The 72,089-nt window shown below is 37.3% G+C and overlaps 3 protein-coding genes across 3 annotated transcripts; all 3 read left to right on the plus strand.

The window, feature by feature from the left end:
* Positions 1–22,846: 22,846 nt before the first annotated feature.
* LOC111054370 (dimethyladenosine transferase 1, mitochondrial) lies at positions 22,847–43,579 on the plus strand. Its single transcript, XM_022341390.2, has 4 exons — positions 22,847–23,081; positions 28,702–29,377; positions 32,305–32,501; positions 43,417–43,579. Exons 2-4 carry the CDS (start codon positions 29,102–29,104, stop codon positions 43,577–43,579), a joined length of 636 nt encoding a protein of 211 aa, XP_022197082.2. The 5' UTR covers positions 22,847–23,081; positions 28,702–29,101.
* On the plus strand, positions 32,508–43,410 carry LOC120351355. The gene is made up of 2 exons (XM_039428303.1): positions 32,508–33,300; positions 42,349–43,410. Exons 1-2 carry the CDS (start codon positions 32,800–32,802, stop codon positions 42,361–42,363), a joined length of 516 nt encoding a protein of 171 aa, XP_039284237.1. The 5' UTR covers positions 32,508–32,799; the 3' UTR covers positions 42,364–43,410.
* Positions 43,580–55,681: 12,102 nt separating the features above from the next.
* LOC120351354 lies at positions 55,682–56,339 on the plus strand. The gene is made up of 2 exons (XM_039428302.1): positions 55,682–56,086; positions 56,134–56,339. The coding sequence occupies exons 1-2, from the start codon at positions 55,700–55,702 to the stop codon at positions 56,299–56,301; spliced, it is 555 nt and encodes a 184-aa protein (XP_039284236.1). The 5' UTR covers positions 55,682–55,699; the 3' UTR covers positions 56,302–56,339.
* Positions 56,340–72,089: the final 15,750 nt, after the last annotated feature.

The following is a 72,089-nucleotide window of genomic DNA, read 5'->3' on the forward strand; positions in this document are numbered from 1 at the left end:
ATCTTCAAGATCGGTTACAGTGGCAGGTGAAACGTTATTCTGGCCTGCCAAAATATAACTCCATTTCTTGTTGAGCCCAAATTCTGAAACCGGCCTCAATGTTGTTACACCAATGACAGATTTTCATGATTTTAAGGTCTAATAAAATAATAAAACTGCAAAAAATATTGAATATCACTTTATTTATGAATCTATAAAAGATATTAAATACTTCACACAGACACATAAATACATAATGCAAAATTCAAATAAAGTTCAGCATGACAATACAATTCAATAATTTGATAGTAGATGGTAAGGGAAAAACCACTGGCGCGAAATGACTCTTGATCACCAGTGAGGGTAGGAAAAAAATGAAATTTAAAGTTCTGTGAAATATCTTATACTAAACTATGGAACTCTCTTCCTTAATCATATTTTATACAGTGTATACAGGATATAGAAAGCATTTCATGGGAAATCGGATAAGGGAATAAGAAGTAATTTTGTCAATAACTTTACTATAAATAGTTACTATAATGACTCAACTTTTCTATTTTTTAACGTTTTATTTGAAAAAGTGAGTAATTTTCGGTTGAATTTTGCATTTGAATGAAACATAATGTTCAATAAACGACTCACATCTATTCAAACAGTCGAACATGTTGTCTGGTACATTATTTTCGAGTTTTAGTCCTTGCCTGATAATTTTGCAAGCTTCAAGAACTTCTTGATCTGACTTGATCGGATTTTTCTCCACAGGTTCGTCAAAGCCATCATCATCATAGTCAGTTCAAAGGATTGAAATTTGTGACAAAAGCAAGAATGGGGAAGTCCAGTCGTTTACCTACCTGGTCTACAAATGACAAGGTCTTGAAATTCTATTTCAAGTAACTTTCATTCAATTTCCGACATGTGTTTCAACCTCTATTGACTGTCTACCACCTCAATTGTCTCTATTGACTGTCTACTATCTTCTTCCTGCCTCAATTGCTATTATTTTTAGTCTATTGACCTTTCTGCTGAAACTAAACAATTTCTTGAAAATGACCGTCTGCTTCCTTTACACACTACATTATTGTATGTTGAAGTCTTCTTCAACAGTATTCTTGATTATTATTATTGAGGAGAAGTGGGACGAGGAGGTGAAGGAGGAGTAGGTGGAGGAGTAGATGGAGGAGGAGGAGAGGATGAGGAAGAGTAGGTGGAGGAGGAGGAGGAAGAGGAGGAGGTGGAGTTGTTGAGGAGGAGGAGGAAAAAGAGTAGGGTGAGGAGGAGAAGGAGGAGTATGTGGGCGAGGAGGAGGAGTAGGTGGAGGAGGAGAAGAAGTAGGAGAAGCTGGAGGAGGAAGAGGAGGAGGTGGAGTGGTTGATGAGGAGGAGGAATAGTTGGAGGAGGAGGAAGAGTAGTGTGAGGAGGAGTAGGTGGGCGAGGAGGAGGAGTGGGTGGAAGAGGAGGAGGAGGCGAAGGAGAAGGTAGAAGAGGAAGAGGAGGAGTTGAGGAGGAGGGGGAATAGTTGGAGGAGGAGGAAGAAGAGTAGGGTGAGGAGGAGGAAGAGAAGGGTGGGGAGGAGGAGGAGGAGGAAGAGTAGGTGGGGGAGAAGGAGGAGTAGATGAGGAGGTGAAGGAGGAGTAGTTGGGGGAGGAGGAGGAGTAGTAGGAGGAGGGGTGGTGGGTTGAGGAGGTGAAGGAGGAGGTCAAGGAGGAGGAGGAGAAGGAGTAGGAGGAGGAGGAGGCTTGAGTTACTATTCATCTCAAGTTTATAAACACTTCAAAGACTTCATATAGAATATTATATATGGTTTAGTTTATAATAAAGGTTTGTGTTAAAGTTGGTGTCGTGTGAACAGAGGTTTGAGCAAACTTGGCTCAAAGCCTTATTGTAATAAACCACTATCACAATAAACCTCGGTTTAGGACTATGATTTGAAATCCAAATGTGATATGAATTTGGATTAAACCTACCACATTGTGATGTATTATTATTTTGAAATTGATCAGCTGACTAGTTCAATGATCAGTAGACCTCGCGCAGTTCAAAACCACAGCCTCTTGTAATACTGTCCATCAGAGTGAATTGTGTCCTGTCCTTACGTGTCCGTGTCTGTGTAGTTATATAATAATTATAGTTTTACAATTAAAAAGGAAAACAAAAGAAAATAATAACGAACTTAATTAAATATTCACAACAATTCAGTATAATACTAATAAGATTAGAAGAGAACAATATTTTAGTTAGTTTCAGGTAAGTTAGTGAAGGGGTATGAAAAATATGTTTATACAAAGAAATAAGAAACAGTTGAAAGAAGAAAGAGTTGGTAGAGCTCAAAAATAATAATTTAATCATCAATTGAGCAGCATAATTTTTCTCAAGATTTTTTTCACCAAGAAGTCTTGTTCTATTGCATGGAACATGGCAATTTTTCAAATTGCTGAAATCTGGCATGAATATTATTATTTAGAATTCCATATAATAACATAAATGCTCTTAAGCTGCGTTTACACCAAAGTTATTAACAATATCTTATAGATTCTATCAGATTGAACATAACTTATCATAGTTACACATGATGATCATATGAGTTTCTCAAGTTCCATTCAATCTAATAGAATCTATTAGGATTGAGTTATTAGCATTTTGTTAGCAACTTTGGTGTAAACGTGGCTTAAAGGATTTTCTGGTTTTTAAGTCTTGAACTTCAAATGTTGACCTCAAAGTTTTAGTGGAAAAGGATATTGGACAAAATGTTTCATACTTTTTTAAATAAAGATAACACAATAACCTTCCTGAATTTATTAAAAATCAATAAGAAGTCCTGAAGTCGGATAAAGAATATTATTTGCTAGTAGCAGTCACCGTGTCCAACTTGATATCTCTGCAAAATTTCATGTCCATTGGTCGAACGGTCTAGGAGGAGTATCCCAACAAATAATAACAATTTCATCTATAAGAGCTTCGCTCACCTTCGGCTCGCTCAGCAATTGGCTCAGGTCTGGTGTCAGAGTTTCCAGGTCGCAACTGATCAATTTCAGGGCCTCTGACATGACCTAACGACTGCTTTTTAGGCAGCCGGGACCGACGACTTAACGTGTCCATCTGAAACAGCTGATGCCAAGCTTTTTATATCTGTATCTTTCCGTTTCTGTGAAAATACAGATATAGTCAGCTGATTAAAAGTGAATTGTTCATGTTCGCGGCGCTTACATCTGTACGCACCTTCACAGATATGGTACTTGTGGCAGGTGATGAGCTTACCAATGTCAATTTATATTATGAGCTTGATCAAAATTGTTGGAGCGGTTTTTGAGAAAACCGCGGTTTTTTATATAATTTTGATAGAACTTTGAATCGCAACTATTATGAATGCTGAATAAATGCTATATTTTATGTTGAATTCATCTGAATGCAGGTACTGCTGGTGGCGGACATACAAAGATTTTTACAAGTGCATCTTCTTTCTCCATTCCTCAAAATTGTCACCAACAAAATTGTCACCGGCTTTCTTTCTACAAAATTCTTGTGAACCCTTCTATTGAAAATCTTTGAAATAATATGTAGACTGTTTCAAATAGAAAAATATTAGCTATGGTACATTAATATATGGTTGGTTGGATTCAGAGACAGAATTCTTTCAGACGTATGCCCCTTATTAGCGTCTGTGCTCATATTGTTGCATTAGTGCGCCAAAAGTCATCTTTATCGTTGTGGACACTGACAAATTTATTAACCTGCTTGGCCTTCCCCAACACTGTCCACAAGACAACATTGATTAGCATGACCATGCTCATAGCACAGAGTGCCCTTTCTACTTTTTTGTTTGAAGAGTAGGGTATTCATTTCGGCGCCATTTGCTCTATGTCTGCTTCTCTTTATTTGAGACCATGACGTGTGACTTGTATCTCCATTATGGCATTTGTTTTTGACATAAAAATTTTGCATTTGAGTAAAACATCACTTTCAATAAATGACTCACATCTCTATTCAAACAGTCGAAAATGTTGTCTGGTAGTCTACACTATTTTTAGTTGTAATCCTCGCCTGATAATTTTGAAAACTTGTAGAACTTCTTGATCTGATGGATTCTTCTCTTCAGATTCGTCACAGTCATCATCATCATCATCATCATCATCATCATCATCATCAGCTCTAAGAATTGATATGTGTGACAAAAGCAGAAGGATCGGAAAGTCCTGTCTACCTGCCTGTTCTACGAATGACAGGTTTTTGAAATTCTATTTCCAGTAACTTGCATTCAATTTCCAACATGTGTTTCAAACTCTATTCACTGTTTACCATCCTATCTTCTCTCTACCTGAACTTGTCATTATTTTTAGTTTATTGACCTTTCTGCTGAAACTAAACAATTCTGACTGTTGGCTTCTTATACACACTACATCTTGTATGTTGAAGTGAAGAGAGATAACTTTGTAGTTGAGAGGTCCAAAATTCATTATAGAAGAAAATAAGCAGCCAAAATTCTGAAATGTCATGAGACAAGGTAAAAATATTTGTTGCTTAGAAGAATTTATTAAGTGGTGGCTTGTTATAGAGAGGCTCGACTGTATAGCAATTTGAATATAGTGTGCTTGTATATTCTGTATAGCAATAGGCCTATATAGATGTAGTAAATAATATATAATAAAAATATATAGGAACATAATTGACCGAGCAAAGTGAGGTCTAAGATTTAAGTCTACGGTTTTGCATTTCTCTTTATGTTTATAATTATGTTCCTTTGCATTTACGGCGAAACACGGTAATAGATTTTCATGAAATTTGACAGGTATGTTCCTTTTTAAATTGTGGGTCGACGTATATACAAGGCTTTTGGAAATTTTGCATTTCAAGGATAATATAAAAGGAAAAGGTGCTTCCTTCATACGCCAATATTAGAGTAAAAATCAGACTAGAATATTATTCATCATAGATCAGCTGTTGAGAGGATTATAAATTGCATGCAATGACACAATAAATTTGATATATCAATGTAACTTGAAGAGAAACAGCTGTTGTTCAATTAATATCATTGATTAAATCATCGTTGAATAAATGAATAAACGTAGGATCTCATAGGCCAGCTCAGCTAACAGAAAATTATGAGCTGCATAATCACATCTCCGTGGTTGGGAACCCACCTGAAATTTCGATCCTAGCATAAGTAAAACTGCAGGTCTATTAATTGACCGAGCGAAGTGAGGTCTAAGATTCAAGTCGACAGTTTGGCATTTCTCTTTATGTTTAAATGTTCATATGTTGCACATTTACGGTGAAACGCGGTAATAGATTTTCATGCAATTTGACAGATGTTGACGTAGTCTATATACAAGGTTTTTGGAAATTTCAAGGATAATATAAAAGGAAAAAGGTGCCTCCTTCGTACGCCAATATATTAGAGTAAAAATCAGACTATAGAATTATTCATCATAAATCAGCTGTCAAGTGGATTATAATAAATTGCATGCCATGACACATATCTCAATGTAACTTGGGAAAGAAATCAGCAGCTGTGTAGACTATTGATTGCGTGACTCATTGAATGCAATTTTTATGCACTATTAAATGAACTATTGATTGCGTGCAATAATGCATGCAATTAATAACTAAAATACCATAGTATTGGCTCTCAAATTTTCTCTGCTTTGAACTCGGGCTGTCCTGTTGCCAGTATGTCTTGAAGGAGATTAGCTTTTGATGTTAGCATTTTTGATACACCAACCCAAACAGCCATAAGCCGTTTTCACACCGATATCTTCCCGACACAACACAGCAGGATAGAATTTACTCTGATGGACAGTATATGAGGAGGCTGCGGTTTATAAAACTGTGCAAGGTTACTGTTCACAGAACTAATAGTATTATACTTCGGTCTAACCAAGTCTACACATATAATAACATAACATAATAAGTTCTTGTTGATCGTTGCTCATGCTTGAGAATATAAGCAATTTTTGTAAATTTGATTGATCGATCCAGCGCATGTGCATTACTTCAAAGTATTAGCAATTTTAAGCTTAGGTTTCTCTGAACCACGCAGCGTTATTGCGGGTTCCGTCAACCGTGATACGCGAAAATCATGCGTGCGTGATAAAAAAGCGGGTGTTTTCTCTGACAGCAACCTCACAGCGCGCGATTATATTTTCAGTCATAGACAACATAGTTGTCCAACACGTTCCTGTAGCTAATGATCTATTAATGAATTTTGTAAATGAAAACCCATTGAACTTTTTATTGACTGGGGATAAGAAGGGTTTTCTAGAATTGTGATTACCAGGCATCTGTTGGATAAAGATACCAAGTTTAGGGAATATTTCAGGCTTTCAATACATTTGTTTTATGAGGTACTGTTCTGTGAATAGTAGACCTCGCGCAGTTATAAACCACAGCCTCCTCTAATACTGTCCATCAGAGTAAATTCTGTCCTGTGCTGTTGTGTCAGCATGCTGTTGGCGTATCCAGGAGGGGATATGAGGATGTATCCCCTCCCCCCGCCAGCAAAATGAGACCTACATTTATTTCGTGGCCAATTCAGCAACTACTTAGTTAGCTTTCTTTATATTGTATGAGTCGAACAAATATCTAGGAGATGAGAGAATAGCACAATGATAATTATGAAATTATAAGCTAGACAGTGAATGGTCAAGTGTATATGGACTGAGATAGCATGAAAATAAAAAGATAGCACTTTAAAGTGAGTCAATTTTGTTTTTTTTTCACCATCTATTATTTTGAAGAAATTCAATGTAGCTTATATTTTTTCAGAGTTGATCATAGTTTATTGAGTTTCAAGCATGTGGTTGAGAAGACAAGTATGGCCACCCATAGTAGTTCATATCCTTAAACAATGCACCAGCAGCTTCTTCTACCCTTAAAATTTCCCGGTTATGATAAATGGGGGTAGCCTAATTTCCACCGTTAACAGGGGAGATACATCCCTGAATATTTGGGAAAATGGTTTTATTAATCTCCTCTAGAAAAAATTCAAGTTCAAGAACTGAAGTAAAAATTATGAAAAATTGAACAAAACAGTTAATGAAAAGTATCTAATTATGATTTTGGTATTATTTATGTTTACTTTTTATTTTATTATTTTATACTTTTGTTTATAAAATTATGTATTTTCTTTTATTGGTTTTGAATATGTATTTGCTGTATGGCAAATAAATGATTTGATTTGAATCAAGTTGAAACCTATACTATGGTGTTGAAGTTTTGTATGAAAATTAGAGCCGAAATTATTGTTTGCTATCTAATAATTAGTAGGCATATTCAGGTAACTAAAGCATTATTATTTTTTGGAACAATTGAATTACTAGTAAAATTCTTGAGTGTGCAATGCAGAGGGAATTACAGAGAATTGCGCGCGTGAAGTCAGAGAAAATACTTCTCTAGCAATAGCTGCAGCAAACTTTTGCATGATTAAGTCATTGCACATCCCGCAGTGAAGGCTGATTTACACGGTGCCAGTCGGCTTGCCAGTTGAGTTTGCCAGTCACTGGATGCCAGCTACTGGCACTGTGTAAACGGCTCACGCCAGTAACTGGAGAAGCCAGCAAGCCAAGGACGTGCCAGCAGCTGGCGTTCCAGCAGAACAAACATTTTTGTTTTACTGGCGCGCCAGCTTCCCCCTCTACCGCATAACCTCAGTGGCGCCAGCCGACTGGCACTGTGTAAACGGCAACAGTCGCCCGCCAGTGCCAGTCACCGCACACCGGCAGGAACGTTAACCACGTGTTTAGTATTGCTTTAAATTAAGTTTAAAAATGACAAATTGTTGGAACGAAACAACGACTGTGCAGTTTGTTCAGTTGTACCGTGATCATGAGAACTTGTGGAATATGATTAATAAAGAATACCGCAATCGCGAAGCAAGAAGTGTGTCAATGCAAGCAATCATAGATGATATGAATATATTAAACTTTACTGTGAAGGATGTGCCGAAAAAAATTAAATCGTTGAGGTCTACGTACTATTTGGAGTTAGCAAAAGTTGAGAAAAGCAAACATGTAAACGGCAGCATGCTAGTAAGGCGGCATGCCAGCCGCCGCCTGCCAGTGACCTTCCAGTCAATATCCAAACTGGCATGCCAGTCACTGGCACCGTGTAAATCAGCCTTAACGCTGCGTGGTTCAGAGAAACCTAGGCTTTAAAATGTAGTGGCTAGTCGTGCGTGTAAATTCTATTGGTCGATCCAGCGCACGCGCATTACTTCAAAGTATTAGCAATTTTGAAATGTAATGGATTGTCATGCGTGTAAATTCTATTGGTCGATCCAGTGCATGCACATTACTTCAAAGTATTCAAAGTGGAATATTGTGGAACGCTAGGAACTTCAAGGCCATCTCTGTTTACAGTCGATTGGCTCTCCCATTGAACAGTTGATGTTCCCCCTGTCAGGGTGCTTATGACGTCATAAGGACGGTCAGTTTGCAAGACAGTCACTTTGCAAGACGGTCAGTTTGTAGGACGGTCAGTTTTCGGGACGGTCACTTTGCAGGTCGGTCAGTTTGCTGGTCAGTCAGTTTGTAACCCCCCGATTGACAGTGGCTCTTTCAGACTTTTTTTTTCAGAAGTGTTTCAGCACTCTATCTATACTATTTTGCAGTGGCTACAGTTATGCCAGCAGCATCTCTTTGTCTCAGAAACAGAGTAACGGCCAGCAACAGTCACAGTTATAACGGGGCCGCAGAATTGGAAATATCTGGAACTCAAAATATCAATGTTAAATGTCCTATGCTTGAAAACTGTCGCTGGGTGGAACTCTGAATATTTGTCAGACAGTGGAATTGGAAATATCCGGAACTCGAAATTTGTTGCTAGGCGGAATTGGGAGTATCTGGAACTCAAATTACTTGTTTGTCAGATGGTGGAATTGGAAATATCTGGAACTCAAAATATTGGTGCCAAAGTGGGAATACTGGTAATGTGTTTGTCATTGAGAAATGGTTCAAGTCTGACTTATTTTCTAGAATGATATGGACTAATTAGCCCACTTAGGGTAATTCATAGCTCATTATATATTAATTTTGGATGGAAATATTGAACTTAAACTTTAAACAGTAAGAACAACTTGGCTGATCTTTTTGAACTTGTTTTTCATTATCAAAATTTGGGAATGGAATACTCTTGGACCTGGTTTGTCGTTCTTTTTCAATTATATTCATATGATTTGTGATTGTACCAAAAAATAAATAGGAGTAATTTAATATTTTCCAGATAATATAATATTTTATAATAAAATAATAATATGTACATATCTATTATTTTTTAGAAAATTTAATATGTTTTCAATATAATAGCATTAAGTTTATAGGTTATGTTATGCATAATAATAATGGGGCCGCGGAATTGGAAATATCTGGAACTCAAAATATCAATGTTAAATGTCCTATGCTTGAAAACTGTTGCTGGGTGGAACTCCGAATATTTGTCAGACAGCGGAGTTGGAAATATCCGGAACTTGAAATTCCAATTCCAATAGTTCCAATTCCAATTTCCAATTCCACATACTTCCAATTCCACCAGCTGACAAGATATTTTGGGTTCCGCCGGTCTGCACGATATTCGGAGTTCTGCCTGTCAACATATTCGGAGTTCCATATATTTCCAATTCCGGCCAGCTGTAAGATATTTTGAGTTCCAGATATTCCCAATTCATGCGACCCGAATTTATCATGAGTACCACGACTGGAGTCCTGGGTACACAGTAATAAAATTTTGAAGGAAAATCAGGCAGGTTTCCGAAAAGGGTACTCGACAGCAGATAATTCATTTAATCTTATTTCATTGGCGGAATTGAAAACAGCAAAAAAGGTGGTAAATTATATGCCTTCTTTGTGGACTACCGGGCTGCATTCGATACAGTGAATAGAGAAGCTTTGTTTTATAAATTATCATCTATGGGACTGTCCACTAGGTTTCTTTCAGTAATAAAGAGCTTGTACAGTGGCACAAACTCGAGTGTGTGGTATAAGGGTAGTTTTGTGTTCTACAATTTGAGACAAGGTAGAACGCTCTATCTCAAAGATTTTCAGGACACCTTCAAGGATCGAAATTTCATTCATAACTTTTGATACAATGTTCGGATCTTCCCGTACGCTCTTTCTTTTCGGCTTGTCAAGGTAGTTGGAAATCATATATCATGAGTCAAGTTCCTAAGAGAAATGGGAAATTTTTTGTTGAGTGTACACTGTACTTCAACCCATATTCCATACACAAAATAACGACTACCGTATTTATTTATTCAATGCTGCATATCTTATGAAATAATTCAGATATAAAATCAAAATCTAGTCAAGGATGTGAGGAATTTCCTCCTCTTCTCACTCCAATCAACAATACTTTCGATTTCAATACCATTAGAAAGTTACAACCGATTGAAAAAGTGACGATTGAAGTTTTACCATTTTTTCGCAATTTCACTGTTAATCAAGAGTCTCTTAAACGAGGATTATACATCATAGAAACTCATGATCGGTTCTAAATTTTATCCTATAGGAGCTCAGTTACCATAAATATTTATCTTCAACTACTGCTTTCCATCTTAGAACTACCGAGATCGTGAATATGAGGAGAATATCTTCAATCTCTTGATATTTTCAAGTGATTGAATCGTACCGTGCGTCCAAGTGAACTATAAATAAAATTAAACTTGAATTTTAAAAAACTTTTGAAGTGAAAATGCACTTACTTTTTGTATAGTGACGATCGTTTCGACCTGTTGTTGGTCATCATCAGACTGTGGGAATTCACTCAGATGACAAGGCTATGTGTGGTAAGGGATGAAGGTGGTGGAATAGGTTGTGGTGGGGGTTGGGTTGGTGCGGCGGTATTTTTGAACTTTGGACTATTTTGTCAAAGAGTGTGTGGGAAGAGAAATTTATTTGATCATTTAGGAGACTGTTGGGAAACTGTTTTGTGTGGTTGTAGATTTCGTATTGTTCTAATACATTGAGTTTTCTGCTTTTTTGAGAGATATGGAGGATTTCAAGATTGGTGGCGATGTCTGTGTATGTGTGGTTTGTGGATATAATATGGTCAGCAAAGTTTGAGTGGCTATGTGGTTTATTAATGGCTCTGATGTGCTCTTTGTATCTTGTCTGAAAGTCACGTCCAGTCTGTCCGATATACAGTTTACTACAATCATTACATTTTAATTTGTAGATGCCTGGTTGCTCAAATCTCTGTTTGTTTGTTTGATAATTTTGAAAATGTTTCTTCAGTGAATTTGTTGTTTTAAAGGCAATTCTGTATTTGAGTTTTTTAAAAGATGATGCTAATTTCTGTGATTTTTTGTTGTAGTATGTGAGTGTGATGAATTTTTGGTCATTTTCCATATTATTTTTGGTTGATGATTTTGTTCTTATTTTGTGGAGTAGGTGCTCAAACTTTGCTGACCATATTATATCCACAAACCACACATACACAGACATCGCCACCAATCTTGAAATCCTCCATATCTCTCAAAAAAGCAGAAAACTCAATGTATTAGAACAATACGAAATCTACAACCACACAAAACAGTTTCCCAACAGTCTCCTAAATGATCAAATAAATTTCTCTTCCCACACACTCTTTGACAAAATAGTCCAAAGTTCAAAAATACCGCCGCACCAACCCAACCCCCACCACAACCTATTCCACCACCTTCATCCCTTACCACACATAGCCTTGTCATCTGAGTGAATTCCCACAGTCTGATGATGACCAACAACAGGTCGAAACGATCGTCACTATACAAAAAGTAAGTGCATTTTCACTTCAAAAGTTTTTTAAAATTCAAGTTTAATTTTAATAGTGAAAAAGTATGGATATACAACAGAGTATAAATAAAAATGATAAAATCAACAGCATTTTTTGCGTTTCAAGTTTATCAACATGGACGGAATTGATTAGCAGATTCAGCCACAAAGTTTCTTCTAAAAGGTCATGAAGATTATTTCAAAATCGATTTACGATTTTAGTTTTGCTCTTTATTGCTTTACTTATAATTTTGTATTATATCAAGCAAAGGAAACACATTTACGACAAAAATACACATACATAATAACAGGGGTAGGTAAATCTTTTTAAAGAGTATCAATCAATTTCCTCCTTATAATATACAATGAAACTGGATGTTATTTTACTGAATGCTAAGAAGATTATAACTCTTATAAGTTCATAATGAGAGAAATTCATTGAATTTTCAAATTACTCACTCTTCCCCAATCTCCCGCTAGACGGCTAGCCTAACAGCATTTAGTTCATATGCAAAATTAGAACTTTCCACTATGTGTACAGTCACAGAGAAGAGGAAATCCCTTCTCTGTGGTACAGTCCATGAAAAAGGTTGACAACCATTGGCTATTCAATGAAAACAAAAAGCAACTGAAATAATATTATTAAGGTTCACAATCTTTGGCTATTCAATGAAAAAAAGTAACTGAAACAATATTATTGTTAATGAGCAGTTTTGACATCATTTATTAAAATAATTTTAGAACAATACTAGAGAAATATAATGCTGCATTACACAGCACCTCAAGAACATGTCATGATTAAAATTATTCCATGCTCTTTCTCAATTTTTAAGTTCAAAATCGCAATATTGTTGATTAAATTAGATTGATTTAAATTTTTTCAATTATTGAATTGAAGTACATAAAGTAATAAAGTTTGGATTAGCCTATATTACATTTTTATAATGGACAACAGTTTATCTGGCCACTCATTCACTTATTGTTTTCTAGTTCTTGTTGATTAGAAATAAAAATTAATCCTCTTTGTCACTGGAGACGCAGCGTTCATGCGACCTGGAGAGTTGAGAGTAGCAAGTAGCAAGTGATTAGAATAAGAAAAATGAATGTCTAGTCTATGTATTATTAGCAAAACAATGACACGCATGCCTCAAGCCACAAATGCTGTCAGCAGTTGTTTTGCTGGGGGGAGAGAGTGGTGTGAACTGGTTTGTTGGTGAGGGAACTGTAGGATGCCAATGACTCCCCACTACGTCCCCCTACTACAGTAGTAATCCAGCTCAGACAGAAATCGTCATTTGCGTATACAAGCGCTTTCTACCGGTATAAGTGATACTACACATTAGGCGAAACAATAGTCGGTAAGAATGGTTATCTTCAGGGATACTTTTGAGTCAGTGACTCGAGTGACCCAGAGCCGAACAAAATGGCGGCTGACCCGGGGCAGACTAGTGATCCCATGGAACGACAACCAGACATCGACCGGTCGATGCTGTTTGGCGCGTACTTTTGAATATTCGGATGGCGCGAATACTTGAATAAAACACACACACACACACACACACACACACACACACACACACTGGTGTGACACTAAAAGTAAGTTGTTTTGCAAAACAAACATGGCTCATGTTGTAATAAATGAGTTTATTCTAGGAGAATTGGATAAGGAACAGAATAACAATAATAATAATTATTATTATCATGCACCAAACATTGTAGGGCCAGTTGCTGCGGTTGTTGTGGAGGAATTGGGAAATCCTTTAAAGGTTTTCAATGAATTATTCCAACAGGAATGTAATAATACGAGACCTCACAACTTGGGTTATTTTGAAATTATAATATCCCTTTATAATATGAGTGAGTTTAAAAGCCATTTTAGAATGTCTTAGCAAACCATGCAGATAAAAGATTCCATACTATTATCATCAGAATCTTTCCACTGAAATTTTGTAGTTATTCTATTCAGGTCACCTACTGAGAACATACCAAGTGGGTCGCGGTGTAGATTTTGGATTCTTGTTTAATAATCATTATATATTATAGGACTATATTTTTTTGCGTCATCAAAGAGACCACTGCACTAGTCTTCATTGAATGAAAATAATACCATTTTCCCTAAAAATATATTTTTGCTGCTTTTAAATTGTATAAAAATGAAAGAAAAACTGATTTACTTTCGACATTTTAAAAGAACCAAAATGAGTTTAGAAATGGAGCCAACATTACATTTTCTAAACCAAATTTTTATAAAAACATTTTGAGAGACTAGTTTCTGTTGTTGCACCATTTCTCTCAAGTTGTTACTCATCTCAAGTAACTGGTTTGTTATTTTATTCGAAATTGACTATATCATTTTTTATAATGAAATCAGTGCTGTAGACTATTTCAAATTATTATCATTTATTTCCAATGACCAGGCATTCCTGGATAGATCGATCACGTCTCCAGTTATATAGGATGGTCATAGTTGACTAGACCCAACTATAGGCCCGCCACAACATAGACCCACGCTAATCCATGAAAAGCAACCCACGCCGTGGGATGTTTTGTAAACCATTGCTAAGCTTCTCCAGACATCTGTGTAATACATGCAATGAATAATCCACTTGTCAGCTGATTGATTATGAATAATTCTATAGCAATGGTTTACAAAACATCCCACGGCGTAGGTTGCTTTTCGTGGATTGGCGTGGGTCTACTTTGAGGCGGGCCATATGAGCGTATAATAGAGGTACTGTAAGATATAGGCCATACGAAAAACCAAACATGGTGTATTTCAAATCGAAAATTGGTGGATAGTTTGTTTTTTTTATTAAATTCCAATTTTACAAAGATTAACATCAACATTTTTAAGTGATCTAAGAAGTTATAGGAAGGAGAATTAATCAGCCTGCAAATATAAAAATACCTCTTGAGGAGAAAATACTTTTTACAGTTTGGATGTTGAGCAAATCAGAGACATTCTTAGCTGCTGATGATAGATATAATTTTTCTAAAGTACTGCTCATAGAACATTCTATGAGATAGTGGATGTCATTGCAGCTTCAGTAGATGAACATGGTCGACACTCTTGCAGCAACAAAAGTCATCTGATGTAATTAATAATAGCCTTTACTAACTTCATAACTTGTGCTTGCTACATAAGAACTTCCTTTAATACAAGATTATCACCGGGTTGCAGAACGGTCTGTTAACTTTTAATCCCAAATAAATTTCACTTTTGTTGCATCATTAGTCCACTCATGACCCTCTGTGGTGACTTCTGTAACATAAAGAAAACAATGATATTAAAACATCATTAAGTAGTGAACATGATTGACTTCCATAAGGTAGGTCTACTAAGCATTATGTTATAAATTACAAGTAGTGCAGTCTATATACAGTGGTGCTTGCAAAATACATTGTAGTTCTTAATTTTCAATATGTTATAAATTATTCTCAAACAGGCTGTATCAGTGCCACTTTTTTGAAGTTGTCTTTTGAAGGAAACTTCAAGCTTGGCTACAAAATCTTACAGAAGCTTGATTAAATTACACCGGAAGAGTAGCTCAAATTATGTTATAATCACATATAACATAGAAGAAACGAGTCTATAGTGAGGTCACGTTATATTGGCAGTAGAGTAATATAGAAGAACAACGTTGCCGATTCTCTGCCTTTTATAGCTGATACCAGTATATCTTATGTAATTGTTCATTCTTCTTTAGAACAATCAATTTATTGTACTCATCAAGTGAATTTACTTTTCAATAAATAATACACTTGCATAATTAGATTAAAAATTTTGTTAATAATTAACAATTATTGATCATATTTCAACATTGTAAAAAATCTGGCAAAAGGATAGCAACACAATGTTAATCAAATACTGACTATCATAGGAAAAATTAAAGGTTACAAATTTTCCTAAACATTTTATTCGTCTCACAGTTTTAGAGATTTCTCTATACTGTAAGTCTTCTATGTTTTTCTCTGTATCTTCTTTAGTATTGACGAAAAGACAGACTTCTTTCAATTGTGGAGTAGCTTGGTTTAAGTTTTCAAAATGCAATGGGTTTAAAGCTGCATATTATACACCAAAGTATTCACAGATTCTTCTATAAAAAAGTTGTTGATTATCTTTAAAAATTTGCTGTTCTCAAACAATGTAGAGCAACAAGAGCTGTCAAAATTTTCGCTAAGAAAGCATAGTCTGCATGGACTTGTAATGAAGGAAAATTTTGTTGGCAACCTTCTCAGTGTTTACAATGTATGGAAAACAAAAATCATGTTAGATAGAGGGATTTTTACAAGTTGAGGAAGCAATTTTTCTGTAATTTTAACATATTGCCATAATTTGTTAAAAACTTTGAATGACAACTCTATTGTAAAAGCTCCAAGTTTTTAGCTTGGCGTAAATTATCACAGTATCTACAAAAAATAGCAGCAGAATATGGTAAAATTATTTATACCAATGTGACTACTATCACTAATCGTTATTACGGTATGTGATAGAAATTATATTATAAGAGGATTGCATGAAAGCGCCTTACCTGCTGCTAAACCAGCCATCTCGATGTGGCCATAGTTTTGTTTCAGATAGGACTGGAAGAAGTCCAAGCTGCCTGTAAAACAAAAATCATAAAGTTTCAATACTTGAGCTATTAAATTTAAATTAGGCCTATTCCATAGAATAACAAACTTTTTAATGAAATGAAAATGAGTGAAGTGTATTAGGTTTAAGTTTATGTTTAGCCGATTAAGTATTCTGAAATTTGATAATGAAATTCTATTTATTTTTTAATAAATTATGTCATAAACAAAATACGAATAGCTATTGAGGTTAAACAGCTATAAAAATCTAAGAAGAAACAGAAGTAGCCAAAATCAAAAGTAAATATTTCAATGCTATTTAAATGGATCAATAACTTTCATGACCACACAGAATAATATTAACAAAATATCATATTATTTATTTTATTATTCACAATTTCCTTGATGAACACTAAAAAGTCTACTGTAACAGTTTTGGATACCGTAGATCACGTCATGAGCACAAATATATTTTAATATAATAGTTATACCAAACTAATAATATTGTCAAAAATGCAATTAATAAACTTACCAGCCAATAATGTGTAATTTCCTCCTTTCCAATTATTTTATAAAATATGCCTCCAAAAATAAACTCATGTTTGTATTCGTAATAATCCTCCATATTTGCATTTAGTTGTGTTGTTTACTTGACTGCAGACCAGAGCAGACGACGCGAAACTTTCAACCAATAGGAGCGCTCCGATTCCGGGTGACTCGAGCTAGAACTTCGTAGCCCGTACTATTTGGTCGGGTCACGATTCCTGACCCGGGCTAGAAAAATCAAAGATGGCGACCGGGTGATGAACTGTCAAAAGCTCCCATGAAACGCGGGTCAGCTAGCTCGAGTCACTCGAGTCATTGGAGCAGTGTATCCCTGAAGACGCTCTATGTTCCCTCTGATCCCTTCTCTGTGGCTTACTGTAACTCCCAGTTGGCGTTCCGGTGAAGTTATGACTTCGTTTGCGCAAGCGCCAACAAACTGTTTGTCACAGCACTCATTACCAGACCTTACCACAGAGGAAAGAAACACTACTTTATGCTTATTCCGTGACCTTACCTTGTCTGAATACAGCATTGTAATGCCTATATATATATATATATATATATATATATATATATATATATATATATATATCAGGAGCGGTCTTACGATGGTTGTAAGGGGGGGGTAGTCCAACATTAGGGGGGGTCCAGGGGGTAACTTCCACCTGGGAAGGGGGGGTACGGGAGGGCATTATTTTTTATTAAAACTCATATTTCAAGCAATTCATTGTGTCACCTGATCATATGGGACATATATATGAATCATATATTTATCTCATATTGATTAGGATTTTAGAGTTTTAATTTAGAAAAGTTTAATGAACAGTGTTTTTGTCTTTGAACAATTTTTGTCATCGACAGAAAGATTGTTCATTTCATTTGTTATCAAAATTAATGTAGCTTCTCTTTTGTTTTTAACAAACGTGCCGCTTGTGCGACTGATAAAAATATGTATTTGGAATGGCTTCCATGTTTGGCATTGACTGAGTTATATATTAATACCCGAAATTTTACTTTTGGTTGTGTGTGATCTCGTTCGATAGGACTGTGAGTAAAGTCCGGCTGTTCTGGTGAGGGGGATAGATTTTGTTCTTGTTTTATAATACAGTTTTCCTGTCACAGTTCGGGCAGTTTAAAGAGAATTTTATTATTGAATAGGAAGGGATCTGAACCCACTTCATTGGATCAGTTTTTTTGATTTTTAATTAATAATTAACGTCGTGTTTCAACCAGTGGATGCCAAAGTGGGAAGCCATTTTCATAAAGGTAGGTGACTACTGAGTCATTGTTCATAAATTTTTCATTAACCACAACAAATGAATCCTCACTAGCAGCAAAGCAAGTAGCCCTTGAAATATTCATCTGATTATTATTATTTCTAATTATATTTCTAATTTTGTACAAATAATTTATTGTTTTGTTTTAAATATCAAAAACCTGTACGATCTTTTCTTGTTTTTCATTTTCCCACCCTTACATATTCAGTGAAGGCACATCTTGCTAACATATTTGGTGGAGGCTTCTACTGCCATCCATATCGTGCTTACATATTTGGTGGAGGCATCACGCTTACAATTGTTATTTAAGGCCTTTCCACACCAGCCAAAATTGGAATAGAATTCCTACCAAATAGTTTTTTTTTAATTATAAATAAGAATTTATATTTTTTTGAAGTTCAGATCAGAGGCGAATATAGCTTTTTTTGTGGGGGGGGGGGTTTGTGCAAGGAAGGTTAATGTAAGGTTAAGTGATCTTAAGGCTGTGCAAAGCCATTTTGGGAACATTTTACTGGTAGCACTTCTAATTTTTTTTCATTATTTGTATGGTAACATTGTGGATGTTTGTGAAAAATTGCTCAGTGAGTGATTCTCAGTAAAACGTCGCTGACGTCCGGGACGTCCTGGATGCGCGGTGTCAATTAACTCATTTGATAGCATGGTCAGCAAGTTATTTTTTTTAAAACGTCCCAGATGTCGACAACGTCTGCAAACTCGGTGTGAAAAGGCCTTGAGTAGTTTTGGAAGGGTGGAGTAGTTTTGCCGTTTTGTAGGGTGTCTAATATTCTATTAAACAGTTCGGCAATTGATTCAATTAATACAATTTCTATTATTTGCAGTATTCCTATTGTTTAACAATACAAGTTTTTCAAAAGATTTAGGTATAAATTACACTAGAAAATGTGTTCAAAAGGCCCCATAAAAAAAAATCCCTGCTCAAGGGGGGGCGGCCGCCACCCCCCGCCCCCCCCCTAAAACTGCCACTGATATATATGTGCTCTATATATATATAGCACATAACAGAAGACACTTTAAAGTTTGTAATATAAATTAAAACAGGAGACACGATATAAATAGATTGAAAACACTTAAAAATTTACATTAGAAATGGGGGGAAACTTTCAGAGACTGAGTCACCTTTCTCAACAGAGCAGACTGCAGTTTTGAATCCGATGGTTGTGTGACCACAGAGAATGCCCGGAGACTCAATTGTAGCAGCAGAGACCACAGATTACTGCACCTCGTAATCTGTGGTCTCTGCTGCTACAATTGAGTCTCCGTGTGTACTCTGTGGTCACACAACCATTGGATTCAAAACTGCAGTCTGCTCGGTAGAGAAAGGTGACTCAGTCTCCGAAAATTTCCCCCCATTTCTAATGTAAGTTTTTAGATGTTTTCAATCTATTTATATCGTGTCTCCTGTTTTAATTAGTTTTAATTATATATATATATATATATATATATATTATATATATATATATATATATATATATATATATATATATATCCATTACAATGCTGTATTTAGACAAGGTAAGCTTAGTGCATATATATGCAGATGTATGGTGTAGCATATCTGAATAGAGCATAATTATATTGGAGCAGCTGAAAATTGAACACCTACTGAAACTGAAAGTATCACTTCTGAAGTTGTTTCCTAATCTATCTTTTGGAGTTTTGGGTACAAAACCCCCCTACACCCCACCAAAAAGAGAAAAAAAATCGGGAGTTCAGGTAATAAATAAATAGCTTAGGCATATAATGATTTGTTTAAAGGCTCTTTGCATAGCTTTTTCCTTGAAAATTTTTTTTTTTTTGGGTCGGTGTCACTTGGACTTACTTTTCATTACACCACCATGAGTACATTATTTGTACTTCAATTCATAATATACAAGCTCATCCTTTAAAATTTTCTTTCTTTTACACTACTATATTTTTTCTAATCCTGGAAGGATGTAAACTTCATGATTGAAACAATAGGTTACTTAGAAATCATAGCCATGTGACCAAGTCCAAAAGCCACCAACACCATAATGCACTTGTAAATAGCGGTAGCCGCGCATGCGTAAATGTTTACTGGAACGCAATTCGAGCTACGGTTACCGTAACTTTAGCCACAGCGATACTATTTTGAACCAGTGAACTCTATACTAACTGGAACGGGCTGTCCAATGCTAAGCTACAGCGAAAAGTGTGTAAGGCGGAGTGAGTGAGACAGGCCTACCGTGTGGGATTCCCTTCTCTCTCGTACTCATACATTTGAGCAGGTTGTTGAAGCTCTTGAGTACGATTTTTCATTTTTAAAGTTGAAAAACGGATTTGAATGAGTATTAGGGCTATCAGTATTAGATCACAACTTTTTCTCTTAAATATTGTGATGTATTTGTCATAGAATGCATAGAATTGAATAAAAATACAACCGAGAAATGGTGATGTATTGTGTTGCATTAGGATGCAAGAATGGGCATGTAAAAGGAAATGAAATACAATTCCACATGTAAGTCAAACATTTTTAGTCTATTAATTATTTTGAAGAAACCTTTTTGTTTTAAATTCATTTCCAATGCTTTATTCTATATTGATCAGTTTATTCGACCAAAAATAAAACAATTAATTTGGATATACATTCCTAGTATACGGTGATAGTTTCTATGCTAATTGAAAATTTAGGCCTACTCTATAGCATCTAAAATAAAGAAACACAGTTGAAGAACAAATTAATCCTTATTCAAAAAAGAATAAATACAAATGATTAATAATTCTGTGTTATCATCATGAGATGACATAATTTATTTTAGGTACCTACTTTTATTTTGAAAAATATGATATTGCTATCAGCTGAATTGTGATAATTTTTGAAACCTTTCCGTTTCAAATAAATAATCGTTCAATTTACAATATTATAATAATTATTTAGCATATTTTACTGTTTGCTTATCATATGGTCATAACTATAATACAATTAATATAAATGTTTCTTCATAGATTTCTTTGCATCATTTCTGAAACTCCCACACTTACATGATTTGAAATGTTATCAGAATACCTAGTATATTGCTATCATTACATATTCAATAATCCTGTGTTATTGAATCATCATGAGTCCACATAATTCATTTTATTTACCTACTTTTATTGTAAAAAATATGAGATTGTTATCAACTGAATTTCAATTGATTTTTGAAACCTTTTTATTTCAAATTGTTCATTTTATTCTGGTAATTATGTAGCATATTTTACTGTTTGCTTATCATAGTCATATAATATAATAAAATGTTTCTTCGTTATTTGCTCCATTTCTGAAACTCCCACTCTTACATGATTTGAAATTACACCAATGCACACCTACATAATTCTACATTCATAGCTTGCTGTAAGTAGGCCTATATTAAATTTAGATATTTTCTTAAACAATAAATCATGAATCTTTCCTTTAACAATAAATCATATAATCCAAAAAAACAATAGTATATCCTATCAAAATAAACATAAGACTGTGTTTAATAGCTTCAATTAAACACAGCCCCCCTTTGGACTGTGTATGAACAAAACTCGGGATTGGAATAATAAGGACTATGAGCCAGTTTATTAATTCCCAATCATTTCATGACTGTTTATATTTGTCCTTGTTAAATAAATAAATGATACGCTTCTCTGAAATCTGGCCCAAAGTTATTCCCTTGCTTGTGAAAAGTTGACAATACTAAAACTACTGCAGTCACAAATGAAAAGAATCTTTTCTTTATTCATATTCAACCTATTTCATTATTTTTGCTCTCAAAAAGTTAACAATGAACTGCTTAATAAAGGAAAAATAACGCTTCCATGGAATAAGAAATACAATATAGAAATAAAATAGAAATTGCAACTGTGCAATGCATTTTCCCATCAGAGCTAATGTGTTACATCAAACTGACGAATCCCACAGCAATGCGGGTTGCCTATCTTTACCAGCTGCCTCACTTTCTTTGTGTTGCTAGTCCATTCCAGTTAGTATAGAGTTCAGTGGTTAAAATACCCCAATGGCGGCCTTCAATTTCAAGTAAGAGCTATCATTGGGAAGGCATAGGCATTGTGGGTCTATATCTCTTTAAGGTCTTTGATTTTGAATTAAAGAGTTTTTGATTTTATAGCAGACTTAGACCAGTTATAAAATAGACACAACCTATTGTATATTTATACTGAAAGTCGATGAAGCCAACATTTACTGCCATATCTCCAAATCGTGACGTCAGCATCAGATAGAAAACTTTTCTGTAGAGTTTGTTTACATTGTTTTCCATAGCGAATTGTCTCTATTTCAGCGGGAGCGCAGCTGTAGTTTACCATTTTAATGAATAATAATTTACATCCTCCTGTAATAGACACAATCTGAAAGTTTTTCTATTCGAAGATGACGTCACGATTAGGAGACATGACAGTAGATGTTGGCTTCAGAGGCTAGACTTCCCAGTGTGTCTATTAATTCTATAACTGATCTAAGATAGCAGAAAAAAGACAAAGACACTAGACAGGTAGACACTAGACAGTAGAGACACAGTATACATACAGTACGGAAACTTGGCTAGTACCCTGATGCTAAAATCCGCCATCTTGTTAGGAAGCGCCGCATTGTAATAGTATTGATGGTAGGTTCGGATCACTTCAATGATCCGGATCAATTGATCTTGTTCACTGCTACGAGCCAATCAGAAGACCAGGATTGGAACTTCCCAAGGTCACGTGAGTTGTTTAGTATTGGCGTCATGTAAAAAGCATTGGTTAGATAGGCGATTGACTACAAGTTTCCATTCTGTATATTCTGTATAGACAGGCCACAGGCGACAAAACCAAATTCAGCATTCAATGATTCAATGCAGCCGATTCTTGCATTGTTTATTAGAAAAGTATTAATTTACTTAATATTGTTAATTGTGGTGAATATCAATGAAATACAATCACAATCTACTTCTCTTAATCCGGTATTAAAGTAAGTAAACAGTGAACCTTTTTAAATTAATAAACGATAAGACTTAACATAACCTTATCAGATTTGCATTTCAGGACCTTGTATTAGTACGGTAATCATTATAGTAAAGTAAAGATTATTTACTACACAGTATTACGCTAATATTCATAGTTTTAATATTTTGGGTGTAAGTGCAGGTCCAGTGCCAACATACCTATTATCAAATTTTTGGTTGGGATCGATTTAGTATGTTATTTTGAGCACAAAATCACAAAAATTTTACATGCATTTAACCTATGAGTAGCAGCCATTTTGATTATTTAAATCATCAAATTATGATATTCCTAATCTGAGTTTTCCTAACCCAAAGCTTTTCCTAACCTAAGCTTTCCTAACATAAAGCTTTTCCTAACCTAAAGCTTTTCCTAACCTACAGCTTTTCCTAACCTTAGCTACTTATGGTTGCTACTTCTAGGTTAAATGCATGTAGAGTTCTGCTACTTTGAACTTAGTTTATTTTAAAAACAATAGTGAGCGCCGTTTAATTTTTGTGATTTTGTGCTCAAAATAACATACTAAATCGATCCCAACCAAAAATTTGATGACAGGTATGTTGGCACTGGACGTGCACTTGAGCCGAAAATACGAGTTTTTTGGGCAATTCTGTATCTAGCACAAGGAAATTTTGCATGAAGAAATTGGTTCTGGACTTCTCTTATGTACCCAAATAATATATTAAAAAATCAGAACTACAATATAAATTGCAAGCACACCCCGATTTTTATGTCTATATTGACTGGACTACTGAATGACATAAAGACTAAAGATGTAACAAGGTAAAACATTTTTGTTGCTAGTAACAATAATTGCGTTAACACAAAATAATAATTTTATATTTAGTAATACATAATAATAGTGTTATAAGTTTTAAATAATAGCCTAATCTAGACCTAAGAGCACAAATTGGGTGTTGGTAAAAACATTTTTTTTTCATCTCAAGTGTATATTTTAAACTGAAAAAACACCTAATTCCCAGCTTCAACCATCATCACCAACTACATTGTCCGCACATTGATATCGTCATCCGTTTTCAAGGCGTATTCAAATTTCACATTTGCATTGATTCTGAAATAGATTAATCTCCGTTTATTAAACGTTTATGTTGTTCGACAGAAAATGATGTTTTGTAATATGTAACCTCTTCTTTTGTATGCCCCACACTGACGTTGACATGTTATATGTTGCCCAACCTGACCTACACTTATGTATATGCAACGTCGTACTCTGTACACATTGACAATGATAATAATTTTAAGATACTCCACGTTATAGCAATGTTGATAAAACGAATGTGGGTTCTGACGATGTATAGGGAACACGACCTTGATGGGCTCAGTATAGAGATTGAAGCAATATTTGCTATGAGATGTTTCAATAACCTTTGCAGAATATCTCTGCAGATTCTTACCAAAGGTGTTGCTGCTACAATCCTTGTCAAGATAAAAATATATTTATAAGGATTTCCAGTATTGTAAAATACAAAACAATTCCACCTTCAAACCAGTCCACTACCATTCAACAATTGGGTCAAAAGTGTCGAATCATACCAGACAGGGTCAAAAATAGAATAAACTAGGAAAACCTTATAATTTCTATGGTCCTATATGTTGGCCGCTGCTGTACAATGTACTAATTACCTCAAAATAATAATATTGATGGCTGAACGCCTGAGAACTTGAATGACCTTCAGAAGTGATTTTTTCCAATGTAGATTTAATCAGAACAATGTATTGCTGATTTAAATTAAATATTTTATTGGAGGTATCTCCTTTAAAATTATTCAGATTCAGATCAATATTTAAATATAAATGGATAGCATGAGGTTGGTCGGGTATTATGAACAGGTCACAGCAAGAAAGAACAAACTCCAGGTTACGAGATATATCAGTATTTATTACGATGATAAAAAAAATTGATCAATATAAAATAATAGCAATATTGACTTTGATGATATGTGAGCTTCATACAATATAATATTACAACTCTTGAGTAGAAATTTTAATTTTGGTGATTTAAATGGGCAAGACAATACTCAAATGGCCTATGAATGCGAACATTGATAATTTTATTCCAATAATTAGAAATCTCTCCCCAGGGGTGGGCGGACCGGGCGGCCGCCCAGGGCGGCAGGTTTTGAGGGCTGCAAATTTTTAGGAACGGAAAATTTTAAAATACAGATAAATGATAAATTCATAATAATGTGAATAGTAAAATTCAAATAGTTATAACTAAAAATAAATAGTAATAAATAGTAATTCAAATAGTAATAAAAAAGAAGCTTTTCCGAACTCGAGCTAATGAAGACTTTTCTAAGATCAACAATGTCCCAGGAACATGGGTTCCTGAGCGGTCTGAGTGGTTTAACGAACATAAAATAGCTCAGCTCCTAGATCTTGAAGAATTGGTGAAGGAATTTTCCCATGCAAAGGTCAGACTTTATTAAGAGACTTTATACTTAACTAGCCATCAGGCTCGCTTCGCTCGCCATATCCGTCTAGGCAGGGGGCTTCGCCCCCTGGACCCCTGACTGGATCGTCCAAGAATGAGATCAGCAGGCACGCTTCGCTCGCCTGCATTTTTCATTTGAGCATTTTTATCATATGTTAGGACAATCCAGTCGGGGGTCCTGACTAAATGTCTGGCTAAACGGATATGGCGAGCGAAGCGAGCCTGACGGCTAGTAATATAATATTCCCAGGATTGAAGTAGCAGTGCTCAATCAATTTTTCCGCGATAAATGCATTTAAATCTTCAACTTGATGCCAACCTAACAAAGTTAACTCAACTTAATGCCAACCTGACAAAATTATTAATTTAGTTGCCAGTTAACAACTGTTTCGAAGAGGTACTCTATCTAGATTATAGTTCTATAGTAACATATGATATGGAAATTCCAATTATAATTAAGAGATTGGGAGAAGAAAAATATACATGCTAAAAGACGAACTTTAAACCCTTAAAAACAACCCGTAGAGTTAAAATATTGCCAAACGATTTCTTAGTGCGCCTCTAAAGGGCCAACTGAACATACCTATCAAATTTAAACGTTTTTGGTCCGGTAGATTTTTAGTTCTGCGAGTGAGTGAGTGAGTCAGTCAGTCAGTCAGTGAGTGAGTGAGTGCCATTTCGCTTATATATATATAGATTAAACAGGTGTGTTTTTTATTTATTTATTTATTTATTAGATAGAGCAAACAATACAATAGTCGGAAAAGAAAAAACAGGCTATTGCCCAAAACTTCTTCAATTTCCTGATTTTGTCACAAATCGTCCAAATGTTATGTAGGTTATGTTCACTTCAATTTCAACACCAAATCTTCAATCTAAAACTATGATTCAGAATAAAACAAAGAATTTCAAATTTAGATAGATTGATAATGAAACTTCCGTTAAAACAAAAAGCCAAACTTCAAATATTTACAAAACATAGAATAAAATCACTTAAATTTTGAGCTCGAAAATATCACTATCACCATAGCTACAACAGCTGTTAAACAAACTTGTGTTGTAGAAATTGTAGTTTTAATTAATTATTTAGCAAGTTAAGTAAGCCAAGTTATACTCTCTTGCAGTCTACGTCTGTGCAAAGGCTAAAAATAAACTACTGGTGATATTTTTATTTTTTTAAGTTTTTCGATTTTTATATCATCAAGCTATCAAAATGAAAACGTTTTTTCAGGAAAACATTTTTTTTCGATCATTAATTTTTGAGAAATGAGCGCCCAAAGTTTTAATTTTGGGACAGAACATTTCAAATTCGATAAGAGGTACATCCTTGAAATTCAAAGGATGAATTCTTCAGGGTATTGTTGATTGAATAAAACAAACATTTTCTTGAAATATAAAATGTTGAAAAACTTTATGTTTCAAACAAAATCAAAAACGTTATTTTTGGTCATTTATAGTAAATTGAACAACTTTCTTAAAAATTGATATTTTCAGAAACTTTTTGTTTTATTCAATCAACAATACCATGAAGAATTCATCCTTTGAATTTCAAGGATTTATCTCGTACCGAATTTGAAATGTTCTGTCCCAAAAATTTAAACTCTAGGCGCTCATGTCTCAAAAAGTATTGATTGGGAAAAAATGTTATCCTGAGAAAATTTTAGTGCTCTACATTGTCCGCACATTGATATTTCGCACAATGACATAAGTTCATGAGATTATGTTCTATGAGAATCAACCGTTAGATGCACTTTATTTCAGTATTTCCTAGTGGAGAGGCGCGCTTAAGGACACCTCAAGGATCAAATTTTCAAACACTGATAACTTTCGACACAATGCTCAGATTTCATCGTACTACACTTCATTCTTCTCGGCTTGTCAAGGCGGTCCAAAATCATGTATCGTAAGTCAAATTCGGTAGAAAAATAGAAAATTTATTGTTGAGTGTACTTAAGCCCATATTCCAATTCACAGAAAATGGCCAATTTCTATATTCAAAGCTATGTATCTCGGTAATCCCTTATTATAAAAATCATTACTTGATCTTGAAATGTACAATAGAATTTTCTCTTTTATCTGCTGTAAACGATTAATGAGAAAAAATATGTTCGTAGAGTGAGATTTGATTGTTGAAAAAAATCCGGAAATTATAGATATTTTTCTCATATTAACGGTTTTGGCAGTTCTATGATAGGGGAGAGTGATTTAAGATGGATTTTAGGCAACTGAAAACGTAGAGGATGAATTTATCTACAATTTGGGATCAATCGTGAGTTTCTATGATGTATCACACTCGTTTCAACAACTCTTGATCAACAGTAAAATCACAAAAAAATGTGAAAACTGAAATCGCCATTTTTTAAATCTTCTGTAACTTTCGAATTGTATTGGAATCGAAAGTATTATTTATTGAAGTGGGTAGAAGGGGACAATTTTCACATCCATATCTATATGAGATAGAGCGCTCTACCTGATCTCAGATTGTAGAGCACAGAAATACGCCCAGAGGGATTTTGAATTATACATCTAAATGGTAACAATCTGAAGATATTGTTGATCAAAAACTAAAATTCATCGAAATTGATTTTTTCTTCAAATTTCACTCATTTTTGAAAAATCATAACTCAAGTACGGTACTCATTGTAGATAAAGAGTTCCGAATGATCTCATTTTATTCCGAATTTTATAATCTAAAGAAAAGGCGGGAGCAAATTTTTCTGTCCGATTACGAGATTTGGCAGAAGTAGCCTAAAACTGGAAAATGAGCCGAAAATACGAGGTTTTTGGGCCATCTTGTATCTAGCACAAGGAATTTTTGCATGAAGAAATTGGTTCTGGACTTCTCTTATGTACCCAAATAATATATTAAAAAATCAGAACTACAATATAAATTGCATGCACCAATGTATATAGTGACTGGACTACAGTGCTATTTGCACAATCCCAGTTTAAACAGATTCTCAGCTTAAACTGGATTATATCTATGACAAGTTTTGTTTGATATAATGTGATTCATATTGAGATTAAACTACCAGCTAATTCAATCAAGTTTAAGCTGTCACTGAACATACTGTACAATTATTTGACTAAATTGACTTTGTTCAATTGAATGTGAGTTTGATTTTGTTCGCAGGTACTAGGCATATTGAAAAGCAATGGATCAGAAGCCTATGGAGAAAGTTGATCTGAGCAAAGAATCTGGTCTTATGCACAAGAGCACACTCGACTACATGAAAATTGTCGAGCAGCAAAACTTGGAACGTGTGCAGCGGTTGAAGAAAATCAGGGTCCGAAACTCATTCACTGGGCTGGCTCTGGGTGCGATTGCGTTCGGCATCTACGGCTACTCGATAGCTGCCATTAAACAGGAGACTTTTCTTGATGACTTTGAAGAACCTGAACTGGTACCGAAAGCTAGTGCACTATAGAATAGTTCAGTTGGTCATTTTATTTTATTATTGATTTGTTAATTTGTTATCATCACCTCTTGATTATATTATAAAATTTTCAATTTGAGTTGAATTTTTTTCAAAATGTCGAAATTAGTTCACGCACGCCTTCCACCCCTGCCCACTATCCGCGATATAATTCGCCTGTACAAGCTGCGTGCCATGCGAGATCTATCTCAGAATTTTTTACTGGAGACTAAGATCACTGATAGAATTGTCGCTGCTGCCGGCAAAATAAAAGATGGAGAAGTTTGCGAAGTTGGTCCAGGCCCTGGCTCCATTACAAGATCAATAATCAGGAAAAGTCCTGCACGCATCGTTGTTATTGAAAAGGACAAACGATTCGAAGCTCCACTGGAGGTAACTGTTTTTCTTACTATTATATTTCTTAGCAGTTTTTCCATTAATAATCTTTCATTTCAATAACATCCAATTGGTGTTTCACTTTCATACGCTGAATGCAGCGGCCGAGGTGGCCGAGCAATGCTAGATAAAAGCAATTAGAATTACGAGTAACCTTGGTGTTGGTAGATAAAATTAATTATAACTACGAGTAATCTTGTTTTCGGCTAGGGTGGTGCAGAGGAAACGCATGTTTTTCGAACCGCTAGTACTCGGTGACGGGAGGGGGTATTCTTTATTGATTCATACAATAAGTACATCATCAAAATGATAGGGAGAGAAAAAATAAGGTAACCTTGTGCTATTCCTCTCCCAAATAGATAAGGTTACACATAGACCGAAATGGGTTAAGTCTTGTAGTTGTTCACTTCACAAAATTTTCAGACCTTAATTATTTTTACAAAGTAGCTAGATTTTTAAATTTAGATGCTTCAAAACCAAACAGAAGAAATATTTCACATTATTATCACTAAAATAGAAAATATTCACATACCGTATTAAAGAAATAATTGAATAAAATGAAAACTAAACTTAATTCAATAAAGGAATGGGTGAAAATAAATTATTACTTTGAAATTCCCAATTGATAAAGGAAATGTATTTTTCAATTTTTCTGAAATAATTATGTTCTATGTTAGTAATATGTTTATTGAAAGATGCAAATGTCCACTAATCTGTTTTGTAATTCTATGGCTATCTTGAATATTTGAAGTATCTTGGTTTTATTATATGATTAACTATATTACATTAATTATATGATTGCTTATTTTATTTATCTATCTGTATTGTACTGGTGTTGATTATATTTTAAAGAGCTGTATTAATTCTAAAATCATGTTAAATATAGTGAGGAATATGTGTGAACTAAATATGTTTTAAACTCGTGGTTAGAGCACAAGATTCCTTTTTCTAGCCATGCCAATTATTTAACAAAAGATTTTTTATTTATATTCTTGTAACACTGTTGTTAATTGGTGAATAAATTTGATTTGAATTTTGCAGGACCAAAAAAAAAAAACTTAATATTAATATTGCCCTTGAACAAATGTTGGCAGACGATCCATACTATGCCGTTTCAGTCGCTATGGAGAGTTGGAACGTACAGCATCGTGTGTTCCCTGTCGAGCACTTTTTTCACTGAATGAATCTAAAAAAATGAATTTGTAGTCACAGTGCAACGTCTTTTCTGTCAATATTTCAGAGTTGTACGTCGAGGTGCAGTGCCTGATCGAAATACTGTACTCCGATGGGTTGCAGTGTTTAGAAGTACTGGTTCTGTGATGAAAAAGTCCCACTGGGTCTTCCTCGTTCAGTTCGTACTCCGGAAAATGTGGATCGAGTCAGAATATTGACGGAAAAGACGTTGCACTGTGACTACAGATTCATTGTTTCTAAAAAAAAAACTGCTCGAAAGCGAACACATGATGTTGTATGTTCCAATTCTCCATAGCGACTGAAATGACATTATATGGGCCGTCACTTGACACTGTAGAGCGACACAAAAATCTGGTGTGGCGCACTCACACAACTTTTCTTGCCGTTATGAAAATTAATCACCTGACGCTAGTATTCACGCGCATCTCAAGTCTACTATTCAAAGATCTGAGCCAGTTGGTGACAGGACAATAACGCTGGAGACACACGAGTTCTGCTATCTCTTAATAGTGAATGATTTTATAGAATCAACAGTTGGCAATCGAATAATCAAATTTTCTCGAATTTCGAGCTTATTTTCAATTTTAGGTGAAAATGTTACAGAACACGCAACTTTTAAACCACCCTCATCCCTTAAGCGCAAGGGCGACGAATGAGGACTTTTGATATGTTTACCTTCCAAGTAGTCCAAACAAAGCTGTGAAGTCAAATATTGTGTTACAAACGTTCCCTCCAAATTTCTTTGTCGATTTATCTATTATTGTTGAACTGAAGATTTTACACTCAACATTATAACGGCTGCAACAATCATAGGGAGATGCGTAATAATACGTTTAATTGAAGAGAATATTATGCTCTATGAGCTCATGAATAGCACGGATTTTTTCAATCAATTGTTAAAAAGTTATAGGGCCAAAAACATTAAAAAATCGGAGCCGGAAGGGGTTCTCTTCAAATTGTGACACCTTTAAGAGCTCATATCTAGTAAAATATGACAGATATGAAAAAATATTACAAATGAAACTTGTGGGCTAATTTGTAAGCTTTAATTTTGTATTCGACAAAAATCTCTGAAAGACGCATATTGTTCGAGATATATTCTAAAAAATGGCACTTTCAAACCACCCCTACCCCCTGTAGGGGTGAGGACTTTTGATATGTTTACCCCCCTAACTATCCTTAAAAGAGCTGCTGGGTAAAAAATTATGTTCCAAACTTTCCCTCTATACCTTTTTTTGAGCATTCGTTGCCTGGACTAGTAGTATAATGTTATGTATTCTATTCAATTTTATGTTTTTTATATGAATGTATTGTGCCTCTTTGCCTATTAATATATTTGTTTGTTTGCAAAAAAATATCGTATCTTGTCTTAAAAATGAATGTTTATCGTTTACTGTTCTGTCCCAAAAATTCTGGTTCTCAGAAGTTGATTATGTGTAACTAAGCTGGGCAAGCTATTAATTTGTCTATTCTTATGTCACAGAAAACGTCTCATATTCTTGCAAAATTTTGATTGGATTTCTTGGACTCTTTTTTTTTCTTGTTGATGATAAGCTTAGTAATAAATTTCATCATTATTATTCCACAGTTGAGGGTATAGAACATTTCTTTCATAATTCTTCTGCTGCAAAAGCAAAAGTTCATGTTTTTTATCACGTTTGTTTTGTCTTGTTCGAATAAAATGAACTCATCGTAGCACGCATTTCACTGAATAAACTCTTTGTTTATAGATGCTCTCAGAGGCATCACCTTGTCCACTGGATATCATCTATGGCGATGTAATGAATTTCAAAATGGATAAGATGTTCAGCGAAGACAGAAAAAGAGAATGGAGTGAGAAACCTCCCGACATCCATCTTATAGGCAATCTTCCATTCAATGTGGCTACTCATCTCATCATTCGTTGGCTCAATAGCATTGCCGAAAGGTAAAATAAGTCCTCAATAAATTATTTTATTCTGCAATATCAGTATCGCATGAGCTCTTGAACAGTGCAGACGTACGTAGTGTAGTGTAGAAGTAGAAGTAGTGAGTCATCATATGATTGCTCACGGTAGTAAGTGGGACAAAACATTGCATCGAATTTCAGTTGTAATCCGCCGTCTTTATGCAAGTGAAGTGACCTACTTTCGCGCGGCCCTCCAGTATCTTCTGCGTTCGCATTTTCGCGGTCGTGAAAGCCGAATATGAGGGCCTTCCGTGAAGTATGTTCGTGAAATAGAACAATGTCAACACCAATTGGAAAATTGTTGAATCTTCAAAGTTCTCATGTGCTCGAGTTTGAAGAGCAGGGAAACGAGGAAGATAAAAACGAGATCATGGAACCCACCAACACAACAGAGATCCAGTGTTCCCCGGATCGCTACACAAAATCGAATAAGCTTCAATCTGCAGCCGAGGGGGCGCTCTTCATCGACTGGAAGGAGTCGAATGAGAAGAGGAATCAATTAGAGAAAAGTAACGAAGAACTACTGCGAAAAATTGAAAACTTGGAATTACGATTTCGGAAAATTGAAGAGAACATCGATATGCAACAGTCAAGCAGTCCAGTTCGTCCAGCTCAAGCAACAACTGAAGCAGTCGAGAACTACTCAACAAACGAAGAGGAATTGTTAAAAGAGACAGAGTGGATCAGGGTTCGCAACAAACGTGTTACGAAGAAGAGGAAGCTAAACAACACATTGTCTCCTGAACCAAAAGAAGAGCCTGCTCGTAGTTTTCGTCAGGTAAATAAAATTGTTGCAGTAGAAAAGTCCAATGCTGTTTCAGAGTATAAAAAGAAAAAAGAAATGCCACCGCCTCCTATCATAGTGGATGGTATAATGAGTTTGGATACTCTCCTAAAAAACTTTAAAAAAGTATCTGCAGCTGAAAAATGAGGTATTATCGGTGTTGTAATTTTTGATAGTCAATCAAATCACATATTATGTTTTTCAGAACCTAAAATGTTCTGTTTAATATTAGTCCAGTCAATATAGACATGAAAAAGGGGGTGTTCTTTCAATATAATATTGTAGTTTTGATTTTTCATTATATTGTTTGGATACATAAGAGAAGTCCAGACCAATTTTTGCATGCAAAATTGTGCTAGATACAGAATGGCCCAAACACCTCGTATTTTCAGTTCACTTTCTAGTTTTCAGCTTAATTCCGCAAAATCCAGTCGTCGAAAAGTTGAATTTGCTCTCGCCTTTTTTCAGATTATAAAATTCTGAATAAATTGAAGTCACTCTATATTTAAAGGTGCGTACAGATTTATGCGCCGCGAACATGAACAATTCACTTTTAATCAGCTGCCAAGCTTTTTATATCTATGTCTTACCGTTTCTGTAAAAATACAGATATAATAAGCTGATTAAAAGTGAATTGCTCATGTTCGCGGCGCGTTATCTGTACGCACCTTAATGTGTTCTGAGTTACAAAAACGAGTAAAATTTCAACAAAATAATCAATTTTAATTAATTTTAGGTTTCAAACAATAATATCTTCTGATTGCCACAATTTAAATGTATAATTCAAAATCCCTCTGGGCGTAATTTTGTGCGCTCTCTGGTCTCAGGTTGAAAATAAGGTGGCAAAATTTGTTTCAATACTTGTTTCCATCATCTTCTCGATTAACATGTCGATCTGTCTTGTTTTGTTCCTTTCATTAGCTAGGGAATGCTCCTGTTGGTCTGTGATGGTCGTATTTTCATGAAAGTTTATATCAAACGAGGTTTTTGTGAGCCTTCTTCGCTTCTGCTCTGCTCGTTTTGTGCTGTTGTCATCATTGTAACCATCAAACATAACCATACAGTTTTCGCCGTATTTTTTTTTATTCATTTTATGTTATTTAGTTTTTTCCCCGCCTGACTGGTGGGAGGCGGGAGGCACTGGCGTGACTGCGCGGCGGTGGTGGTGGTGGTAGGGGTGGGGGGTTAGCACGCCAGCACGTTCCAGCCGTCTGCTCCCCCCTTTCCACAGTCACATTATCTTGACTTTAAGCCCTCCATACCTTGACTAGGATTACTCGCACAAACTATTGAAAACTCCACATAGTATTATTATTATTTGTAGTAGTACAAGTGGAATTTGTAACCGTTAACTATAGTAATTTTGTACAATGAATATTTTTCCCTATTTTCTCCACTTTATATCTCCACTATTATTAATCCTATCAAAAAAGTGCATAGGACCTTTTTTGTAGAGAATTTTACGTAGTTCAATTTCACTAATGACAACCTTTTTCCTGGAGGTCATAGTGTTTGAGTTATTCACTAAAAACAGAAAAAATGCATCTTTAGACCCCTCTCCCCCCCTTAGCACCACCCCCACCGGTCAGTACTTTTAGTATGTTGTTTAAAGAAGCCTTCCCCTACAACTGTACCAATTTTGGCTTATACATGGATTTTTCCCCTATTAAGTCTTCGTTGCCTGGACTAATATTAATCATGTGTTTTAACCAGCGAGGAAAACTGGGAAAAACGTGAAATATACGGGTAATCTACGGGAATTGTACGGGAATTTTCTGAGCCTGATTCAGTGGACACCCTGTTGAAGCAGTTCCACATCTGATGATTGAGCGAGCAATGGCAAATTTTAGAATTAGGTTAAGTGAGTGTGTGAAACGTAACGGAAAACATTGGGATAACATGATCTTAAAATAAAAAGACTTTGTTAGTAATCTATGTAATTCACTGTAAATTGCAAAATTTGATCTTTAATTTGATATATTACATGTTTTTATTTTTAATTGTGTGAAACACACTTTAATTTTCATCCCTCAAAAATCGTCAGGTTTTTATGTCGGACTCTGTACTTTGGGGATTACGATTAACAAACCCTAAAGGAAAAGCGCTCTATGAAGCAATAAGAAAGTCGGAATGTGAAGCTCTTTCAACCTACTGGCCAACGGACGCAAGAAAGATCCCTGATCTTATAGAATTTTTTTCTTATAATAGTCCAGGCAATAAGTGCTCGAAAAAGGATATAGAGAGAAATGTTTAGAAGACAATTTTTGACCCCACAGTTCTGTTTAGGGTAGTAAGGAGGTGAACATAATTATCAAAAGTCCCCACTTCTACCCCCTGTGATAAGAGAGTGGTGGTGGTTCAAAGTTACCATTTTTTGGTTTTTCGCATAAAACCCAAAATTTATGTACTTGACTGTCATATAACAAATTAAAGTTTACGTAATTTCCTACAATATTCATTTCAAAACTTTTTCTATATCTCCTCTAATTTTCGAGATATCCGCTCTTGAAGGTGAAACATTTTTGAAAAAACACGTTTGCCACCATTTTTTTTTCTATTTTTGCTCCTATAACTTTTTAAAAATCGATGGGAAAAATCCATGTTGATAATGAGCTTATAGAGCATTAAATTCTCTTCAATTTGATGTATAATTTCACGCATTAACGAATTCCCCTACACCTTTTGCAGCAACTTTAGTGTAGAGTGTGAAATTTCTATTTTTGCAACAAAAGACCAATTGACGAAGGAATTTGAAAGGAATGTTTTAAACAAAATTTTTGACTTTGCTGCTTTGTTGAGACTAGTTCCTCCTTACTAGTCTCAACAAAGCAGCAAAGTCAAAAATTTTGTTTAAAACATTCCCTCCAAATTCCTTCGTCAATTGGTCTTTTGTTGCAAAAATAGAGATTTCACACTCAACACTAAAGTTGCTGCAAAAGGTGTAGGGGAATTCGTTAATTGCGTGAAATTATACATCAAATTGAAGAGAATTTAATGATCTATAAGCTCATTATCAACATGGATTTTTCCCATCGATTTTTAAAAATTTATAAGTGCAAAAATAAAAAAACTGGTGGCAAACGTTTTTTTTTTTCATAAATGTCACACCTTCAAGAGCGGATATCTCCGTAGCCACCTCTAATACAAGGCCCCGGCCTACGATATTGCAACGTCGTAGTGTAGGCCTAGAATCTAATACATGTTTGGTGACAAAGATTTAAAAAAATACCAGCTGATCTTTTACACCAATCATGTATTAGTAGATTCTAGGCCTACGCTGCGACATTGCAATATCGTAGACCGGGGCCCTCTATTAGAGGTGGCTATGATATCTCGAAAACTAGAGGAGGTATAGAAAAAGTTTTTGAAATGAATATTCAAATCAAATTTATTTGCCATAATATCGAAAATACAAATCAAAATAGACAATACAAAGTTTTACACATTAATATAAACAATTTCTATAAGTACATAAAAATAAACTTTGATAATAAAACTTATTATATAGGCGCTGCCTGCAAAACCTCTAAGGTTTGAGTGCTGGCAGCGAGTATCAATAACAAAATACAACACTAACAAATTTATTGAAGTGAAAAAGAAAAAAGAAAAGAACTTGGACCCAATTATTTAAAAAAAGTTGTTGAAAGTACTTCATATGTGTATAAAATGAGCTATGTTTATTGATTTGATCCAGTCTGCTATTTTTTTTATATTAGTTTTTGTTGTCTTACTTGTAATTAGGTTCGATGGTATTAAATTGATCAACCTATTGCTTATATATGTGAATTGTCTCCGGCATACAGTAAGGTCAGTTCTGTTAATTTGGAAATTGGATTGCATTCGAAAATTATAAGTTCTGATTTGTGGTGTGAATAGGTTTCTGTTTTTAATTATATAAAGTATAATATTTTTCACATAAAGTTGTTTAACTGTTAAGACTGGGAATTCTGTAAAAATAAGATGTGTGGGGTATCGTCTGGGTCGACCAAGGGCAGCTTTTATTATACGTCTCTGAATCAAGGAAATTTTGTTGAAATGTGTGTCCAATGCTCCACCCCAAACCCTAATCCCATACTGAAATACAGACTGAGCATAAGCGAAATATATTAATCTCAAAATAGATAAGTCTCCCAGACCGTTCAATCTGTAAAACTTGTGGATAATATGTTTCAATTTTTGACAAGTTTTATTTATGTGCGTATTCCATTTTAGTTGAGAATCTAATATCACACCTAAGTACTTGGTCTCTCTCACTCTCTCTAATGATTGACATGCACAGTCTCCACCTCCCCCCTGTAAGCCTTCACTATGGTTATAATGATAGGCGCAGCAGTCTGAGTGAATTTTTATTCCGTTACGAAATATGTCTGCAGGTATGGACCTTTCAGATGGTGAGAAAATCATGAAAACACTTTTTCTTATATTTAAAGTTAGAGTGTGGTGATCTAGCCACATCTTAACTTGGGCCAGACCAGATTCTGCCAAACTCCTGACCTCTCGCCAGTTAGATGCTGTAAAAATATTAGGGCTGTATCATCAGCAAAGGAGATTGCATGACAACCATTCATTTGGATCCTCAAAAGATCATTAATATAGATCAAAAATAAAATCGGCGAGATTACTGTCCCCTGTGGAAGGCCATATTCTGACAGTGTAACTTTACTAGAACCAAGAGTCTGGATTCTTTTACTCAAATAGCTTTTAAATAGCTTCAACACTGGTCCACGGAAACCTATTCTCTCTAATTTGTTCAGAAGGGTATTGTGTGGAATGGTATCATAGGCCTTAGCCAAGTCCAGATACACTGACAATGTTTTTTTATTATTCTGGAAATTATCGGTCACTATTCTAACCAGTTCAGTCATAGCGTCTTCAGTGGATTTACCCTCCTGGAAACCGTACTGATTATCAGCTATAAATTGATATTTTTCTAGATATTTTATAATTCGTACTTTAATTATTTTCTCGAATATTTTAGATAGGTTACTAATAAGACTTATGGGACGGTAGTTCTCAGGAGCTTTTTTGGCACCTGATTTATACAGAGGGATTATTTTTGCAATTTTGAAATGAGATGGAAAATGGCCTAATTCAAAACATTTGTTGAATATTATCGACAAGGGCTTCGCTATGTATTCTGATATATTTTTTAAGCATATATTTCCTAGTCCATCCACCCCAGGAGAAGAATTAGTTTTTAAATCTTTAATAGTAAGCAATACCTCATCAGAGGTCGTTGGGTACATAAAAAATGAATTTGGAGTGTTAGTCGCATCACAATGTGAATTCTGTGAATGTACCAACTGCAATGTATCCCCAGTATCAATCCTCTCCGCATAAGTTCTTCCTACCTCAGAGAAATATTTATTCAGCGTTTCCGGGTCGATGTCAGGTGGTTTATACACACGTTTTCTGTCTAAAATTTCCTCAATACATTCCCATGTCTTCTTACTATTACCTTTGGAAAGCGATATTTTATTTCTATAATAATCGAATTTAGTTTGTTTTATAAGTTTATTTAATGTATTTCTGTATGTTTTGTATTTATTCCGCAGTTGTTGATTGAACGGTTGACTATTTAATTTTTTATGCATTTTGTCTCTTTCCCTAATAGATCTAATAAGTCCTGGAGTGATCTAGTTTACTGTAAAAATTATCAACTTTATCATCTAAATTCACATTGATTTCATTGAAGCAAGTTTCAGTTTCCCAGCTTTCCCCCTTCAACTTATCAATCAATTTCATGTAGTTAATTTTCTCAGTAAAGATCTCTCCACTCTTCTCTAAAACTGTGATTGGATTTCCCAAATGAAAAGTTGTACAAAAATGGTCCGTTATGCAGGTTTTTTTGTATAGAGCTCAGTACATAACTCTCTCCAAAATGAACATTTTTCCAGAATATATGATCTATACATGTTTTTGTGTGACCTGAAATACGAGTAGGCTTATTTATCAGGGATTGCAGACCATGCATTTGCAGAAGACTGCTATATTCAGTTGATAAATTACTGTTACTTAAAATATCAATGTTTAAGTCTCCAATAAGAAGAACATTTTCGTTTTTATGAATATTAGACATATTCACATCTAAGTCATTTAGAAAAGTTTCTATGTTTGAGGATGGAGATCTGTACACTGCCAATAATGTGATAGGGTGACTAAAAGCTACTAATCTAATCGCAATAATATCTGCAGCCGAATTTTCAAAGTTAAGATAATGAACATCAAACGATTCTTTCACAAAAATACATAATCCATTACTATTATTCAGTTACCCTGGCTTATCAATAACTGTATAGCCATCTATGCTATAATAAAAATTCTTATCTTTTGTCATCCAAGTTTCCGTTAGAATTATTATATCGTACTTTATTGTACAATTTTGCAAAATATAAACAAACTCATCAAAATTCCTATTGATACTTCTAATATTCATATGTATAATATTTAAAAAATCAACAGTATCTGTTATTTCACCATCTATACTAGAACGAAAATCAAAACTAATAATATCATCATTCTCTATCGTATCAAAACATTCCAAATTTATTACTTCATCGAAACTATATTGAGTATTCATTATTAAATTGAATGGAATTTAAAAAAAAAATTATGTCCTGTAATGGTTGTTATATTCATGCTTAAAGTTTATGTTATCTTGCTCAAGTCCTTCTCGTCTCGAATATGTAGCACTTGTCCTCCCTCGACCTTCCTTAACAATATCTTGCCGTCCCTGATCCAGACAAATTTGTATCCCTTGGTGGAGGCTTGTTGTTTGGCCTTTTTGAAGAGCTCCAGGAAGAAAGGTGGCAGGTGGTCGTGAGCCACAATACGCCCAGCTGGCAGCTTTTTGTTTACAACACTGGTCGAGATACCCGGACCAGATTTATCTTTACTAGCCATTTTTTTAAAGTCATTAAGCCATGCTAATTTGTCCTGCCGCTTAATGAACTTGTAGACGATGGGTTTTACTGCGCCCTGCACCCTACCAGGCATCCTATGAGCTATGCTCAAGCAGTCCTTAGATTTCATCGAGCTCCCCAAAATATTAGATATTTGGTCAAACACTTCGAACACAGATTCATTCTTCGATTCCGGAACTCCAGACAGAATCAAGTTGTCTTTACGTGTATACCGCTGAAGTTCAGCCATTTCATTTTTAATTAACGTATTTTCACTTTTTACCTCAGCGATTTCACGTTTGAGAGATTCTATTTCACTCTTCTGAGATGTTAAATCCTTCTTGAAACTATCAAATTCATTAGACAGAAAGTCCACGGACACTATTAATTCGGATATTTCTTTTCTAACAGGAGCAAGTTCAGTTTGAATAAGTTTAGCTATTTCGGTTGTTAACAGATCTTTGACAGTAGCTGCGATGCGCTGTAAGTCCAAAGGGGAAAGACAGTCAGAAGTGGGGGTGGCTACGGCTGATCCCCCCGACCTCTTCACTTTATCACTATCAGCCTCAGAATTACCCCTCCCTTCCGAACTGTGCAGGCTTCTTCTTCTTTCACGAGTGAAAACATCACATTTCCACTTTGTTTCTGATGATTCTCGGAAGAAATTAACTTCCTCAGCTTTCAAATTCACACATGTAGAGTGGAATTCAGCATTGCACAAACTGCAATTAATACTGACACTATTTCTAATTGTTTTGTGACACTTGACACAACTCATTTTCACAACAATACTGGTTTGAACGAAAAACAAGATAAGAGCCGATAGACGGAGAATCGAAAAACACAACCGCTCCGTTCGAAGTCTCAACTTATACTCAATATTATAGGAAATATTGTAGGAAATCATGTAAAATTTAATTTGTTATATGACAGGCAAGTCCTTAGGGTACATAAATTTGGAGTTTTATGCGAAAAACAAAAAAATGGTACCTTTGAACCACCCCCACTCCCTCATCACAGGGGGTAGTGGTGGAGACTTTTGATATGTTTACCTCCTTAATACCCTAAACAGAACTGCAGGGTCAAAAATCGTCTTCCCAAATTTTCCCTCTATAACCTTTCTGGTGGTCCTATATGGACTATAAAGAATATTTCAGTGAATTATTTACAAATTGAGGAAAGCTTTGATCTTAACTCAGACCACACCCCTATTATCCTGAAGTTGACACTTTTCTACAGAAAAAGCCCTTGCACCACATCAGTTAATGGGCATACAGATTAGGATGGCTTTCAACAAATGCTGGAGGAAAGAATACATCTTGATTCACCGTTAATGAAGCAGATCAGATTGATGACGAGTTGTAAAAATGTGTTGCCGATATACAACAGGCAGCATGGTGTAATAATCCACAAGCAAGTAGAAGAAGAACAACTGGAAGTAACTAAATAAGAGAAATAAGAGAAATGATTGCGGAGAAAAGAAGAGCTAGAAGAAAGTGGCAGCATCCACGTTCTCCCCAAGATAAGAGATTGCTGAATAATCCAACTCAAGAACTGAAGAGATACAATCTATTAAAAATGAATCGATCAACGGTTAATTGCGCAACTTCATAGGAGGGAGAAACACTGATTACTCGCTCTGGAAGGCATCTAGGTAAATAAAAACACCGATTCAACAAGCTCCTCCAATCAGAAAGAAAAACAGAGAATAGGCTAGAAACAATGAAGGAAAAGCACAGATATTCGCAGATCATCTTGTTAAAGTTTTCCAGCCAAATAATGAACCACAAGAACAAGATTTAGCAACTGATGAAAATTTTATGCAAGAGAATCAAGAAATTCTACGTGTCTCTGTGGAAGAAGTTAAAAGGAAATTAACCTTATCAATGCAAAAAAACTCCAGAATTTGACCTGATAAATGGCTTAGTCCTAAAGCACCTGCCAAGGAAAGCACTCATCAAGTTAACAAACATACTAAATGCTTCATTTAGACTTGAATTTGTACTAATTGCTTCATACTAAATGCTTCATTTAGACTTGAATTTGTACTAATTGCTTCATACTAAATGCTTCATTTAGACTTGAATTTGTACTAATTGCTTCATACTAAATGCTTCATTTAGACTTGAATTTGTACCAGGAATCTGGAAAGTAGCTGAAGTTATAATGCTGCTCAAGCCAGGAAAAGAGCCACATGAAGTAACTTCATACAGACCGATTTTTGAAAGGTAATTATTGAGTAGGCTCAAGCCAATTATAGAGAGTAAACAATTGATTCCTAATAATCAGTTTGGTTTCAGAGAAAACACTCCACAAGTGACCAGGTACATAGAATAATTAATGTGATAGAGAAGTTTTTGGAAGAAAAAAGATTTGTTCAGCATCTTTTCTTGACATAGGACAAGCTTTCGACAAAGTATGGCATGAAGGACTTTTTACAAGTTGAAGAAGCTGCTTCCCAAGCAATTCACAGAAATACTGCAATTATATTTGGATGGAAGGTACTTCCGAGTCAAGCATGAAGATTCATATTCTGATATGAGAGAGAAGAAAGCAGGAGTTGCACAGGGAAGTGTGTTGGGGCCAGTGCTTTACCTTCTCTTCACCAGTGATATTCCAAATGTGGAGGAGGAGAATAGCACAGCGACGTTTGCAGGCGACACTGACACTGCCCTACTAGCAGTCGACAGTGATGTTCATACTACAGAGATCTGCTCCAGATCTCTGTCAACAAAAGCTCCAGAGATCTTTCAACAAAATACAGGACTAGGCCAGAAAGTGGAGGATGAGAAATTTGCAATAGCTGTTGTAATCGGAAAAAATATTACAAAAACAGTAAATTATTTTACGCTATCCATTTCAATCTTCAGCTGCCTCAAAATTTAAAGACATCAATCACGATTAATAATATTGTATTTTCCAAGAACATTTACTTCCCTCATTATTTTTTAGAAAATTCAGTATCCTTATATAGGCCTTTCAGATAAATAGAGATGTCAATTTCTCTTGAATACATTTTGGAAATGGAACAGTTTTGGGCTAGGCCTGTTGGTTCTTTTCTGATCATATATTTGATTTGTTTTTTATGAACTGTGAATAAATAAATACATTTGAATTAGGTTATCTTTCAAACGAATGAGTGTTGTTCACTTATAAATACGCCACAGTTTGTTACGGTGGAGTTTTAACGATGTTATTTGTATTGCAGAACAAACGCTTGGAGGTATGGTAGAGTACAGATGACTTTGACCTTTCAGAAAGAAGTGGCCGAGAGAATGGTTGCTGCTATTGGTTCCCCCCAGCGATGTCGTTTGTCAGTCATGTGCCAGAATTGGTGTCATGTCAAACATTCTTTCACTATACCAGGTTAGATATTATTTATAGCCATATTTTCGATAGAAACCTTTCAATTTTCGAATCCATCGTGCACCAGTGATGCATGGGTATTCAAACTCATTGAAAATCCCTTCATAGAATTAATACATAGGCACATTACATTAGGCACTTGTTGGATTAGATTGATGGCCTGGAAACATAGAGAGCAGTCTTATAGGTATAGACTTCTTAGATATCTACATCGTTTTAAGAATAGATACCTATAGATATGGGATACAGGTATATATATAGATATCTTAGATATTTATATCCTCCTAAGACCGTACTGATCGCTCTGTGTGTCCAGACCTATATAAAATTTAATGAATTGTTATCTGCTAAGCCGCTGTTTACATGAACAGGTTAGTAAATTAATTTTCATTGCAAAAATCTGAATTCTATGGAATTCCAATCTGGAACATAGAGAATGCCACCAATCTAAAAATGAATCAATTCCTCTTCGGGAGATCCACGGCTAATAATAATAATATGATAGTCCTACATAAACTGATTCACTTTAAAAGCGATATTTCATACCTTTAATATGAGTATTATGTATTTTTTTCTTATAATAACTAGTAGTTCTGTGAACAGTAGACCTCACGCAGTATTCTCATCCACAGGTACCTGATTGAAACTATAGACCTTATGGAAATACAGCAATAGACTACCTCAAAGACCTTAAAGAGATATAGACCCACAATGCCAATGCCTTCCCAATGATAGCTCTTACTTGAAATTGAAGGCCGCCATTGGGGTATTTTAGCATGCGATATTATATCTATATATGTGCAATATTATAGATTACAAAGGCATTGGTATGTAATAATCTTATAGGTTGCCCCCTCAATGGCCGATTTCAATTCCAAGTACGACACTAGCGCTGCATGTGAGTCTATGCATCTTCAAGGTCTTTGGACTAGCTTCTCCACACATCTGTGTAATCACTTGTCAGCTGATTTATGATGAATAAATTCTATAGTCTGATTTTTACTCTAATATTGGCGTATGACGGAGGCTCCTTTTTCCTTTAAATGCAAAATTTCCAAAAACCTTGTATATACGTCTACGCGCAATAACAAAAGGAACATACCTGTAAAATTTCATGAAAATCTATTACCGCGTTTCGCCGTAAATGTGCAACATATAAACATTTAAACATTAAGAGAAATGCCAAACCGTCGACTTGAATCTTAGACCTCACTTCGCTCGGTCAATGATTTTCCTGAAGTGAGTTTTTTTGCTGAAGATGATGCCCACATGAGCTCCAGACTTGGTGCTCCAGTGTGGGTAATGAGACGGATAATAATGATGAGAGATGAGTGGATCTACAGCTTTAGGTGTGTTCCGAGTCACTGGGAAGCGATTTCTAAACGGATGATGATAATGATGAGAGATGAGTGGACCTACAGCTTTAGATGTGTTCCGAACCACTGTGAAGTGATTTCTAAACTCATGAATGGTATTTAGAGGAGTTCGGCTCTTAAAGTGGTCACCCCTAGTAGCAGGCGCATGGAGCTTAACTTATTTTATCGATAGCTTATAAGAGCGACCACGAAACCAAATCGCTTCTCTAGCGAATTTAAATTTAAGTCACTCTACATTACGTAATATACTCTTACAATGTTATATTTTTTAGATTTCGTTTTCTATAATATGAAAAATATGTTACATGATTTTAAAAATGGTGCTTTTTAACAGGCAAAGCTTTTGTACCAAAACCAGATGTGGATGTGGGTGTTGTACATTTTGTTCCCTTGGAATCTCCAATCATTGACTTGCCATTTCAATTAGTCGAAAAAGTTGTGCGATGCGTATTCAACTATCGTCAGAAGTATCATATCCGTGGAGTTGGGTAAGTAAACCAATACTAATAGTCAATTATTATATTTACTTGTAGCAGTAATCATACTTCAAAGAAAATATATTTTTTGAATGTTCTATGGAATGCGGAGTTAAAGTCCCTCTTTAGCTTTTTAATTTAAGTTAACCCTTTTTGGTGGTCACTAGGAAGTCAATCAGGTTCCAGTATTCAGTATACAGTGCCTACTTGAATCATGTTGTCATACTACCAGAAAGTCCTAATAACATGTTCAAATAAAATCATAGAAAGAAAAGTTAGCATAAATGCTATATTATTTCCTCTATGATAAAATAACGTAGTTTCACTATCCTTTCACTATTAATTTAAAAATCTGGTGTGGCGCACTCACACAACTTTCCTTGCCGTTATAAAAAATTGATCAACTGACGCTAGTGTTCCCGCGCATATCAAATCTAGTATTCTAAGATCTGAGAGAGCTGGTGACAGGACAATAGCGCTGTAGACACACGAAGTCTGCTATGTCTTCATAGTGAATGATTTAATAGAATCAACAGTTGCCAACAGTTTGCAATTGAATAATCTTATTTTCTCGTATTTCAAGCTTATTTTCAATTTTAGGTGAAAATGTTACTGAACATAAATTGTAGAGATTTTCATGCTGAATCTTTTCCACTTAATTTTTTTTGTTTAAATTGTATCTGAAGCCTGATAATTGAGAATCTAAATAAAATCAAACTTTGCATAGATGGGGTGATGCTCCTGAATTTTTTACAGATATGGGACTTGTGGCAGTCGATAGAGCTTATCAATGTCTTTTTTAGGTATGAATTTGAATAAAATCGTTGGAGCCTTTTTCGAGAAAATCGCGAAAAACCCTGTTTTTGACAACATTTTCGCCATTTTAGCCGCCATCTTGAATTGCATTTGATCGAAATCTTTCGTGTCGAATCCTTATAGTGTAAGGACCTTAAGTTCCAAATTTCAAGTCATTCTGTTGATTGGGAGATGAGATATCGTGTACACAGACGCTCATACACACACACACACACACACACACACACACACACACACACACACACACACACACACACACACACACACACACACACACACACACACACACACACACACACACACACACACACACACACACACACACACACACACACACACACACACACACACACACACACACACACACACACACATACAGACCAATACCCAAAAACCACTTTTTTGGACTCAGGGGACCTTGAAACGTATAGAAATTTAGAAATTGGGGTACCTTAATTTTTTTCGGAAAGCAATACTTTCCTTACCTATGGTAATAGGGCAAGGAAAGTAAAAATCAGTGCAGCTTTTTAAAGCAATAAATTCACTGGAAATTACATAGCCTCAAACATGTTATTATAAAAAATACATACGAATATTCACCTATAGAAGTAACATTCAAAACAATTCTTTGTAAGAACATGGAACCGTATTCTACGGATTTGCACTGAAAATTTTAGGCTAGAATCCTGAAAGTCCGCGATGAGGCCGGCGGCCCTACGAGCAATGTTTAGTTTGTTAAATGCGATTGCAAGATTGGCAACACTGATTCTTAGACTCAGTTCTATAGGCGATGTAAGTGATGACGTAAGCCGTTGCTACGACGCCATTTTGGTCTCTAAACAAACCGTTGCTATGGAGAGAGAGCGTGTTATTCAAATTCAAAAATTATTTATTTCCCAAATAATTACAGAAGTGTTACATCACACAAACGTATTATAAAATATGCAAGGAAACCCCCTACTAGACTATCCGTCTGTGTGTAGGGGGGAGTTCAGTACGGTAACAGTCTTTCACACATCAGTTTAAAACAATAATAATTCCTACATATTTAGCATGCACCTAAATTCTAGATAATTCTAATGATTTAATTATAATTTCACATCATTTGACATAAAATTTGATTGATTATTCATTTATTCATATGTATTAACAGATTTCAAGAGATGCATGAACCGCAGTGCGTGGGTCCCTGATGAATTCCCAGATAATCAAAAAGAAAAACAAAATTTAATAAAATGAAAAGTTAAAAGATTGAAGTAAATGGGAGAGTGGGACAAGGAAAAATACAATATCTTAACAATCCAGACTAGAAAAAGATAGATAACAATATGAAGGAAGTGTAAGTTGGTTTATCAAACTTTGGGTTAGATTGGATTGATTATCGTGCATAGCGGGATCGAAGTAACTCCTCGGACATCTCCCAGCCAATATGGTATAGCCACCTGTCCATCCTCCTCCTGTACACCTGTATCTCGTCAGGCACATTCCTATAAAGGACGTGCGCCAGATAAGCAGGATTTGTCAGTTCCGAGCCATGTGTCAGCTGGGGAATTTCAAAGTTATAATTGGATCTGAAGCGTGTTGAATAGATATTATTGATAGTTTCTCCTAAGAGCTCTGTATTGTATTTTATTTTGTGAATTAACAAAGATTTAATAAAAAGCTGTCTGACATTTAGAACTGGAAACTCTGTGAATAAAAGAATTGTTGGATATCTGTAATCTTTTTTTAGAATTGTTTTTAAAATTGCCCTTTGAGTAACCGCCAGAGGCTCAATAACTGAGGTGGAGGCCCCACCCCAAGCTAGGATTCCGTATTGTACTATGGACTGGACATAGGCAAAATATACGGTTTTGCATTGATTCAAGCTTACCACATGGCTCAGCTCTGAGAAGGCATACAATAATTTTCTAAGCCTGTTCTTTACACACTGAACATGTTGCTCCCAACTCATCCTGGAATCTAGTACCACTCCCAAGTATTTGTAGTGGTTAACGCGTTCGATCACACCACAGCCACAGCTATCAGACCTAGGATTATTACAGGAATGCATCTTTAATATTAAGGGACCTGGATCAGCTTGGTTCCTTGTTATTATTGGCATATATTTTGTCTTTGACACATTTACCGTTAGGCAATTGTGATCAAACCAAGTTTTTATTTTCATTAAGTCAATAGAGGCCTTCTCGTAGGCCTCCTCCCAAGTGCTTCCTGAAGACACAACTGCTGTGTCATCAGCAAATAAGTACAATTCTCCATCCACTTCCATTTTTGATAGATTATTAATGTATATCAGAAAAAGCAGTGGCCCAAGAGTACTTCCCTGAACCACACCATAATCAACATTCTATTTATTACTCACTTCTCCATTAATACAGACATATTGTAATCTATTACTTTCCTTGCCCTATTACCATAGGTAAGGAAAGTATTGCTTTCCGAAAAAAATTAAGGTACCCCAATTTCTAAATTTCTATACGTTTCAAGGTTCCCTGAGTCCAAAAAAAGTGGTTTTTGGGTATTGGTCTGTATGTGTGTGTGTGTGTGTGTGTGTGGTGTGTGTGTGTGTGTGTGTGTGTGTGTGTGTGTGTGTGTGTGTGTGTGTGTGTATGAGTGTATGTGCGTTTGTGTACACGATATCCCATCTCCCAATTAACGGAATGACTTGAAATTAGGAACTTAAGGTCCTTTCACTATAAGGATCCGACACGAACAATTTTGATCAAATGCAATTCAAGATGGCGGCTAAAATGGCGAAAATGTTGTGAAAAACAGGGTTTCTCGTGATTTTCTCGGAAACGGCTCCAACGATTTTGATCAAATTCATACCTAAAATAGTCATCGATAAGCTCTATCAACTGCCACAAGTCCCATATAATATATATATCCCATATTTTGCTAATCTAATAAATAAATAAATATCTGTAAAAATTTCAGAAGCTCCGCCCCATCAATGCAGATAGATTCCCAATTATCACGCTTCAGATACAATTGAAACAAAAAAAATCAAGTGCAGTAGATTGAGCATGAAAATCTCTACAATTAATTTTCACCTAAATTTGAAAATAAGCTTTAAATTCGAGAAAATGTTATTATTCAATTGCAAATTATTGTTGATTCTATTAAATCATTCACTATGAAGAGATAGCAGACCTCATGTGTGTCTCCAGGGTTATTGCCCTGTCACCAGCTGGCTCAAATCTTTGAATTGAGATGCGCGGGAACACTAGCGTCAGGTGATCAATTTTCATAATGGCAAGGAAAGTTGTGTGAGTGCGCCACACCAGATTTTTTTAAGGTAGATTTTAAACCATTGCAGAGTGTTATTCTTAACTTTATACCTAAAAATTCAAGTTTTTTAATTAGAATAGTCCTATCAACGGTATCAAATGCTTTTGCAATGTCTAAAAATGATAACAATACTTTTTTCTTCTCTTTTAAACTGTTGGAAATGATTCTGGTTAAGTCAAAAAGGTTATCAGAAGTGTTTTTTGATTTTTGGAAACCATATTGGTGATTGGAAATGAAGTTGTTTTCACTCAGGTATTTAGCAAGCTGTAATTTTAAACATTTCTCAATAATTTTCGACAGGATTACTAACAGAGAAATAGGTCTGAAGTTTGAGAATGCACTCCTTGGGCCAGATTTGTAGATGGGAATGACCTTCGCCGTTTTGAAAGCACCTGGGAAGCGGCCCACGCGAATGCTTAGATTTATAATATGCTCAACAGGTAGTATAAGTTTGCCAATGTTATGTTGGATAACTTGTGTAGGGATCCTATCGCAACCGGGAGCTGATCGGCCCTTCAGGCTCATGATCACTTTGATCAGCTCTTGTCGCGAGACTGGTTGTAGATCAAAAACAGAGTCTACAGCATGGTCCTCATCACGTACTGCCGGCGCATCACAGGTTACTATGGAGTTAGCTAAATTTGTTCCTACAGTGGCAAAGTATTGATTAAAATTGTAAGCAATATCTATGGTTTTTTGAGAATCTATAATTTCACCAGGAGGGGAGAATGCACAATCTGGGAATGATTTATTAATTTCAGCACGACCAGAAATTTCGTTGATGACTGTCCAGAATGTTCTTGGATTGCTGGACACTTCCTCAACTTTGTTTTTGTAGTAATTATATTTTCCATGTTTTATTGCTGAATGTAAGGAATTTCTATATTGTATGAATTCATTTTTTAAAGCATAGTTGAACGGTTGCCTAATGAGTTTTTTCTTAGTTTATCGCGGTGCCGAATAGAGTTAACAAGTCCCGCGCTGATCCATGGCTTGAGCTGGGTATTTTTGCAAGAAATTTTTAACTCTATGAGAATTTGTTGCAATTATGTTTTTCAGAGATACAGTGAATAAATTTGTTGCACTATCCACGTCGTTTTCTTCAACAACTGTGTTCCAGTTATGTAAGGATATAACATTTTGTACTTCTTTCCAGTCAGTTCTAATAACGAATTTTTCTGAGTTGGACGGTTTTAGAGCTTTTAAGGATACAATGTTCAAGCAAATGGCATAGTGATCCGTAACTGTGGACTGTAGAATAACTGAAGCAGCACTGAAATAACGAGGGAGTCTATCGCTGCAGCTCCTGCGACAAATTTGGGAAACGACTGCCGCTTGGTGGAAACTACTCAACCTTAGTTACAGGTGTCTCAGAGGCTGGATCCGGAAGAATATCAATCTTACAATAAGGAAAATAAATTGGGACTATTGATGGAATCTTCAAAAATGAATATAAATAACACGAGTGTGATATTTTATTCATAGACGTATTAAAATTAATTGAACAATATATTTTTTTAAGTTTCACACTATCAAGTTTTACATTTTTGTTTGTTTCAAGTTTTACATTGTCTACATTTTTAAATTGCTATTGAAAAGATAATATCTTTGTATAAAAGAGTTTTGCGTTAGATTCATTATTTACTGGATTATTATTGGAGATTTGCGTTAGATTCATTATTTACTAGATTATTATTAGAGATTCATTAGATTCATTGTTACATTAACAATGGGAGTGAGAAGTTATTTCCAACTGAAATTAGTAAATTCAATATCATTACAATGTCTTTAATCTCAACAATCTTCCAGATAACTCTATTTTTATTTCTTGCATTGGCGACTTTTTTGTCAAAGACTTTTTGTTTATTTATTGATATTTGATGTCTTAAGTCTCTCTTTCTAGTTTTAATTTGATCTTTTAAATCATCACTCTTTGTATTTCTAAATATTCTTTCAAGCTCTGATAAGTCTCTCTTCTTCCTAATGACCTCGCTGCTCGAATATTTAACCTTATTTGTTTCCTTCTTATTCATAAATAGCTTTGGGAAATTAATGTTGAAATAATATGAAAAAATTGAAATAAATACATTATACTTATCACTTACTGAAGATTGATAAACATCCATCCAATTGACGCTCTCTAAATCTTTGAAAAATATATTGGAATTACAGTCGTCAAATCTCCTGCTAAGACCTCTTATTGGTTTTTTGTGAAATCTACTAACATTAAAAATTTCAAATAGCTGAGCATCATGATCTGATATATGGGTTATAATGCCTGTCACTTTTAAGTTCTCATCACAAATATTTGTAATAAAATTATCAATGACAGTTTCAGAGGTTGTAGTTATTCTAGTTGGAAAATCGACCTTAAATGACATATTATACATTTTTAGAATATTTCTGAACTTATGGTAAACATTATTCTTCTTTAGTACATTAATATTTATGTCACCAGCTAGTACAACATTTTTGTATTTCCTGCACAGAATTTCAAGCAATATTTCAAGTTTTTCGAAAAAAGAATCTAAGAAACAATGTTAGGGTGTTCTGTACAAACAGGCCATAACAAAAGAGAAACTATTAATTGAAAATTTAGTCACACAACACTCAAATTCTTTTTCTATCGTTATAGACTTTATTGCCGGCAGTTCAACGGGCCTGCAACTTGAATAGATTTTATTACTAACTAAAATCATGACCCCGCCTCCCATATTATTACTCCTAGAGAAATTTGAGGTTATAGTATAGTCGGGTATATTTAACAGTGCAGTTTCAGCTTCTGACATCTTGTGCTCAGATATTGCCAGTATGTCAGGTTTTAGCTCCTCTAAATTAATTCTCAGCAAGTCTAAACGGGATGGCAAGTGCTGAACATTCTGATCTTATTTCCATAGTTCATCATCGGTGATAAAGGCTTCCATTGAGTTCATGCAATGATTATTTAGTGGAATTTATGCACATTACCAGATGCTCGGTGTTCACTTGTCCAGTGTTTGATTATTGCCGCTATTTGCAGTCACATTGTCCTCTCTGCTTCCCGGTTGTTGACTTCCTGAGCCCTCGTCCACTGCTTCCAAGCTCGGGAAGTCGAGGTCGTCTATTTTCTCCACCTTCATGACTTTGGATGCAGCCGTGACCCTGATTAGAATTGTGCCATCCTTCACCCATGCATATGCGATGCGTCCCTCCCTCACCAGTCTTCTCGCGTGGCTGAGGAGAGTTTTGTTTTGCTGAGTGAGGTGCTCGTTCAGGTATACAGGTGTTTTATTCTTGAATGCTGCGCTCACATGTTCTGCGTTCAGACCCCTCTTCAGCTTGGCGGCAGCTAGCCAATCAGCACGTGTAGTTCCTCGTATGAATTTCACTATTATCGCTTTTCTGAGTCCAGGCAGTCGATGGGCAATACTTATTTCACTGGGACACCATGTTACATTCAACGCCTTGGCTAACTGTTCTAATATATCGTAGATGTTGATACCTCCCTCGCGTTCGCTACCTTTCAGCCTGCCGCTCTGCTCTGCTCCCCACGCCACGAATCAACTAAATGAGTGGTTGACCCATCCACCACCAGGGTGCGCCTCAGTCGCCGCCACCCGTTCCTGCGTTTCTATTGGCCGAGCACCGCCGGCCAATAGCAGCGCAGGTGAACTCGGGGACTGTGAATAAAAGGGGGCTACTCAGCTACCCTCGATAGCACTTGCTCACTAGCAGCCTTCCACTGAAGAGCCAGAAGAGACCACCAGCCGAGACCACTACCAGAGACCACTACCAGCCGAGACCACTACCGAGACCAGGAGCAGAGCAGCGAGCAGGCCAATGAGGGAACCACGGCGAGACTAACCGCAACCTGAGGTGTCTTCCTTGTCTACTACCCAGCCGATGCCGGAGGAACCGAGCCGGCCGCCGAATCCAGAAGAGGAGGGCCCTACGTCGGCTTCGCCAGGTGGAGGAGAGGCTGAGGCTGTACACCGCCGCGCCAGCTGCGCCCCAGCCTAACAACTGGCGCGCGGTTCTGGATGCGCGGGTTGGGTGCCGAACCGACATCGGAGTGTGTGCAGCGGAAGCCTACGACCCTGCCTGCCCGGGGTTTTACCGAAGGCCCCTTCTAAACGAGAAAGTGGTCGAGGAGGTCCTCCCGGCGGAGATTCGGCACGACCTCTGGCTAGTAGATCACCCGGTCAGCCCTCTCCGTAGCCCGGGTAAACCAGAGTGGAGACTGCAAACCATTGACTTGAGCCCCTGCCGGCCTGCTCTCGCACCAGATGGACCTGCCCGGGACCCTCGCGCGGCGTGGTATAGCGCCAGTCGACAACTACTAAACATCTAGCCTGCCTGGTCCCTTTTAGGGCCACCAGCAACAATCTTGGTCCCTTTTCAGGGCCACCAGCAACAAACTTGGCCCTTTTCAGGGCCACCAAAAGCCATTTTTTTTCAGACAGAGGTAACAAACCCCTCGCTCGACCCGACTGACTAGCCCAATTGATGAACGAGCCACACCTTCCGCCATATCAATTATTGGCGCCTGCCAACGTGGGGCCACTCACTGTATGGAGATACAGTAACCCGTTACCACTGTCAAAACTTTTTTTTCAAACAAAATGTCAACCTAAATTTTCAACTAAATGTATGTCTTAAATTTTTCATCTAAATGTATGTCTTGAATTTTTCACACAAAAAATTCAAACTTATTTTCTTTCAACAAAATGTGTCTCTGAATCTTTCAATTTAGAATACCTGTCCAAGAACAGGCAATTTCCCAGTGGCGCCCATAACACCTGAACATGGTAGCGACTAGAACCGGAGCCGGAGACAGTGGAGATACAACCACCGAAGATTCGATGCAGTCAACCAGCCAGCACACCGAGTCTACATTCGCCGGCTGGCCTGCACAGACCACCGGTCAAACCGACAGCAGCACGACGCAGCCGCCCGCTTCCACCAGCGAAACCGGGGCAATGCAGCCACCCACCTTCACCAGCGAGCCCGCTCGACCAACCACCCTGCAACCCAGCGTGCTGACCGTCAACCTGCCTGCTCCACCGTCAACCTCTAGTCACGCCACTACCGCAACCAGCAACATGGCCAATTTACCGGCTCCAGCCGTCAGCTACACCAGCAACCTCAGCCAGCTGACCAGCATAGCGACCCTGCTACCGTTCTTCCGCGGCAAGCTCCATGAAGACCCTATCACCTTCATGCAACAGTGCACCGAGCTGCTACAGGGTCACCACATTCCCAGCTATACCTGGGTCATGCTTCTAAAAGCGCAACTACAAGACGACGCCACCGCCTGGTGGTGAGACTACGGAGAATTCGTCACCACCTGGGAACAGTTCCGTGACCGACTTCAGGCCCGTTTCTCGGGAGCCCATAAAATCGCAGCCGCTCACACAGAATTTTATGGCACCACCCACAAACTGAACCAGCCAGTGGAGCGATTCATCCGTCAGAAGCTCCAACTACAGCAGCGCTTAGGAACCAACCTGGCTGAAGACGAGGTGATCGCCCTGCTCATTGGTCAGCTGAGTTCCGAGCTTTGCACCCTAGTTCGAGCTGCTCGTCCCACGAACTATGAAGAGCTGATCATGATCGCCAACGACCTGGAAACCGACCTCAACAATCAACCATAATATAAGCCGCCTCAACCTACAGCACCCGCAGGGCCACCCCATCGAGAGCCGCCGCCGAGGTTCAACTACAACCAGCTTCCTCAGTGTCATTACTGCCCGGCCAAGCATTTTCATCGCGACTGCCCAGAACTTGTGAAGAAACGGCAGGGAAACGGCGATACTGGAGAGACTCGGACTCCACCCCTCCAGCACGGAAAGTAGGAGTCCACTACACTATCGATGAGGTGCAAGACCCGCAGCGCCAGCCTTGCAGGTCACCACCCCAACTACAAGTGATAACCGTCACCGAACCGGCCAGCCAGTCATTCCTTGGTCACGCCACCGTGGATCCTGCCAGCGTCACCAAGCCTCCTTCCAACGTCTCCAAAGACCCCTCGCTCTTCTCGGCTGACGGAGACTCTCCACGGTACCTAGCAGCCGCACCTCCACGGGCTATCAAGAATGACCCAGTACCAGTCGTCACCCGGGTCACCGTCTCACAACAGCAACCGCGTCCAGCACACCCTTGCGCGTCAACCACCCAGCCTTCACTCATGACCGTCTCACTCACAACGGATCGATCGCCTACCCGTCACGCCACCGTAGACCCTGCTAGCGTCGCTAAGTCTCCTTCCAATGTCACCGAAGACCCCTTGCTCTTCCCGGCTGACAGAGACTCTCCACAGCACCCAGCAGCCGCGCCTCTACTGGCCCGTGAGAGGACAGCATTACCAGCCGACGATGAGCGCGTCATCAACCACCAGCCTGGGGAGGAACATGCAACTGTGACCCACACGCACCCGCCACCTACCAGGATCGCTTTCATGGACGGAGTCACCAACACTGCCCTCGCCGCAGTCGACGACCAGGTCACCAACGCTGACCCAGCCGCATTCAGCCACCAGGTCACCAACACTGCCCCAGCCGCAGTCAGCCACCAGGTCACCAACACTGACCCAGCCGCCGTCCAGCCGCAGTCAGCCACCAGGTCACCAACACTGCCCTGGCCGCAGTCACCGACAAGGTCACCAACACTGCCGCCCCAGTAGGTCAACAACCACATCACCAGCCCTCCGCCCAGCCAAGCACCGAACCTAGCCTTGATCCAGATAGACGGACAGACTCTACCCCGGATCCCTGTCATCCTCGCGGGTAAACAACTACACGCTCTACTCGATTCAGCCGCAACGCACAACTTCGTGAGAGCTGCCCACCTCGACCACGGTACACGGATCCAACCGCTGAAGCTACCTGTACTGCTGGCCAACCGTCCCACTAGCTGCGAAACGGCCATACAAGGACATCTGGAACTCCAGATCCAACAGCACATTCAAAATATTCCCTTCCTAGGTCTACCTGACCTACGCGAAGACATCATCTTGGGACGACCATGGTTTCGGGAGAATAAGGCAGTGCTTGACTTTGAGCAAGACAGGCTAATCTACGGCAAGACGCAGCGAGATACGATCTTCTGGATAGCGCAACCACCAGTCTCAGTAGAGATGGACACTCACCTGGTTGACAAGTTACTAGAAGACATGCCCAGCGACCAGCACCGACGGTTAACAGTACTACTGCAACAACACGCAAAATTGTTCATGGAGCAGATGCCACCCTCCATCACCACGGCCGCCACCATGACAATTCAACTCAACAGCTCAGAAATACGCAGCCAGCGGCCTTACCGATACTCACGGGAGAAACTGCAAATTATCGAGTCCGAAGTTGCCGCCCTCAAGGAACGCAACCTGGTAGAAGCCAGTGATTCGCCTTACAACTCTCCAATCGTCATTGTCCCCAAGAAGGACGGCACATCACGGTTCTGCATCGATTACCAATGGCTTAATTCCATCACCGTTCCAGCCACGGCACCGCAGATGACCCTACAGGACATCATTCGAAGCCTGGGAACTTCAAAAATATTCAGCTCACTCGACCTACGGATGGGATACTGGCAGGTACCACTCGCACCCCAGTCTCGACCTTACATGGCCTTCACCACTCCCTACGGCAAAAAGCTACAATTTAAGGTCATGCCTTTCGGCCTACGAAATGCACCCAGCTGCTTCCAATCCATGATGAACAAGGTACTGAGTGGATACGTCAACAAGTTCTGCTACGCTTATCTCGACGACATCATTGTGTACTCGGATACCTGGGAAGAACACTTACTCCACTTAGCCAAAGTGTTTGAATGGTTAAATCTATACAATCTCTCTGTCTCAGCAGAAAAATGCCAGATCAGCCGCAAGCAACTTGAATACCTCAGTCACATAATCACCTCCGAGGGCAACCAAGCAAAACCGCAGGCTATCCTAGCTGTGACTTCTGCCCAACCACCCACCACCAGAAAGAAACTGCAAGAATTTCTCGGAGTAGTCGGCTGGCTACGAGAATTTTTACCCAACGCCGCTGACGTTTGTGCGCCTCTGTCTGAGCTACTTAGCACAAAGACGCGATGGAAATGGTCACCAACAGAAGAGACAGCTTTCCGCCGCCTACAAGCATTGACCGCCAACATCCAACCACTCTGTCGACCAGATTTCTCCAAGACCTTCATCCTACAGACAGAAGCCAGCAAGGTCGGTATAGGGGCTGTCCTATACCAAGAAATCAACAATGACCGTAAGGTGATTGCATACGCCAGTGCCAAGCTGAACCACATGGAACAACAGTATCACAGTAACGAACAAGAGTGCCTTGCGGTTGTCTGGGCAATAAAGCGATATCGCCCTTACCTGGAAGGCAGGCTATTCATACTCCGTACCGACAATAAGGTGATTACCTGGTTACAAACTGCAAAGGACAGCCGCGCCAAACTCACTCGATGGGCCCTGCTCCTACAAGAAATTGACTTCACCCTAGAACACTGCCCGGGTAAAGAGAATCAGTTCGCCGACGCACTGTCACGGCAACCCAACAACGAAAAAGTTGAGGAGACCAGTCAACAACTAGAACAAACCATGCCTCCCGACATCCTGCCAGTCACCAGTGAACCCGCTACGCTAGCAAGCATCGCAACCAAAACTGAACTGTTAGAAGAGATTCGGAAAGCACAGGCCACAGACGACCAGATCAACGCGCAGGTGCAACGATGGATGGAGATCGAACCCCGACCGTTGGAGGATCAACCGGGAACTGATCAAGTATTCCTCACCAGTTACCGCCTACACAACCGACTCTGGGAGAAGAAGACACACGACGGTTGGCGAATAGTCATACCGCCCAACTTTCGCACCCGGCTACTGTTCCGCTATCACGACGATGATCTGATGGGACATCCAGGCTATGCCGAATCCTACCAAAAACATCGCTACATACTACACTTGGCCCCGTATGAAGGCGCAGATAACCGCGTACGTACAAAATTGCCTGCTGTGTAGCTGCTCAAAAGCGTACAACCGGAATCACAAACCTAAGCAACGACCGCGACGGTCTACTAGACCATGGGAAACCGTATGTCTCGATCTGATGGGCCCCTGCCCACTCTCCAAGCGAAGAAATCGATTCATATTGGTCATCACTGATTCTTTCTCCAGGTGGATAGAAGCCTACCCGCTGCCTCACGGCGACGCCAACACGATTGGCCGCACGATGGATACGCACCTGTTTCCCGGATGGGGATACCCAAAAATCCTACTCTCCGACAATGGCACTCAGTTTACGGGGAAACTATGGAACAAACTCTGCCTCAAATGGGGAGTCTTACACTACACCACGCCAATTTATCACTCCTGAGCCAACCCTACCGAGAGAAGGAACCAGGAACTCAAGAAGGGACTACGGATCCGCCTACAAGAACAACACCAAGAATGGGAGAACCAACTACCATCCGTAGTATTCACCCTGCGAAATCGACAGAACACAGCAACAAGATACAGCCCCAGTCAAATCCTGTTTGGCCAAACCCTTCCACGGCCAGGGGAATGGAGCCACTGGCCCGAAAATCAACTCGAACCGCACAAAGACCATATTAACCAGCGTCTACACACGCTAACTGCAATCCAACGCGAAGCCGTGTTGAACCAAGAAAATTATCTCAATAGGAAGGGAGACCCGATAGCCGAGACACAGCCTCGTTACCAGATCGGCGACCAGGTGCTCACACGGAATCATCAACTCTCAAACAAGGCTCAGAAATTCCACGCGGGCCTAGCACCCAGATGGAAGGGACCATATACGGTCGCCCACAACCAAGGAGCTGTCTACTGGATCACCCGTGACAACGAGACCATCAAGGTGTACGAGACTCAACTACGCCCGGCTCCAACCACCGACCAGCAACATCTCTTGGAATAACAACCCACCTGTTGGGGGAGACCCTTCTGGTCTTATTTCTGTAATTATTGACCACAACCCACCTGTTGGGGGAGACCCTTCTGGTCTCACTTCTGTAAAATTATTGCCCAATGGCACTTTTGTATATTTTGTAAACATTGTATCTTGTTTTTGCAATCTATAAATTCTTGCTGTGGCTACCTGAAACGGGGGGGGGGGAATTGATACCTCCCTCGCGTTCGCTACCTTTCAGCCTGCCGCTCTGCTCTGCTCCCCACGCCACGCATCAACCAAATGAGTGGTTGACCCACCCGCCACCAGGGTGCGCCTCAGTCGCCGCCACCCGTTCCTGCGTTTCTATTGGCCGAGCACCGCCGGCCAATAGCAGCGCAGGTGAACTCGGGGACTGTGAATAAAAGGGGGTTACTCAGCTACCCTCGATAGCACTTGCTCACTAGCAGCCTTCCACTGAAGAGCCAGAAGAGACCACCAGCCGAGACCACTACCAGCCGAGACCACTACCAGCCAAGACCACTACCTAGACCAGGAGCAGAGCAGCGAGCAGGCCAATGAGGGAACCACGGCGAGACTAACCGCAACCTGAGGTGTCTTCCTTGTCTACTACCCAGCCGATGCCTAGGAGGAACCGAGCCGGCCGCCGAATCCAGAAGAGGAGGGCCCTACGTCGGCTTCGCCAGGTGGAGGAGAGGCTGAGGCTTTACACCGCCGCGCCAGCTGCGCCCCAAGACTTAGCGCCCCAGCCTAACAACTGGCGCGCGGTTCTGGATGTGCGGGTTGGGTGCCAAACCGACATCGGAGTGTGTGCAGCTGAAGCCTACGACCCTGCCTGCCCGGGATTTGACCGAAGGCCCCTTCTAAACGAGGAAGTGGTCGAGGAGGTCCTCCCGGTGGAGATTCGGCACGACCTCTGGCTAGTAGATCACCCGGTCAGCCCTCTCCGTAGCCCGGGTAAACCAGAGTGGAGACTGCGAACCATCGACTTGAGCCCCTGCCGGCCTGCTCTCGCACCAGACGGACCTGCCCGGGACCCTTGCGCGGCGTGGTATCGCGCCAGTCGACGACTACTAAACATCTAGCCTGCCTTGGTCCCTTTTAGGGCCACCAGCAACAATCTTGGTCCCTTTTCAGGGCTACCAGCAACAAACTTGGCCCTTTTCAGGGCCACCAAAAGCCATTTTTTTCAGACAGTGGTAACAAACCCCTCGCTCGACCCGACTGACTAGCCCAATTGATGAACGAGCCACACCTTCCGCCATATGAGAGAGAGAGAGAGGAGAGAGAGAGAGAGAGAAAGAGAGAGAGTGTGTGTGTGTGTGTAGAGAGAGACAGATAAAATAACAATAAGGAGGAAATAGAAGTGAAAATGGACAGAATTAAATTCATATTCAACTCTTTTCATATTCATAGTTGATTTTCTGATTTCATATTTGGATTCATCTTTTCAAAGTTTAAATAAGAAAAAAGTTTTAAAAATGTTCATGTTTAGACCTAAAATTTCAACCCCCAGTTTTTCGTACGTCGGTTAACGTTTAATCACGATTAAATGCTGTACTTTAATCGAGATTAGTGCCAACCGATGCATTTTGGTTTCACAAAACAGAAATTTCAAGCGATAACGCCGATTAAACTAACTGGCATAAACAATTTTTAATTCTGATTAGTTGGCACCATTTCAACCGCGATTAGTTGAAACGAAGAAAATTTGTTTGCAGAAAGGTAAAAATCGAAAAATAACGCTGGTTAAACTAATCGACGTAAAAGATTTTTAACAGGCCATTCACGGGGAATTAAATCCAACTAACGCCGGTTAGGTACCTACTGATAGCTGTCTTCCAATTAGTTTTTGATAAAAAAACTAAAAAATTCAAAGTATGGGCTAAATACAGGGTGATTCTTAATTATGGTAAAATAATTTGAAACATGATAGTAGAGGTGAAAATAAGAAAAAAAGTTCTCATAAACATATATCCATAAACGCTTCATTAGCAAACTATACAGAGTGAAAGATTTCGCCCGGAATTGAGTTCCTCTGGTGAAATACATCGATGCTGAATTGTTGGGTTCGCTGGGAACGAATCTGCAATCAGAATTTCTCTATCACAAAAAATAACGAAAACAACCCAGCTGTTGATCTTCCGGCAACCATTAACAGTCATCCTGCAATGCGGCCGAAACACTTCCAAGCCAGACACCCATCTCAAATGACAACAACGCCAAGCTGTGAGAAACCATCCTGCACTGCGGCGCTAGGTTAAGTGTTCAAACCTTTCCATTTGTGAGCAAAAAATTATTATCTTATTAACCTAGTACGTTTTCACTATAATAGAAAGCTATATTAAAAACAGCCATAACTCCCTTGTTTTCGGGTATTTTCAAAACTAGATAAATAAATAAATTTTTATTGTCATTAAGCAACATTGGCAATAGACAAAGTCAAAACTATACTAACATTATGCAAGTCAGAAGGTTATAAGTTAATGTAATTGAAAGTATATACGATATACATATATAAACACATAAACATAACTACATCTTAAGTAAGCCCAGAAGAATTCAAATATTCATCACTATTCAAACAACAGTACAAACAAGGCCCTGTCAAAATGTTAAAACAAGAAAGGAAAGCTTTAAGCAATCAAGGAATGAAACATCAATAATCATATCGGAATCCAAGAACTCTTGTATAGAATACATTGATGTTTTCACTAAGCAGTTGAAAAGTTTTATTTTAAATCTATCTGTAGACTCATTTATTAAGCTTAGAGGTAACTTATTGTACAGTTTCAGACCAATAATATTGTAGCTATTCATTGACTTTGAAAGCCTTTGGAATGGTATATTCAGTCTATTCTTATTTCTTGTTGCATAAGAATGTATGGTATGTCTTGTAATTTTCTCTACCTTTGTTTTTACATGTTTCAGAGCAGTGTATATATAAAGATTTATGATTGTCAAGATTCTCAACTTAATAAACAAAGGTCTACAATGCTCAGTACTATTACGCGCATCTGCTAATATCCTGATGGCTTTTTTCTGAAGTAAAAGTACACTGCTAACATGGCTACAATTACCCCAAAACAACACACCATATAAAAGAATACTTTGAAAAAATGCAAAATAGGCTGACCTTACATAGCTATCAGGTACATAATTTTTTAATTGCTTCAACAAATAAATAACCCTAGACAATTTACTATTTACATACTCAATATGTGGCTTCCATATTAATTTTTCGTCAATATATACCTAGAAACTTGACATTATTTACACTATTATCTGTTGGAATCTCTCTTAAGCTAAAAATCATTTGTTGAGTCTTATTATTATTCAATAGGAAACTATTTGCCCTGAACCATATGCTTGCTTGGTTTAAAGTATGTTCCATCGTAAAAGCGAGTTTTTGAAAATCTGAGTCTGAATTGAAAAAAGTGGTATCATCTGCGTAAAGCATTGACTGAGATGTCACTGATAATGGAAGATCATTTATCATCAGGGTGAATAGTACAGGTCCAAGGATAGAGCCCTGAGGAACACCAAACTTGATCATTTTTACCTTAGATTTAGTATGACCTACATAGACTATTTGCTTATGGTCAAATAAGTATGACCCAATTAACATGAGGTGTTCATACCGTAGAGACCAAGTTTATTCAGCAGGAATCTTCAATGCAGCAGGAATCAATGCAAACTGTGACTTATGCTTTTAAGAATTTGGGGTCGCTGAATTCAAATCTGAAATAAAAATTCCTCTATCTTCATTATTGGACGATTTAGATTTTGGTGGAGAGGATAGCATTGAAAAGTAGGGCAGGCCGGGCTCGCGTTGCTTACTACTAGTGTGTAGTGATTTTGCCCCGAGTCGTTCAAGGACACAGGCCGAGACAGGCCAAATCTGTAGGTGTGTAGGGCCCTTAACGCTGATTAACAAATCAGCGTTAGTTTTATGGATTCATTTTTATTCCACAAAAGTAGGTAGAAAATGACAGAGGGTGATCAAAATCAGCTGGTTTGACCCCACTAGCGTTTGGCCCCACTAGGGTGGGGTAGTTGCGGCTTAGCTTAGTCTGTAATAATTGTTACTATTGATTGTAGTGCTTTTGTGGCCTACACAACTACTTTTTTTTCTACCCCTTCCCCATTGGGGTGGGCATGTAAAAACTGTCACAAGACAAACTTGCTATATGATTTTCCTCTAGAATAACAACTGTCACAGTTTTCAGTTGTGTGTTTAGTGTAGTTGGAGTTAGGAATAGAGAAGAAACAGAGAGAGAGACAGTGTGAGTTAGTTATGCTTTTTTATTAACACATTATAGAATGAACACACAAAACTTTTTATTTCCTTTTGAATAACAAACAAGAGTGACTGTATTGTATAACAAACAAGAGTGTTAGTAACATATAATAATAATATTAACAATAATAAGTGAAAAGATTTATATTATAAACATGAACACTATAGAGTGTGTTAGTGGCATACAAGTCACAAATTTTGATTTGACATTTGGTTCTGCAGACAATTTCCTAGGCATAATGAGCAATACTTTCTTTTATGCCATCAGTATTCATTCTTTCAACAATGGACAAGGATTAGTTATCGATTTTCCCACAAGTAGAACATATTGTGAAATGGTAGAAACCATTGACCCTGAACTACATGCTTGGGTTATTATAAATATTTACTCGATATAGTCTTTTTTTATAAATATTAAGGTAATACCTATTTGTAAACCATTTCATTTTTGTGTGTTGTTCAAGTGAAAACTGTGTGTTATTGGTATTATTGGTGAAAAGAAGTGGTGTTCTTCATAATGGAGAATGAGAAGAAGAAGAGAAGAAAGATTGACAATGAAAAAACTGTAATAGCCAAGGAACTACACAAACCAGCTTTGAAAAACTATCCTACAAGACAGGTGACATTGAAGGGACTAAAAGATTTACTACAAGCCGACTTGGTTGAAATGATTCCATACTCACATCACAACAAGGCTACAAATACATTTTAACAATAATAAATTGTCTAAGCAAGTTTGCACATGCAGTACCAATTAAAAATAAATCAGCCAATGAGATAGTCGATGCTTTTATTCCTATACTCGATAGACATGGCAGCACACATAACCTTCAAACTGACTGATGACGTCACTAACCTGCTGTCATGTGACGTCAGCAACTCTGCTAAGGGGCGGGGGGGGCAACGCTAGTGGGGTCAAAACAGCTGATTTCGATCACCCTCTGTCATTTTCTACCTACTCACAAAGATCGGTTAGTTTTTAATCCCGATTAAGTTTCCTGGTTAACTAACCAAATTTTTAACGGTTTCACAATCTGGCAACACTGTAATTTAACCGACAGATGTTATTATTATTCTGAACAAATGCCACAAATTGAGGTTATGTTATTGAAGCGGTGAACATTCAATAGGCATGCGCCATAATAATGTTCTGTCTGTCGCTAGTGTCCAGTGCTATCTGCAGACGAACCAGATCGAAAACTAACCTCAAAAATCAGAATCTAATTTTGAATGCTAATATCAGCTAAATACACTTCTCTATTTTATGAAAGGATGAAATTAAATTAAATAATTATATATTTAGCTCATACTTTGAATTTTATAGTTTTTTACCAAAAACTAATTGTAAGACAGCTATCAGTTGGTACCTAATCGGCGTTAAATGGATTTAATTCCCCGTGAATGGCTTGTTAAAAATCTTTTACGTCGATTTGTTCAACCGGCGTTATTTTTCAATTTTTACCTTTGTGCATCCAAATCTTCTTCGTTTCAACTAATCGCGGTTAAAATGGTGCCAACTAATCAGAATCAAACATTGTTTACACGTTATCAATTGAAATTTCTGTTTTTCGCATCCAAAATCCATCGGTTAGCACTAATCTCGATTAAAGTAAAGCATTTAATTGTGATTAAATGTTAACCGACGTATGAAAAACTGGGGGTATGAGTTTTTATTTTGTGAACCAGATGATATTGCTTCACCCATGGCAGCGGAAAATTTAAACGATTGATACCATCTGTCTTGACTTTTTACTTCTAAAAATAATAATAAAATCTGAAAATAAGGAAAAAAATGGATTATTGAATCTTTCTAACTAGTAGTTATGTGAACAGTAGACCTCGCGCACTTATAAACCGGAGCCGCCTCTTATACTGTCAATCAGAGTAGATCCTGTCTGCATGTCGTGTCGGCGAGATATCGGTGTGAAAACAGCTAATGGCTGTTAGGGTTGGTGTATCAAAAATTCTAACATCAAAAGCTAATCTCCTTCAAGACATACTGGCAACAGGACAGCCGAAGTTCAAAGCAGAAAAAGTTCGAGAGACAATACTATGTTATTCCAGTTATTAATTGCATGCGTTATTGCACGCAATCAATCGTTTATTTATTTATTTATTCACAATGGAGACCATGGGTTTCCCCAAATATGTCTCCTTAACAATAAAAATTATACAGATACAAATGAAAAAATTAAAATAATGATAAAAATAATACGAACTTATGCAATAATGAATAATACAAACAACAAAAATACCACCTTATTCAAAAATGAAAAATACAAAGATTTCAAATACTTATGAAAAAGTAAAATTAAAACTAATTGAGAATTAAAATTCCAAAACTTATAAAAATTGAAGAATATAATAACAAATAATGAACAAAATTTTTATCAATAGAATAAATATTATTTATAACTGAACGACGTCTCAAACCATATGCACATCCACACTGATAAACCAACTATTTATTTTATCAGATCATGCTTACACAAGATTTAATTATCATATAACGCTTTCCGGAACTTAGCGCGAGTAAACCAGAAGACATCTAGGCGCCCAGACAAGCTGTTATAATTTCTTTGCATCCTATTAAATAGTGCATAAAAATTGCATTCAATGAGGCATGCAATTTATAGTTGACCGAGCGAAGTGAGGTTCAAGATTCAAGTTGACGGTTTGGCATTTCTCTTAATGTTTTAAATGTTTATATGTGGCGCATTTACGGCGAAACGCGGTAATAGATTTTCATGAAATTTGACAGGTATGTTCCTTTTTTAATTGCGCGTCGACGTATATACAAGGTTTTTGGAAATTTTTCGTTTCAAGGATAATATAAAAGGAAAAAGGAGCCTCCTTCATACGCCAATATTAGTGTAAAAATCAGTCTATAGAATTATTCATCATAAATCAGCTGACAAGTGATTACACAGATGTGTGGAGAAGCCAGTCTATTGCTGTATTCCCATAAGGTTCTCATCCATAAGTACCTGATTGAAACTATAGACCTTATGGAAATACAGCAATAGACTGGCTTCTCCACACATCTGTGTAATCACTTGTCAGCTGATTTATGATGAATAATTAAATATCTAAAAGTTGACATCAGAAATTGTAAGATGCCAAAAATAAGTTGGATGGATGGAGTTCCAGGGTGTGGTAAAACTCACTTTTTCCTTCAGCAACATACACCAGGTAAAGATTTCATTTTGTGTCAGACAAGAGCTGGAATAAATGAAATTAGGCAAGAGAATTCACAAAAATAAATATGAAAGAATAATTAATCAGGATTATAGAACAGTTTCATCTTTTATAATAAACGGATCAAAAAAGCAATACAAACGTGTATTCATAGACGAAGCAGTATTAATGCATGCAGGTTTTGTGGGATTTGTCTCATCTCTCGCTGGTGATTCTGAGATTATTCTGCTAGGAGATTCAAACCAAATACCTTACATAGAGAGAAGTAAATTAACAGCTGAATGGTCACACATTTCATCTCTCTGTGAGAAGAGAATCCATCAAACAGTAACTAGAAGGTGTCCAATAGACATCTGCTACATCCTTTCCAGCTACTACCAGGACATTGGTACGAAAAATGAGGTCCTGTTATCTGTCAGACCTCCAATAACAAATGGAGAACTTGGATCACTTGAACCCAACACTCTGATTCTTACATTCACTCAGCTTGAGAAGAAAACAGTGCTAGAAGAGCTGCAATCAAAACTTCACCCTTCAATTAAAGTCCATACAATTCATGAAGCACAGGGCTTAACTCACAAGAATGTAGTTCTGATAAGGAACAATAAAAAACAACTTGGAATATATAACAGCACACAACATGTAATAGTAGCAATGAACAGACACACACAAACCTTCAGATATATCACAACAGGGCAAGAAGATTTAGTGCTGACCCTAATTCGAAAACTAAAGGATGTTAGTGGAGAGTTTCTCTTAAGCTGGAATGAAAGAAACATGGAAAGGATTAATGAGAGTTTGAATAATGAGTAACAACAACTTATCAAATTTGCTCAGCTTCGAGGATCTTGATCATTTTGAAGAAATAAATGATGAAGTGATCAACAACAGTCATCAACTTTGTGCAGCATTGAGTTCTTGTGATTTGAGCATCTTCTGTCTCAATATAAGGACTATCAGAAGAAATTTTGATGAGCTGATGATTCAATTGTGCGACATTCATTTTTCTTCTGATGTTATTATTCTAACCGAATGCTGGATTAGGCCTGAATTTGTAATCCAGTCCATTTGAGGATATGATGTATTTTTCACCATAAACAACCCATTACAAAATGATGGTGTAGTTGTTTATGTTAAAGATAGTATAAATGTACAATGTGTTGAGCTACGGATTAACCAGGCAAATGTCTTACATATTCGGTTGGATGCAGCAGACAAAAAGTGGAACTTCCTTGCAATATACAGATCACCGTCCTTCAATGATATTTCAGATTTCCTAAGTGACTTAGAATCGATCCTGAATGAATTAAGAGGGCAACAAGTCATATGTGCAGGAGACATGAATATTAACACCCTTCAAATTCGTCCACATCATCAATTGAATGACTACTGCGATCTTCTAAGCGAGCATGGGCTCAGACTCTGCATTAAGCAAGCAACCAGAACTAAAACAGAAACTGATTCTTGCATAGATCACATTGCTACCAACTCCAGAGATAATCTTTTTCCATCATTTATGAATCAACAATAACCGACCACTTCACCACGATTCTAGGAGTGCAACATAATTTGAGAAATAGTGCAAATGAAACTGGAACACATGAAATAAACGAGAAAATAGACATTAATAGCTTGAAGAATGAACTACTGAATGAGGAGTGGATTCATGTTTTAGAAGATAATAATCCAGATACATCTTATGACACCTTCTTATCAACTCTGAGACAACATATACAAAATAATATCAAGCAGCATCGGCGGCAGAAGAAGTACAAACCCATCAAATCATGGATCACCAGAGGTATAGTAGCAGCAATAAGAACCAGAAATGTACTCAACAAAAGAAGAAAGGAAGACCCAAACAACATTAACTTAACCAACTTCTATCGTCAGTATAGGAATACACTCACAGCTTCAATTCATGAAACAAAGGACCAATACTATAGAGAGAAATTGTATGAAGCTGGAAAGGATAATAAAAAAGTGTGGAAAGTAATCAAAGATGCTACTGACTCTAAATCAACAACAAAAATTAAATTGAATGCTATCAAAATAGATGATAGGATTTTCAATCTAAAGGAAAATCCAGAAACTGTGCTCAACCACATTTTTTTTTTTTTTTTTTTTTTTATCACATTACTATTGCTATCTAGTCTTGAGACTAATGAGCAAATTTTATCAAACCTAATTTACTAATTGTATATAATATGGACTACAGTGAAACTCTCTTTAGAATTTCTTACTGCTACCTACTAATAATTATTATGTACATCTATTAACTGTACTACTTAAGCTAGATTTCACTCAATCACTGCTCTGCTTTTTCACCAGACACCACTTTCACTGCACACCAATTCAAATGGTTTCCTTCTTTTCAGTCTCCGCACCGACGTTCGTGTGTTGGTGGAGCCGTTCTTCATGACTTTCTGCATACCTTTGAATCTCACAGGATACCATGTTGACTCCCAGGTCCCTATGGATGTCGCTGTTCCGCACATACCAGTGAGCATCAACGATGTTTCGGAGCACCTTGTTCTGGAATCTTTGTATGATGGTGACGTTGCTCTGTTTGGTGCAGCCCCATAGTTGTATTCCATAGGTCCAAACAGGTTTGAAGATCTGCTTGTAGAGGAGCAATTTGTTTGGTATTGAAAGTGATGAGTTTCTTCCAATAAGCCAGTAGAATTTCTTGTATTTTATGTTCAGTTCTTCTTTTTTCTTTTTGACATGCTCTTTCCAGCGAAGCTTAGCATCAAGAGTCATACCTAGGTATTTAGCTTGATTTTCATGTGGTATATTAATTCCATTGATGTTGATTGGAAGGTACACAGCTCTCTTGTTGGTGAAGTTAACATGAATCGACTTTTCCTCATTGAGCTTCATTCTCCACTTTTTGGTCCAGTCATGTATCTTGTTGACAGATCTCTGAAGCTTCGCTGTTGCAATACCAACATCACTGTCTACTGCTAGTAGGGCGGTGTCATCTGCGAACGTGGCTGTGGTATTCTCCTCCAAATTAGGGATATCACTAGTGAAGAGAAGATAAAGGACTGGTCCTAAAACACTTCCTTGCGGAACTCCTGCTTTTATCTCTCTTAGATCAGAATATGAATCTTCATATTTGACTCTAAAGTACCTTCCTGTCAAATATGATTGCAATATTTCTGTAAATTGCTTAGGAAGCATTTTCTTCAGTTTATAAAGAAGTCCCTCATGCCATACTTTGTCAAAAGCTTGCCCTATGTCGAGAAAAACTGCTGAACAAACCTTTTTTTCTTCCAAGCTCTTCTCTATTATATTAACTATCCTATGTACTTGATCAATTGTGGAGTGTTTTTTTCTGAAACCAAATTGATGATTAGGAATTAATTGCTTTCTCTCAATTATTGGCTTGAGTCTACTCAATAATATCCTCTCAAACAACTTTGATAACACAGGTAACAATGAAATTGGTCTGTATGAAGCTACTTCATGTGGTTCTTTTCCTGGCTTGAGTAACATTATAACTTCAGCTACTTTCCAGACTCCTGGTACAAATCTGAGTCTGAATGAAGCATTCAGGATGTTTGTTAGCTTGATGAGTGCTTTCCTTGGTAGATGCTTCAGGACTAAGCCAGTTATCAGGTCAAATCCTGGAGTTTTCTTAGCATTCATAAGTTTTATTTCCTTTCTCACTTCTTCTACTGAGACATTCATTAGTTCTTGATTTTCCTGCATGATGTTACCTTCAATTTCTAGATCTTCTTGAGCTGCAACGTTTGGCTGGAAGACATTCACAAGATGATCAGCAAATGCCTGTGCCTTTTCTTCATTATTCTTGGCTCATTGTCTATTCAGTTTCCTAATAGGGGGAACTTGTTGGATGGGTGTTTTTATTTTCTTAGAAGCCTTCCATAGTGAGTAATCAGTGTTGCCTTGTCCTGTCAAATTACTCATGTAACTGTTGATTGATTCATTTTTAATAAACTGTATCTCTCTTTTCAGTTCCTGTGTGAGAGTATTCAATAATCTTTTATCTTGAGGAGAACGTGAATGCTGCCACCTCCTTCTAGCTCTTCTTTTCTCTGCAATCATTTCTCTTATTTCCAATGGATAATTATTTCCTACTGTTCTTCGTTTCCTAGTCTGCGGAGTATTACACCAGGCTGCCTGTTGTATATCAGTAACAAATTTTTCCAGCTCCTCATCTATTTGATCTGCAGTTGTTAATGGTGAATACAGGTTAATTCTTTCCTCCAACACTTGCTGAAAGCCATCCCAATCTGTATACTTATTAACTAGTGTGGGATAATTATTTTGTTTTTGTAAAATAGTGTCACTCAACTTCAGAATAATTGGAGAGTGGTCTGAATTGAGATCAAAACTTTCCTCTACTTGCAAATAGTTTACTGAAATGTTTTTGATTATGAAAAAGTCTATGAGATCAGGTATCTTACTTGTATCTGTAGGCCAATAAGTTGGTTTTCCAGTTGAAAGAGATTCACATCTTGACTCTCTTACAGCTTCGTAAAGTACCTTGCCCTTATGAGTTGTTAATCGTGATCCCCAATGAATGTGTTTTGAATTGAAGTCACCGCCAAGGATAAATCTCGTTCCCAACATATCAAACATTGATAGATGATCTTCTTTTCTGAATGAATATCGAGGAGGACAGTAGACAGCTGCAACTACAAATCGATAATTAACTGCTTCCACACATACTCCTATCAATTGAATTCGTTCAGTTTCTAATTTAACGTGTTCATTATGCTGAATGCTCTCTTTGATTATGATTGAACTCCCCCCTCTCGCAACATTGTTGGGATGTAAGGCGTGGTAGGTCCTGTAACCTTTAAATTTTATGTAGGACTGTTTTGTAAAGTGAGACTCAGAAATGAGACAAATATCTACATTATCTATGTTTAGAACTGCTTCCAATTCCAGTTGTCGTTGTAAGAGTCCATTTGCGTTCCATTCCATTATGTTTAGTGAACGAATCATTTTGTTTTTTGTTGTCTATTATTGTCTAATTTCTCGATGCGAGATTGAAGGGATGAAATTATTTTCTCTTGTTTATCAAGTTTAGATAAGATGAGCTGTAGGATTTGTGAGGTGTCTTTTACTTCTTCATTTTTCTTCATCTGCGATTTATTTTCTTTGGATACGATTTCGGCGAA

Source organism: Nilaparvata lugens, chromosome 5, assembly GCF_014356525.2.
Source record: "Nilaparvata lugens isolate BPH chromosome 5, ASM1435652v1, whole genome shotgun sequence".
NCBI lineage: Eukaryota > Metazoa > Arthropoda > Insecta > Hemiptera > Delphacidae > Nilaparvata > Nilaparvata lugens.

Coding starts and splice junctions, on each gene's coding strand:
- LOC111054370 (XM_022341390.2), top strand. CDS start 29,102: ATGTCGAAATTAGTTCACGCACGCCTTCCACCCCTGCCCACTATCCGC. Junction 29,378..32,304: donor GATTCGAAGCTCCACTGGAG/GTAACTGTTTTT, acceptor CTTTGTTTATAG/ATGCTCTCAGAGGCATCACC. Junction 32,502..43,416: donor CTCAATAGCATTGCCGAAAG/GTAAAATAAGTC, acceptor TTTGTATTGCAG/AACAAACGCTTGGAGGTATG.
- LOC120351355 (XM_039428303.1), top strand. CDS start 32,800: ATGTCAACACCAATTGGAAAATTGTTGAATCTTCAAAGTTCTCATGTG.
- LOC120351354 (XM_039428302.1), top strand. CDS start 55,700: ATGACCGTCTCACTCACAACGGATCGATCGCCTACCCGTCACGCCACC. Junction 56,087..56,133: donor CAGCCGCAGTCAGCCACCAG/GTCACCAACACT, acceptor GTCAGCCACCAG/GTCACCAACACTGCCCTGGC.